This window comes from Pleurodeles waltl, chromosome 4_2 (assembly GCF_031143425.1).
Source record: "Pleurodeles waltl isolate 20211129_DDA chromosome 4_2, aPleWal1.hap1.20221129, whole genome shotgun sequence".
Lineage (NCBI taxonomy): Eukaryota > Metazoa > Chordata > Amphibia > Caudata > Salamandridae > Pleurodeles > Pleurodeles waltl.
In genome coordinates this window covers 734,531,607-734,603,695 of record NC_090443.1, presented here as the reverse complement: position 1 = coordinate 734,603,695, position 72,089 = coordinate 734,531,607, and positions in this window count along the sequence as shown.

The window sequence follows — 72,089 nt, the reverse complement described above, 5'->3', positions numbered from 1 at the left end:
AGAGCAAGCAGGGTTGCCACCTTCCATGTGATGTACTTGAGGTCCGCCCTGTGAATAGGTTCGAAAGGAGCTTTCATGAGCTGGGACAGGGCTATATTGAGATGCCACTCTGGCGGAGGTAGACGCACCGGAGGGAAAGTGCGGAAGAGGCCTTTGATGAACTGCTTAATGATTCTGGATGAGTCGATTGAGGGCATCTCAGCGGATCGCCTATAAGAGGCTATAGCTGCTAGGTGAATCTTGACGGATGCATAGCAAAGACCAGCCTTTGAGAGTGTGAGAAGGTACGAAATAATTTGTTCAGGCTTAATTTGTAACAGATGGAAATTGTTCTGAGATCACCAAACACAAAATCTCTTCCACTTGAGTTTGTTCGTCTTATTTGTGCTCTCTGCTCGTGCCCTAGATAAAATCAGTCTGCATTCCTGATCGATGTTCATACCCTGAAACTCTCTGAACTCAGGATCCAAGCATGCAATTGAAGAGAAGTTGGATCGGGATGAAGAATTTGACCCTGATTCTTCGTGAGAAGGTCGTGGTTGCAGGGAAGGCGGACTGGATTGGCCATGGACCGGAATAGGAGCTCCGTGTACCAGTACTGTCTGGGCCATCTGGGCGCTATGAGAATGATCCTGTAGCATTCGGACTTCATTTTCCTGAGGAGCCTGGGGATCAACAGGATGGGGGGAAAAGCGTAGGCAAAGATCCCGGACCATCTCATCAAAAGAGCATTTCCCCACGACCCCAGGAGTGGGTATCGACTGGCATAGAACTGGCATCTGGCGTTCAGGTTGGTGGCAAACAAGTCTAGGATCGGTTGACCCCAGCGTTGGAAGATGCCGTTGAGTATCTTCTGGTTGAGTTCCCACTCGTGGCAGTTGTCGTCCATCCTGCTGAGAGAGTCCGCTAGGGCGTTGTTGACCCCTGGCAGGTACTCCACCCAGAGGCGAATGTTGTGCAGTGTGAGCCAGTCCCAAAGAGACTGAGCTTCCCTTGAGAGGGAGAGGGATCTTGTTCCTCCCTGCTTGTTGATGTAAAACATACTTGTTGTGTTGTCAGTCCTCACCAACACTGAGGACCCTGCGATGCGTAGAAGAAAAGCCTTGAGCATGAGGTGGATCGCCTTCAATTCCAGCAGGTTTATGTGCATTCCTTTCTGAAGATTCAACCATCTTCCCTGAATGCGCATGTCTTGTAAATGGCCTCCCCAGCCTTCCAAGGAAGTGTCTGTGGTGATGATAAAGTCTGTCATTGGTGTTAGAAACGTAAGACCTTGGGAGAAATGATTGGTCTGAGACCACCACTTCAACGCCCGGCGAATTCTTGGCGTGACAGTTAAGTCGTCGAAGAACCCTTGCGACTGGGTCCATTGGAGCTGTAATTTTTCTTGTAACGGTCTCATTCTCAGCCTTGCCAGTCGAACTAGGGCGATGGCTGAGGAAATCATATCCAGAAGCGACTTGAACAGTCGCACAGAAACGAACTCTTTTGTGGAAATTCTGACAGCTAAGTTGATTAGCTTCTGCTGCCGTGCCGGAGTGAGATATCCCTTGTTCTTGATGGTGTCTAATTCTGCACCCAGGAAGACACTTCTGCATGAGGGAAGTATGACAGACTTCTGTAGATTTACTGTAAGCCCCAAACTGCAGAATAACTTCAAACAAGCGTTTGTAGCCCTGGAGGCTAGTAGCGGAGAAGGAGCTTTTATGAGCCAGTCGTTCAGGTATGGAAACACCTGGAAACCCCTGCTGCGGAGAAAACCTGCGACGGGGGCAAGGCATTTTTTGAAGATTCGTGGAGCTAGCCTCAGACAGAATGGGAGAACTTTGAACTGATAATGGGCACCAGCTACAGTAAAGCAGAGAGATTTGCGATGTTTCTGATGTATTGTATGTGGAAATAAGCATCTTGGAGATCCATTGTTGTCATAAAATCTCCAGGATTGACTAAGTGCAGGATATCCGACAGCGTGATCATCTGAAAAGATTGTTTCCGAAGGAACTTGTTGAGTTTCCTGAGATCTAGTATCGGTTGCCATTCCCCTGACTACTACTTTATCAAGAAGTAACGGGTAGAGAATCCAAGACATCTTTGCTGAACTGAAACTCTTTCTATAGCTCCCTTGGCAAGCATAAGGAATACTTCCTGCTGAAGCAGATGAAGATGGAACAGTCTGGATGTTCTTGGTGGTTTTTGTACGAATTCCAGGGTATGACCTCTTGTCACTATATCCAGCACCCATTTGTCTGATGTTATGTTCTTCCACTCCTGGATGTAGTTGGAGATGTTTGCTCCTATTTGTTGATAGTATGAACATTGGGGAAGCATAGCCGGTGCCTGGTGAAGATCATTGCTTTCTGGGTTGATCTCTGTTTTGTGAACCCTGTCTTCTCTTTCCTCCCTGTCTGGCGTATGAGGCCGTGGATGGTTTCCTATACTGTTGTTGATAGGACGGCCTATATTGGGGTTGCCGGTACTGCCTGTGAAAGAAACCTCGAAATGAGGTAAATCCTCTTCCTCTTGCCACCCGAAACGGCTGTTTCCTGTACTGCAGGGTACCTAGGGACTTGGCAGTGTCTGTGTCGGTCTTGATGGCCTGCAGCACGTCATCTACGTGCTTGCCAAAGAGAGATTCCCCATCGTAAGGCATGTCGAGGATTCTGGACTGCACTTCCGGTCTGAAAGATGTGGCCTTGAGCCAACCTTGGCGGCGCAACACCGCGGCACCAGCCAGCTGACGAAAGCCGGTGGAGGCTATATCTAGAGCGCAGTCGATTATCTCCTCCAACGTACGCTCACCATCTTGAAGAATCTTCCGTGCCTCTGCTTGCTTGCTTTCAGGGATGAGATCAATGAAAGGTTGCATATCCGACCACATTTGCCAGTCATAACGACCCAGGATTGCCAATGAATTTGCTGCTCTAACAGTAATTGCTGACGTGGAGAAGAATCTTTTGCCCACATTATCTAATCTCCTTCCTTCTCTGTCTCAAGGAGTAGAGATAGGCTTCGACGGGTTCTTAGAACGCCTTTGAGCCGCTTGCGAAATAACAGAGTCAGGCTTTGGGTGGCCAGTGAGACATGCCGATGAGTCCTGAGTTGCCTTGTATTTCTTGTCCAACTTTTGCGGCACTGGTGGGACTGTTGCCGGGTTGCGCATGATCTTTGTACCCTCGCTCCATATAAAGTCAATAATGGGAATGGACCTTACAGACTTCCTTGATTGCTCCTTAAAATCATGAAGGAAGCATTCCGACTGAGAGACAGATATTGGAAGGTGGAAGCATGTGGCAACCCTGTCCATTAGATTGTGGAAACCACCTATATCCTCGGGTGGAGAATCTGAAGGGCGAGGAGGTGGTGGAGAGGGAGTGGGGGCTAAGTAGTCATCCCATTCCTCAGTGGGATGTTGTGGGGTAGAAATCTCTCCTTCTTCTTCCCCTGAAGTGGAACCTTCATCTCCGGGGGGCAGCTAAAACGGAGTGAGGTGTCATCCTGGGAGGAAGTGGAGGGACGTTTCTTGGTGTAACAGGAGAAGCTGGCAGTGGTGGTTGATCTGATGTAACTGGGAACCTCCTCCTATAATCCTGTAACATTGATTGTAAGTCCTGGACTAAGGAGGAAGGCATCTGTATAGAGTCTCTTGGCTGAGGTGGTTGGTAATAGCGTTCTTGATGTGAGTAATATGGTTGGTATTGATCATACTCATCATCGTCGTCCTCTTCCTGGTATTTAACGTGTGGCTGTGATGGGCTGTGCACATCTCCAAATGGACCCTCATCCGATTCCTCCCAGTCCAGTAGATGACTGGGTACTAAAGTTGACACCTTGCTTGGTGACGTGTCTGTAGGATAAATCTCCGATCTGGGCAGAGATGTGATCCTGACCATGGCCCGAAGATCAGGAGAGCTGGAAGAGGTAGGAATAGCCTCTATCTGTCTCACAGGCACCAATGGCATAGTAGATGGTGTCAATGATGATGGTGCCGTCGACGTATTGTAATCAGGGATGATTTTTCCATTGACGACGGTCTCGTCAACAATGCTGTCGACGACAGTGGTCTCGTCGACGATGTCCTCGTTGACGGTGAGACAGTGGACGACGCTGTCGTTGGTGGTGTTGTAAACGACGGGGCTTTAGTTGACGGTGTTATCAACGACGGAGGTTTGATAGAGGAAATAGGAGCCCTTACCGCTGACGTCAATGTAGTCGTCACCGACGATGGTCTCGTCAACAAGGTGGTGGAGACGGTAGATGTAAACACCATTGTCGTCACCGTCGATGGTGGTGTTGTTGTCGACTTAATTTTAATGGTTACCTTTCTAGAGGTAGAAGGGTCCGAGGAAGGAGAAAGACGGTACGACTCCTTCTTTTGAAGAGGAGAGGATGGCTCAGAGGAAATTGAAGTCTGTAAGCCTTTTCCATGATGTCATTTCTGTCTCTTTCTAGATTTTTCTGCCCGGCCCAGGCTCTCAGATTTGGACCTTTTGTGTGGCCTTCTGACCCACTCTCCTCACCTGAAGTACAGGATTTTGCCTGTAACCATGTCAGGAGTCTACCCTCACTGTCTCTGAGGGTAATTGTGGAGAAAGTATGACATATCTTGCAGTCCTTCACCTGGTGTTGTGGGTAGAGGCAATACAAGCAGTCCTTATGTGGATCATCCACATGGAGCCTTTTTTTTCCCACAGGTCTTGCAAGGGCGGAAAAGGCATTTTCTAAAAGAATCCGATTTTTTTTCTGAGAGAAAATGCTTCTGAAGAAGTAGAAAACTGAGCAGAGTTCAGGGAGACTCCCTTCACACGACGTGCGGTAGAAAATCTGAGGGAAGGAGCTTCTCTGGAGTGTCCTAGAGGGTGCTGGTGCCGGTTTGGGTCCTTTTCACAAAAGGACTTGGGTAGGCTATATGAGTGGCTGGTATTTCCATTATAGCCTATGGGAAAAAAATGTATTTGTTAATTAATGCTATTTTATGTACCGTGGGACTCCCACTTCGACGACGGGGATGATTCAAGCATGTGAATTTATGAAAGATCCAATAATGGATAACTCTGGTGAGCTCCTGCATTCGTTATCTGACGAGAAACCCACAGGAGAGACCCTAAATAGCCCTCAGAGGAGGATTGGCCACCTAACCAGGTAAGCGCCTATCAGGAGGGGTCTCTGACGTCACCTGCTGGCACTGGCCACTCCGAGGCCTCCGTTGTGCCCTTACACCTCTGCATTCAAGATGGCAGAGGTCTGGGACACACTGGGGGAGCTCTGGGCACCACCCCTGGGGTGGTGATGGACAGGGGAGTGGTCACTCCCCTTTCCTTTGTCCAGTTTCGCGCCAGAGCAGGGGCTGGGGGATCCCTGAACCGGTGGAGACTGGTTTATGGAAGGGAGGGCACCATCTGTGCCCTTTAAAGCATTCTCAGAGGCCAGGAGAGGCTACTCCTCTCAGACCCTTAACAACTATTTCCAAGGGGGAGGGTATAACACCCTCTCTCAGAGGAAATCCTTTGTTCTGCCTTCCTGGGACTGCGCTGCCCAGACCCCAGGAGGGCAGAAACCTGTCTGTGGGTTGGCAGCAGCGGTAGCTGCAGTAAAAACCCCAGAGAGCTAGTTTGGCAGTACCCGTAGTCCATGCTGGAGCCCCAGGGATGCATGGGATTGGCACCCCAATACCAGATTTGGCATGGGAGGATAATTCCATGATCTTAGACATGTTACATGACCATATTCGGAGTTACCATTGTGAAGCTACATATAGGTATTGACCTATATGTAGTGCACGCTTGTAATGGTGTCCTCGCACTCACAAAGTCCGGGGAAATTGTCCTGAAGAATGTAGGGGCACCTTGGCTAGTGCCAGGGTGCCTTTACACTTAGTAACTTTCCACCTAACCTTCACCAAGTGAGGGTTAGACGTATAGGTGACTTATAAGTTACTTAAGTGCAGTGTAAAATGGCTGTGAAGTAACGTGGACATTATTTCACTCAGGCTTCCGTGGCAGTCCTGTGTAAAAATTGTCTTAGCTCCCTATGGGTGGCAAAAGAAATTCTGCAGCCCATAGGGATCTCCTGGAACCCCAATACCCTGGGTACCTAGGTACCATATACAGGGAGTGCAGAATTATTAGGCAAATGAGTATTTTGACCACATCATCCTCTTTATGCATGTTGTCTGACTCCAAGCTGTATAGGCTCGAAAGCCTACTACCAATTAAGCATATTAGGTGATGTGCATCTCTGTAATGAGAAGGGGTGTGGTCTAATGACATCAACACCCTATATCAGGTGTGCATAATTATTAGGCAACTTCCTTTCCTTTGGCAAAATGGGTCAAAAGAAGGACTTGACAGGCTCAGAAAAGTCAAAAATAGTGAGATATCTTGCAGAGGGATGCAGCACTCTTAAAATTGCAAAGCTTCTGAAGCGTGATCATCGAACAATCAAGCGTTTCATTCAAAATAGTCAACAGGGTTGCAAGAAGCATGTGGAAAAACCAAGGCGCAAAATAACTGCCCATGAACTGAGAAAAGTCAAGCGTGCAGCTGCCACGATGCCACTTGCCACCAGTTTGGCCATATTTCAGAGCTGCAACATCACGGGAGTGCCCAAAAGCACAAGGTGTGCAATACTCAGAGACATGGCCAAGGTAAGAAAGGCTGAAAGACGACCACCACTGAACAAGACACACAAGCTGAAACGTCAAGACTGGGCCAAGAAATATCTCAAGACTGATTTTTCTAAGGTTTTATGGACTGATGAAATGAGAGTGAGTCTTGATGGGCCAGATGGATGGGCCTGTGGCTGGATTGGTAAAGGGCAGAGAGCTCCAGTCCGACTCAGACGCCAGCAAGGTGGAGGTGGAGTACTGGTTTGGGCTGGTATCATCAAAGATGAGCTTGTGGGGCCTTTTCGGGTTGAGGATGGAGTCAAGCTCAACTCCCAGTCCTACTGCCAGTTCCTGGAAGACACCTTCTTCAAGCAGTGGTACAGGAAGAAGTCTGCATCCTTCAAGAAAAACATGATTTTCATGCAGGACAATGCTCCATCACACGCGTCCAAGTACTCCACAGCGTGGCTGGCAAGAAAGGGTATAAAAGAAGGAAATCTAATGACATGGCCTCCTTGTTCACCTGATCTGAACCCCATTGAGAACCTGTGGTCCATCATCAAATGTGAGATTTACAAGGAGGGAAAACAGTACACCTCTCTGAACAGTGTCTGGGAGGCTGTGGTTGCTGCTGCACGCAATGTTGATGGTGAACAGATCAAAACACTGACAGAATCCATGGATGGCAGGCTTTTGAGTGTCCTTGCAAAGAAAGGTGGCTATATTGGTCACTGATTTGTTTTTGTTTTGTTTTTGAATGTCAGAAATGTATATTTGTGAATGTTGAGATGTTATATTGGTTTCACTGGTAATAATAAATAATTGAAATGGGTATATATTTTTTTTTGTTAAGTTGCCTAATAATTATGCACAGTAATAGTCACCTGCACACACAGATATCCCCCTAACATAGCTAAAACTAAAAACAAACTAAAAACTACTTCCAAAAATATTCAGCTTTGATATTAATGAGTTTTTTGGGTTCATTGAGAACATGGTTGTTGTTCAATAATAAAATTAATCCTCAAAAATACAACTTGCCTAATAATTCTGCACTCCCTGTACTAGGGAATTATAAGGGTGTTCCAGTGTGCCAATCAGAATGGGTGAAAATGGTCACTAGCCTGCAGTGACAATTTTAAGAACAGAGAGAGCATAAGCACTGAGGTTCTAGTTAGCATAGCCTCAGTGACACAGTTAGGCACCACACACAGAACACATTTAGGCCACAAACTATGAGCAATGGGGTCCAGACTAGCAGGATCCCAGTGAGTCAGGCAAAAACAAACTGACACACAAGTAAAAATGGGGGTAACATGCCAGGCAAGATGGTACTTTCATACATATTACTCAGTGTTTTAGGAGGAGATTGCACTCACTTTTAATTTCTTTCATGAGGGCGGGCAAACAGCTGCAAGTGTCATGGGAACGTCTCACGTTGCCGTTCGAGCAAGGGGGGCTCGCAGCACCGGACTAGGACCTGTATTATGACAGTGACCAGGTGCAGTTTGCACACTCCTGGATATCCCAATACAGTTCTTACCTTATACCGCCACAAAGCATGATTTCATGCGGCCCTGCCAACTGTTGAGAACCCTCTATTTACATCCGTGGAGGCGGGGCTAGACTAGATACGGTTGCATGTATTGTGCTGGCGTGGCATGACTCCTGTCGAAGAACAGGAGCGGCTATTTTTTATGCACTTTCCATGCCACATGTGGATCAGCCCATGATCCCCATACCTAGCAACGCTGGCTCTTGATTAGGACTACAGGAAATATAGTTGACCTCCATGAGAGCCCTGTACCTGGTTGGCCAATTTATTACTCCTGATCAAGTGTTACAGGGAGCTCACCTATTTTCAGCTTTGGGCTGCAATTTGTGCCCAGCATGTTCATTTTCCAAGGGCGCCACTGATGCTCCAGGTATTGGAAACGCATTACACATCCTCAACATTACGCCAATTGGTCCCTAGACTATACAAAATTACACAAAGGCGCAAATAGCTCGCCCTAACTCACGGAGGCTGTGGGAACATGATCTGGGAGCCCCTATTTCGGATGCTAGTTGGAACTACTGCTGTGCACACATTCGTGCCCTTTTCCTGAACTATCGACTGCGGTTGGTTCATTTTAAGTTTTTGCATCTGTTTAACATAAGCTGGTTCAGCTGTAACACATGGGAATACATAATGTTCACTGTTGTCGGAGATGCTCGGCCACGAATGCAGACTTTTTGCATTCTGCGGGGGTGTCTTGGGATGAGCAACTTCTGGCAGGATGTGTTAGAAGTGGTGGATGCAGTCCCCGGCGTGGCAATTTCACGCATGTCTTTGGTGGCCCTCTTGGGGTTTGTGAAGAACGCCCCGTCGGGGATGGAAAACTGGTTGCATGATACTCCTAATAGCCATGCATAGGATAGCCATGAAATGGGGACCTAGGGTACTCCCTTGCAAATCTGACTGGCTGAAATACACCGCATACTGGCAGGAACAGCTCCAATTGTACTGGGAGTTGATGCCATTGAGATCATGGCCCCCAAACATATGGGCCCCCCGGCTTAGCTACTTGCAGATGCACCCGACTGCCATGCTTGCACAGGGGATGGTCCACATGGCTAGTTCCACACACAGAGGTAGACAACACTACAATAGTTACGTAAGTGTGACAAACGGATCAACGTTGCTTTCGCTTTACATGCTTGTTAATGTGGGTGCACTAGTCTTTCTTGTTTCCTACACCATTCACCAAATATGATTTTCCTTGGTATAGTAGACTGTACTTATATTCTGTTTCAGGCAGTGGAACTGAAATATAAGGTGACCAGGAACAACAGTTTGTCTTTACATGTTGATCCTAGCTGAAATAATCTTGCGTTGTTCCTGACTGCTAGTAAATGGATGACTCTTGTTGAATGTCTTTAGTTCTGTACCATGTATATTTTGTTTGGTGCTGAAAATTCAATACATAACTATATTAAAAAAATAAAATTAAAAAAATAAACTGACTGGGTGTAGCTCTCCACTCGAAGCTGAACACCAACATATGCCCTTGTGCAGGGGTACTGCTCGTCAAAAGTTCTGGATCCAGTGTGATGCCTGTGGATTATCCTAAGGTAAGGCATCTGAGGACAGAAGACTATCAGTTACAGCCATCAAATATTAAGGTGCCACTCTCTAGATTAAAACAAAAATACACAATCAGTGGCTGGTAAGATGTGCTGGCAAGGGGCCCCACCTCTGTCCTGGGATGCTAAAGTGTGGACCTGGCAACACAATTAAGGATTAAAAGCAAAGAATGACTTCTGGGGACTAGTGCTGCAGAAGTGCAGTGGAACCCATCAGGGGCACAAATAGACTGGACAGCGGGCATAGTCACTACCTACACAGTCTCCAAAGAGAACAGCCACAAGCCACTTGGCATCCATACTGTGAGACGCTGGCCTGGTCTGTAGTGGGTACCAGAGGTACTTACACCTTAAACCAGGTCCAGTGATCCACATTAGTGAAATGTAGGCAGTGTGTAGCAGCTTAGGCTGTCTAGGGGAAGCTGTAGCAGAGCAGTCAAGGCTGAACTAGGAGACATGCACAGCTCTTGCAATACCACTATAGTCACATAGTACTTAATCACAATAAAAGACAATACTCAGTGTTACCAAAAAATAAAGGTACTTTATTTTAGTGACACAAGGCCAAACATTTCTTAGACGCAATACTCCTACTAGAAGTAAATATTATACAGAATATATACACTAGTAACAAAAAACAGGTAAGTAAATAGTCATAGAATAGTACAAACAGTGAAAAACACAATAGATTGCAATGGGCCTAGAGGCAACACAAACCATATACTAAAATAGTGGAATGCGAATGTAGGATTCCCCCCTAGGCAAGTGTAGTGTGTAGAGGGTGCTGGGAGTGTAAGAGAACACCAAAGGTAAGTAAATATCCCACCCAGAGCCCAGAAAAACAGGAGTCAAGTACAGCAAGTATCCTCAGAACACACTAGAAGTCATGGTAGAGGATTATGCAAACACCATGCAAGACTGCAAGAAACCAACGATGGATCCCTGGACCTGAAAACCTGTGGAGAGAGGAGACCAAGTGCAGAAGTCGATGAAGAGTCCAGGAAGAACAGGAGCCCCTGCCAACCTGGATGAAGGTGCATAAATGGATTCTCTGATTGGAAGAAAAGTATAGAACTGCACCAAAGAAGACAGCTGCGGGGTCCTGCTTGGTGCAAGAGATGTCCCACATCGAGTCGTTGGATTAAGGCTGTTTTCATCCCTGGATTACACCAACAAGCCTCGTTTCACGCAAGAACGCGTTTTGCGTCAAAGAGGCGTTGCCCGGGCCCAGGAGGGACCTGGGGGTCTCAACTCGGATCGAGGAGACATACGGGACTAGCAACACTTCAGAGAGCCCTCAGAAGATCAGGCAGCACCCACAGGAGTCCCAGGACACGGGGACAAAGGAGTTGCAAAGTGCGGTCGCAGCAGCACTACACAAAGGGATCCCACGCCGCTGGAGAACAACTCCAGGAGCTGTGCACCGCAGGATAGAGTGCTGGGGACCTGAGCTACGCCGTGCACAAAGAACCTTTGTAAGTAGTGCACAGACGCCAAAAGGTGCTGCAGAAGATGCTGTGCCCAGGGGTACTGTCTGGCACGAGGAGGCAAGCTCTTACCTCCACCAAATTTGGACAGCTGGACTTTGATAGTCAGGATCACTTTGCTCCATCACCTGTGTTCCAGGGATCACGCTCTTCGACAGGAGAAGAGTCCCAGAGTGCCGATTGTCATTGCAGAGAGGTGCCTGCTGAGGCAGGGAAGTGACTCCATCACTCCACGAGAGATTCCTTTGGTCCTTCTGGTGTAGAATGAAAACAGGCAGTCCACAGACAGCTGGGTTGGCAGTACTGGCGGTCCATGGTGGAGCCCCCAGGGTGCATGAACTTGCCCCCCCCAATACCAGAACAGGATTGGGGGTACAATTTCTTAATTTTAGACACCTCACATGGCCATATTCAGAGTTACCATTGTGAAAATACATATGTGTATTGACATATATGTAGAGTATGCTTATAATGGTGTCTCCTGTAGGAAAGTACCATCTTGCCAGGCATGTTACCCCCATTTTTACTTGTGTGTCAGTTTTTGCCTGCCTCACTCGGATCCTGCTAGCCAGGACCCCAGTGCTCATAATTGTGGCCTGAATGTGTGTTCCCTGTGTAGTGCCTAACTGTGTCACTGAGGCTCTGCTAATCAGAACCTCAGTGCTTATGCTCTCTCTGCCTTTAAAATTGTCACTGCAAGCTAGTGACCATTTTTACCAATTCTAATTGGCATACTGGAACACCCTTATAATTCCTTAGTATATGGTACATTGGTACCCAAGGTATTGGGGTTCCAGGAGATCCCTATGAGCTGCAGCATTTCTTTTGCCACCCATAGGGAGCTCAGACAATTCTTACACAGGACTGCCACTGCAGCCGGAGTGAAATAACATCACGTTATTTCACAGCCATTTTACACTGCACTTAAGTGACTTATAAGTCACCTATACGTCTAACCCTCACTTGGTGAAGGTTAGGTGCAAAGTTACTAAGTGTGAGGGCACTCTGGCACTAGCCAAGGTGCACCCACATAGTTCAGGGCAATTTCCCCGGACTTTGCGAGTGCGGGGACACCATTACACGCTTGCACTACATATATGTAACTTCACAAGGGTAACTCTGAACATGGCCATGTAACATGTCTAAGATCATGGAATTGTCCCCCCCATGCCAAATCTGGTATTGGGATGCCAATCCCATGCATCCCCGGGGATCCAGCATGGACCCTGGGTACTGCCAAAACAGCTCTCTGCGGTTATCACTGCAGCTACCGCTTCTGCCAACCCACAGACAGGCTTCTGCCCTCCTGGGGTCTGGGCAGCCCAGTCCAAGGAAGGCAGAACAAAGGATTTCCTCTGAGAGAGGGTGTTACACCCTCTCCCTTTGAAAATAGATGTTAAGGGCTGGGGAGGAGTAGCATCCCTCAGCCCCTTTGATACTTTAAAGGGCACAGATGGTGCCCTCTCTGCATAAGCCAGTCCACACCGGTTCAGGGATCCCCAGGCCCCTGCTCTGTGTGCGAAACTGAACAAAGGAAAGTGAACACTCCCCTGTCCATCACCACCCCAGGGATGGTGCCCAGAGCTCCTCCAGTGTGTACCAGACCTCTTCCATTCTGAATCCAGGAGTGTGGGGGGACAATGGAGTCCTCTGAGTGGCCAGTGCCAGCATGTGACGTCAGAGACCCCTCCTGATAGGTGCTTACCTGACTAGGTGGCCAATCCTCCTCTGAGGGCTATTTAGGGGCTCTCCTGTGGGCTTTTCCTCAGATAACGACGTGCAAGAATTCACCAGAGTTCCTCTGCATCTCCCTCTTCGACTTCTGCCAAGGATCGACCGCTGACTGCTCCAGGACGCCTGCAAAACTGCAACAAAGTAGCAAGAAGACTACCAGCGACATTGTAGTGCCTAATCCTGCTGGCTTTCTAGACTGTTTCCTGGTGGTGCATGCTCTGGGGGCTGTCTGCCTTCACCCTGCACTGGAAGCCACAAAGAAATCTCCCGTGGGTCAACGGAATCTTTCCCCTGCTAACGCAGGCACCAAACGTCTGCATCACCGGTCCTCTGGGTCCCCTCTCATCTTGACCAGCGTGGTCCCTGGAACATAGGAGCTGGATCCAACTGACCCCGACACTCCAGTGGTCCTTCTGTCCAAATTTGGTGGAGGTAAGTCCTTGCCTCCCCACGCCAGACAGTAATCCTGTGTACTGCGTGATCTGCAGCTGCCAGGGCTTCGGTGCACTTTTGCAAGGAGTCCTTCGTGCACAGCATAGCCCAGGTCCCCAGCACTCCGTCCTGCATTGCTCAACTCGCTTAGTTGACCACCGGCTTCATGGGACCCTCCTTTGTAGTGTTGAGACGACCGCCGTGCTCAGATTTCTTGAACGCGTGTTCAAGTGCTTCTGCGGGTGCTGCCTGCTTCTGCGTGGGCTCTCTGTCTTGTTGAGCGCCCACCTCTGTCTCCTCCTCCAAGGGGCGACATCATGGTCCTTCCTGGGCTCGGGCAGCACCCATTTTCTTCAACTGCGACCCTTGCAGCTAGCAAGGCTTGTTTGCAGTCTTTCTGCGTGGAAACAGCTCTGCATCCTCCAGCACACCGTGGGACATCTTTTGACCAAAGGAGAGGTTCCCGGCACCTTCCGTTGTTGCTGAATCTTTGGCTTCTTCCACCCGGAGGCAGCCCTTTTGCACTTTCATACAGGGTTTAGTGGGCTCCTGACCCCCCCTGGACTCTTGCGTGGCTCTTGGACTTGGTCCCCTTCCTTTACAGGTCGTCAGGTCCAGGAATCCGTCTTCAGTGTTTTGCAGTCAGTTGTTGCCTTTGCAGAATCCCCTATCTCGACTTTAATGACTTTCAGGGGTAGTAGGGTAACTTTACTCTTACTTTTCAGGGTCTTGGGGTGGGGTATCTTGGACACCCTTAGTGTGTTCTTACCACCCAGCGACCCTCTACACACTACACTAGGCCTGGGGTCCATTCATGGTTCGCATTCCACTTTTGGAGTATATGGTTTCTGTTGCCCCTAGGCCTATTGTCTCCTGTTGCATCCTATTGTATTCTACAGTGATTGCACTACTTTTCTAACTATTTACTTACCCGATTTTGGTTTGTGTGTATATTTTGTGTATTTTACTTACCTCCTAAGGGAGTATATCCTCTGAGATACTTTTGGCATGTTGTCCCTAAAATAAAGTAACTTTATTTTTAGTAACTGAGTATTGTGTTTCTTATGATATAGTGCTTTATGATGCAAGTGGTATAGTAGAAGCTTTGCATGTCTCCTAGATTAGCCTAAGCTGCTCTGCTATAGCTACCTCTATCAGCCTAAGCTGTTAGAACACTACTAATGTAATAATGAGGGATAACTGGACCTGGCACAAGACGTAAGTACCATCAGGTACCCACAATAAGCCAGGCCAGCCTCCTACATTGGTGGTGCAGCAGTGGGATAAGTACTTGTAACTGCTTTACAACTTTGTCATTTGGTGCTTTTCAGAAGAAAAACATATGCCAAATACTTCAGAATATACAAAGTTAACCTGAACAGTTTAACTTTCTGAGAAGTTTTAGAAAAGTTTTCAAAAGTTTTAAAATGTTTTTCTCTTTTCCCTAAAAGTTTCTAAACTTTTTTTTCTCTCTGTCCTAAACCCTTTCTATCATGTCTGCAGTAGAACTTACTTGCACAGTTGTCCAGGCAACATATGGTAGTTTAAACTTTAAGAGTTTGAGGGGTCTCTGCATTGAAAGAGGTTTAGGTATTGGTAAGAATCCTACCAAAGACTTTCTCTTTAACCTTCTCCTAGAAAGTGACCAGAACCAGTCTGGCTCATCCCAGGATCAGGAGGCAGAGGAGGGGGTACCCAGCAAGACTCCGAGGAGTCCCCTGAGGATGCTGGGGAGGGTTCTTCCAGTACCTGCCAGCTAACAAGCCATCTAGTGACACTGGTAGTGGGAGGGGGTCACACACTAGTAGGGCATCTTTCACTCCTAAAGGCCAGGTTACTAGAGTCCAGCCAGTTAGGGATAGTTCCAACTCTGCCAATTCCCACATTTCTTCTGTCTCACAATTCCCAAGCCTCCCACCCTGAGGATAACTTAATGGAAAGGGAACTCAAAGCTGAGGTTGAAAGAGGCCAGGCTGCAGCTTAAACAGCAACAGCTGGCCTTAGACAGGGAATCTCTGGATGTGGGAAGGGAAAGGCAGAGGTTGGGGTTAGTTCCCCATGGTGGCAGCAGCAGTGTTTTTGATAGTAATCCTGTTAGAGAGCAAGTTAGGGACAGGTCTCACTCTGCCAACTCCCACATTTCTTCTGTGTCTCACAATTCCCAAGCCTCCCACCCTGAGGATAACATTATGGAAAGGGAACTCAGAAAGCTGAGGTTGGAAGAGGCCAGGCTGAAGTTTAAACAGCAGCAGCTGGCCTTAGATCGGGAATCTCTGGATGTGAAAAGGGAAAGGAGGAGGTTGGGGTTAGTTCCCCATGGTGGCAGCAGCAGTGTTTTTGATAGCAATCCTGTGTAGGAAGGTGGCTCTGTATATACTATTTCCAAGTAACAAATAGTGTGCACAGAGTCCAAGGGTTCCCCTTAGAGGTAAGATAGTGGCAAAAGTAGATAATTCTAATGCTCTATTTTGTAGTAGTGTGGTCGAGCATTAGGCTTATCAGAGGGTAGTGTTAAGCATTTGTTGTACACACACAGGCAATAAATGAGGAACACACACTCACAGACTTACTCCAGGCCAAAAGGTTTTTATATTGAAAACTATCTTTTCTTAGTTTATTTTAAGAACCACAGGTTCAAGATTTACAGTTACTACTTTAAATGTAAGGTACTTCACTTAGATACTCTAGGAACTCTGAATGAAGGCAATATCACATACAGTCTTTGTAAAAATGGCAATAAGCTATTTTCAAAGTGGACACAGTGCAAAAATTAACAGTTTCTGGGGGAGGTAAGTAAAGGTTAGTTTTGAAGGTAAGTAAAACACAAGTCTCAAGTTTGGGGCATAGGCAGCCCACAGTTGGGGGTTCAAGGCAACCCCAAAGTTACCACACCAGCAGCTCAAGGCCAGTCAGGTGCAGAGGTCAAAGAGGTGCCCAAAACACATAGGAGCCTATGGGGAACAGGGGTGCTCCATTTCCAGTTTGCCAGCAAGTAAGTACTTGCGTCCTCAGGGGCAGACCAGTGGGGTTTTGTAGAGCACGGGGAGACACAAGAAAGCACAGAAAGTACACCCTCAGCAGCACAGGGGCGGCCGGATGCAGTGTGCAAACAGTCGTCTGGTTTTAGATTGAATACAATGGATGGACCCGGGGGTCACTTCAACAATGCAGACAGGCACGGGGGGCTCCTCTTGGTAGCCACCACCTGGGCTAGGCAAAGGGTCGCTCCTGCACTGGAGTTCGGTTCCTTCAGGTCCTGGGGACTGCGGGTGCAGTGTTGGTTCCAGGCGTCGGGTCCCTTGTTACAGGCAGTCGCGGTTAGGGGGAGCCTCTGGATTCTCTCGGCAGGTGTCGCTGTGGGGGCTCAGGGGGGTCGTCTCTGGTTACTCACGGGCTCGCAGTCACCGGGGAGTCCTTCCTGAGGGGTTTGTTTTCTGCAGGTCGAGCCGGGGGCATTGGGTGCAGAGTGTGAAGTCTCACGCTTCCAGCGGGAAACGTGAAGTCTTTAAAGTTGTTGAAAAGTTGCAAGTTTGTTGCAGATTGTTGAGCAGGGCCGCTGCTCACGGGAGATTCTTGGTCCTGGGGGTCAGGGCAGTCCTCTGAGGCTTCAGAGGTCGCTGGTCCCTGTCTGATGCGTCGCTGGAGCAGGTTTTCAAAGTTGGAGACAGGCCGGTAGGGCTAGGGCCAAATCAGTTGTCGTCTTCCTCCTTCTCTGCAGGCTTGTAGGTCAGCAGTCCTCCTTCTTTCTTCAGGTTGCAGGAATCTGATTTCCTGGGATCTGGGGAGCCCCTAAAACTGAATTTAGGGGTGTGTTTAGGTCTGGAAGGGCAGTAGCCAATGGCTACAGTCCTTGAGGGTGGCTACACCCTCTTTGTGCCGCCTCCTCCTCGTGGGGAGGGGAGCACATCCCTAATCCTATTGGGGGAATCCTCCAAACTCAAGATGGAGGATTTCTCAAGGCAGGGGTCACCTCAGCTCAGGACACCTTAGGGGCTGTCCTGGCTGGTGGGTGACTCCTCCTTGTTTTTCTCATTATATCCTCCAGCCTTGCCGCCAAAGTGGGGGAAGTGGCCAGAGGGGCGGGCATCTCCACTAGCTGGGATGGCCTGGGGCGCTCTAACAAAAGGGGTGAGCCTTTGAGGCTCACCGCCAGGTGTTACAGTTCCTGCAGGGGGAGGTGAGAAGCACCTCCACCCAGTACAGGCTTTGTTCCTGGCCACAGAGTGACAAAGGCACTCTCCCCATGTGGCCAGCAACATGTCTGGTGTGTCGCAGGAACTGGTCAGCCTACACTGGAAGTCAGGTATGTTTTTAGGGGGCATCTCTAAGATGCCCTCTGGGTGTTTTTTACAATAAATTGCAGACTGGCATCGGTGTGCATTTATTGTGCTGAGAAGTTGGATACCAAACTTCCCAGTTTTCAGTGTAGCCATTATGGAACTGTGGAGTTCGTGTTTGAAAAACTCCCAGACCATATACTCTTTATGGCTACCCTGCATGTACAATGTTTAAGGTTTTGCTTAGACACTGTAGGGGCATAGTGCTCATGTGAGGTATAGTGCACCCTGCCTTAGGGCTGTAAGGCCTGCTAGAGGGGTGACTTACCGATGCCACAGGCAGTGTGAGGTTGGCATGGCACTCTGAGGGGAGTGCCATGTCGACTTAGTAATTTTCTCCCCACCAGCACACACAAGCTGTGAAGCAGTGTGCATCTGCTGAGTGAAGGGGCCCTAGTGTGGCATAAGACATGCTGCAGCCCTTAGAGACCTTCCCTGGCATCAGGGCCCTTGGTACCAGGGGTACCAGTTACAAGGGACTTACCTGAGGGCCAGGGGTTGTGCCAATTGTGGAGACAAAGGTACAGTTTAGGGAAAGAACACTGTAGGAGACTGGCCTGGCTTATAGTGGGTCCCTTGTGGTACTTATACCCTGTGCCAGGTCCAGTTATCCCTTATTAGTAGATTAGTAGTGTTCTAGCAGCTTAGGCTGATAAAGGTAGCTATAGCAGAGCAGTTTAGGCTGAACTAGGAGACATGCAAAGCTCCTACTATACCACTTATATCATATAGCACAATATCATAAGAAAACACAATACTCAGAGTTACTAAAAATAAAGGTACTTTATTTTAGTGACAAGATGCCAAAAATATCTCAGAGAATACCCTCACTTAGGAGGTAAGTAAAATACACAAGATATATGTACACAAACCCAAAACAGGTAAATAACAGTAAGAAAAATAGTGCAAACAATGTAGAATCAGAATAGGATGCAATAAGTAAGCATAGATCTAGGGGCAACACAAACCATATACTCCAAAAGTGGAATGCAAATCACGAATGGACCCCAGACCTATGGGAGCTTGTAGAGGGTCGCTGGGACTGTAAGAAAACAGTCAGGGTGTCCAAGATACCCCATCCCAAGACCCTGAAAAGTAGGAGTAAAGTTCCACTACTACTCCGGAAAGACACAATATTCGTGATAGGGGGATTCTGCAAGAACCACAAGCACCAGCAGAACACTATAGAAGGATTCCTGGACGTGAGGACCTGCAAGGCAAGGGGAACAAGTCCAAGAGTCGCAATAGTGTCCGGGGGGGCAGGAACCCAGGAAACCCCGGATGAAGGTGCAAAGGGGCTACCTCCGGGTGGAAGAAGCCAAAGGTTCTGCAACAACGAAAAGGGCTAGGAACTTCTCCTTTGGATGGAAGATGTCCCACGGCGTCATGGATGTTGCAGAAGTGTTTCCACGCAGAAATACTGCAAACAAGCCTTGCTTGCTAGCTGTAGAGGTTTTTGGGTGCTGCGGGGCCCAGAAAGGACCAGGATGTCGCCCCTTGGAGGAGAAGACAGAGGGGGAGCTCGCAACTCAGAGAGCCCCCGCAGAAGCAGGCAGCACCCGCAGAAGTACCGGAGCAGGCACTTAGAAGATTTGTGAAACCTGAGTCACAAGAGGAGGGTCCCACGACGTCGGAGTCCAACTCAGAGGGTTGAGCACTGCAGGACGGAGTGCTGGGGTCTCAGGCTAGGCTGTGCACAAAGGAATCCTTGGAGAAGTGCACAGAAGCCGGAGCAGCTGCAAATCACGCAGTACACAGGTCTGCTGTCTGGTGTGGGGAGGCAAGGACTTACCTCCACCAAACTTGGACTGAAGGATCACTGGACTGTGGGGTCACTTGGATCCAGCTCCTGTGTTCCAGGGACCACACTCGTCAGGATGAGAGGGGACCCAGAGGACCGGTGATGCAGTCTTTTGGTGCCAGTATTCGCAGGGGAAGATTCCGTCGACCCACAGGAGGTTTCTTCTTGGCTTCCAGTGCAGGGTGAAGGCAGACAGCCCTCAGAGCATGCACCACCAGGAAACAGTCTAAAAAGCCGGCAGGATGAGGGGCTACAATGTTGCTGGTAGTCGTCTTGCTACTTTCTTGCGGTTTTGCAGGCGTCCTGGAGCAGTCAGCAGTCGATCCTTGGCAGAAGTCGAAGAAGGAAGTGCAGAGGAACTATGGTGAGCTCTTGCATTCGTTATCTGAGGAATACCCCAGAGGAGAGACCCTAACTTGCCAGAAAAGGAGGTTTGGCTACCAAGAAAGGAGGTTTGGCTACCAAGAGAGGTAAGAGCCTATCAGAAGGGGTCTTTGACATTACCTGCTGGCACTGGCCACTCAGAGCAGTCCAGTGTGCCCCCAACACCTCTGAATCCAAGATGGCAGAGGTCTGGGACACACTGGAGGAGCTCTAGGAACCTCCCCTGGGAGGTACTGGTCAGGGGAGTGGTCACTCCCTATTCCTTTTTCCACTTTCGGGTCAGAGCAGGGCTGAGGGATCCCTGAACCGGTGTAGACTGGCTTATGCACAGATGGGCACCATCTGTGCCCATCAAAGCATTTCCAGAGGCTGTGGGGAGGCCACTCCTCCCCAGCCCTTCATATGAAATCCTTTTTTACGCCTTCCTGGGCCGGGGCTGCCTGGACCCCAGGAGGGCAGAAACCTGTCTGAGGGGTTGGCAGCAGCAGCAGCTGCAGTGGAGACCCCGGAAAGGCAGTTTGGCAGTACCCGGGTTCTGTGCTAGAGACCCGGGGGATCATGGAATTGTCTCCCCAATGCCAGAATGGCATTGGGGTGACAGTTCCATGATCTAAGACATGTTACATGGCCAAGTTCGGAGTTACCATTGTGACGCTATACATAGGTAGTGACCTATGTATAGTGTACGCGTGTAATGGTGTCCCCGCACTCACAAAATCTGAAAAATGTGCCCTGGACGATGTGGGGGCACCTTGGCTAGTGCCAGGGTGCCCTCACACTAAGTAACTTTGCACCCAACCTTCACCAGGTGAAGGTTAGACCTATAGGTGACTTATAAGTTAGTTCAGTGCAGTGGTAAATGGCTGTGAAATAACGTGGATGTTATTTCACTCAGGCTGCACTGGCAGGCCTGTTTAAGAATTGTCAGAGCTCCCTATGGGTGGCAAAATAAATGCTGCAGTCCATAGGGATCTCCTGGAACCCCAATACCCTGGGTCCTCAGTACCATATACTAGAGAATTATATGGGTGTACCAGTATGCCAATGTGAATTGGTGAAATTGGTCACTAGCCTGTTAATGACAATTTGGAAAGCAGAGAGAGCATAACCATTGAGGTTCTGGTTAGCAGAGCCTAGTGAGACAGTTAGTCATCACACAGAGAACACATACAGGGCACATACTTATGAGCACTGGGGCCCTGCCTGGCAGGGTCCCAGTGACACAGACTAAAACAACATATATACAGTGAAATATGGGGGTAACATGCCAGGCAAGATGGTGCTTTCCTACATTAGTCACTAGCCTGCAGTGACAAATTTAGAAAGCAGAGAGAGCATGAACACTGAGGTTCGGGTTAGCAGAGCCTCAGTGATACAGTTAGGCACCACACAGGGAACACATACAGAGCATATACTATGAGCACTGGGGTCCTGCCTAGCAGGTCCTGCCTAGCAGGATCCCAGTGACATAAGGGCAAAAACAAACATACCTGCAGTGAAAATGGGGGTAACATGCCAGGCAAGATGGTACTTTCCTACACACACTGGTGCTGGGGCCTGGTTAGCAGGGTCCCAGCAGACTTTCAAATCATAACTTAGCATCAGCAAAGGCGAAATGTTAGGGGGTAACCACGCCAAGGAGGCATTTCCTTACATCCTGTTAGAGATTAAGATTCCAGAAACCTGCATAAGATAGTCCCCCCCTTACAAGGGGGGGGATGACATTAACAAGTGGTTTGCTGCACTTGAGAGGGCCTGTATGGTACAATTGGTCCCTCAGAGGCAGTGGGCTGCAATCCTGTGGCTATTTTTCCACTGGTAAGGGTGGGGATAGGCTCCTTACTGTCAGAGAACATGATGCTAATAATTACAGAGTTTTGAAGGATGCACTCTTGGATGGATTTGGCTCAACCACTGAACAATACAGGATAAAGTTCAGAGATACCAGAAAAGGGTCCTCTCAAGACTGGACAGATTTTGTTGACTGTTCAGTGAAGGCCTTGGAGGGCTGGTTACATGGCAGTAAGGTGACTGACTATGAAAGCCTGTATAATCTAATCCTGAGAGAGCATATTTTGAACAATTGTGTCTGATTTGTTGCACCAGTACTTTTTAGACTCAGCTCTGACCTCTCCCGAAGAATTGGGAAAGAAGGCAGACAAATGGGTCAGAACAAGAGTGAACAGAAAAGTTCATACAGGGGGTGAGAAGGATGGCAAGAAGAAAGATGGTGAGAAATCTCAGGATAAGCATGGGCAGCAAGGTAAAACTATAGATCCTTCTTCACATCCTAAACACTCTTCAGGGGGTGGGGATAAATCATCTTCTTCCTCTTCTGCACAATCTACACACACTAAAAAACCTTGGTGCTATATGTCTAAAAATAAAGACCAATGGCCAGGGGAGACGTCCTGCCCAGGTAAACCCCCTGAGCCTACCACCACTAATACATCAAACTCTAATGCCCCTGGCAGTAGTGGTAATAGTGGTGGGACTGCTGGCAACAGTCAAAATAAGGGTGTAGTTGGGTTCACTTTTGGGTCCACCATAGAAACTGGGGTAGTCAGTCCCAAGACAATTTCTATCAGACTTGGTGGCATTGGCCTTGCCACACTGGCTGCTTGTCCCCTTACAATGGGTAAGTACAGGCAGTCAGTTTCAATAAATGGTGTTGAGGCTCAGATCTACAGGGAGACAGGTGCCAGTATCACTTTGGTGACTGAAAACCTAGTGTCTCCTGCACAACACATCATTGGACAACAGTACAAGATTATTGATGTCCATAACTCCACTAAGTTCCTCCCCTTTACTATATTTCAGTTTAGTTGGGTGAAGTAACTGGCCCTAAGCAGGTGGTAGTATCACCTAGCTTACCTGTAGACTGTCTCTTAGGTAATGACCTACAGGCCTCAGGTTGGGCTGAGGTAGAGTTTTATACCCATGCAGCCATGCTGGGTATCTCTGAGGAATTGCTTCGTCTCATTTCAGCTGAAATGAAAAAGCAAAGGAGACAAAAAGGCCTGAAATCTCAGGATCCTTCAACAACAGGTGAAAAGGGCATCAAAGTATCCCCTACCCACCCTGCCATTACGGATACCATTCCTGTGGTAGGAGAAACCTCTCCTGTGGTGGCACCTGTACCAAGGGAATCATCAGCTAGCACAGCTGTACTCCTTGAGGTGGAAGTACCTCTCTGTGGGATGACTAATATTGGTGAGAAGAAGGGTACCATTTTATTTAACATGGAGCATCCCTCCAACCCTCCCAGAGAAACTTTAGTGCAGCAACCCTGCACTACCTGACAACACTTAGGACAGCAGCCCTGCCCTAGTGCGGAGCTTATAGGACAGCAGCCCTGCCCTGCTCCAACTAAAGAGAAACAGCAACCTCTCTTACAGCCATATGGACAAAGTTTTTGCCCAGCTATGGCTTTATTGAGACAGCATCCCTGTCTGGCATTCTCATCACTTGCTATAGGCCCAGTGGACAATTCCCACTGCTCTAAACTAAAACATACCAATAGGAACTCTGAGAATATAACTTCACATTGTTGGCTAGCTAAAAAAATTCAAACAGGGTGGTTTACATCCCCACAGGGAAGTAACCATACAGTTGATGATAAAGGGAGTAACCAATCTATTGCATAGCTACTCTCCACTTATCACCACTTAGACAATAAAAACTCAACTGGCCAAGGTTAGCCTTATTGCCCTGCGTTTGGGGGGGGGGGGAGAAGGGGTTGTGTAGGAAGGTAGCCTCTTTCTAGCCTTGTTACCCCCACTTTTGGCCTATTTGTGAGTATATGTCAGGGTGTTTTATATGTGTCACTGGGATCCTGCTAGCCAGGACACCAGTTCTCTCTTTGTGGCCTATGTGTGTCCTCTGTGTAGTGCCTAATTATCACTGAGGCTCTGCTAACCAGAACCTCAGTGTTTATGCTCTCTCTGCTTTTAAAATTGTCACTGCAGGCTAGTGACCATTTTCAGCAATTCTGATTGGCACACTGGAACACCCTTATAATTCCCTAGTATATGGTACCTAGGTACCCAGGGTATTGGGGTTCCAGGAGATCCCTAGGGGCTGCAGCATTTCTTTTGCCACCCATAGGGAGCTCGGACAATTCTTACACAGGACGTCCACGTTATTTCACAGCCATTTCACACTGCACTTAAGTAACTTATAACTCACCTATATGCCTAACCCTCACTTAGTGAAGGTTAGGTGCAAAGTTACTAAGTGTGAGGGCACCCTGGCACTAGCAAAGGTGCCTCCACATTGTTCAGGGCATTTTCCCCGGACTTTCTGAGTGCGGGGACACCATTACACACGTGCACTACATATAGGTCAGTACCTATATGTAGCTTCACAATGGTAACTCCGAATATGGCCATGTAACATGTGTAAGATCATGGAATCTGGTATTGGGGTGCCAATCCCATGCATCCCCGGGGCTCCAGCATGGACCTCGGGTACTGCCAAACTAACTCTGAGGTTTTCTCTGCAGCTACCGCTGCTACCAACCCTCAGACAGGTTTCTGCCCCCCTGGAGCCTGGGCAGCCCAGTTCCAGGAAGGCAGAACAAAGGATTTCCACTGAGAGAGGGTGTTAAACTCTCTCCCTTTGGAAATAGGTGTTAAGGGCCTGAGAGGAGTAGCCTCTCCTGGCCTCTGGGGATGCTTTGAAGGGCATAGATGGTGCCCTCCTTGCATAAACCAGTCTACACCGGTTCAGGGAGCCCCCAGCCCCTGCTCTGGCACGAAACTGGACAAAGGAAAGGGGAGTGACCACTCCCCTGTCCATCACCACTCCAGTGTGTCCCAGATCTCTGCCATCTTGAATGGAGAGGTGTGAGGGCACAATGGAGACCACTGAGCGGCCAGTGCCAGCAGGTGACGGCAGAGATCCCTCCTGATAAGTGCTTACCTTTCTCTGAAGCTAATCCTCCTCTGAGGGCTATTTAGGGTCTCTCCTGTGGGTATCTTGCCAGATAACGAATGCAAGAGCTCACCAGAGTTCCTCTGGACTTTCCTCTTCGACTTCTGCCAAGGATCGACTGCTGACTGCTCCAGGACGCCTGCAAAACCGCAACAAAGTAGCAAGAAGACTACCAGCAACATTGTAGCGCCTCATGCTGCCGGCTTTTTCGACTGTTTCCGGGTTGTGCATGCTCTGAGCGCTGTCTGCCTTCACCCTGCACTGGAAGCCAAGAAGAAATCTCCCGTGGGTCGATGGAACGCAGGCACCAAACTTCTGCATCATCGGTCCTCTAGGTCCCCTCTCATCCTGACGAGCGTGGTCCCTGGAACACAGGAGCTGAGTCCAAGTGTCTTCGACAGTCCAGTGGCTCTTCTGTCCAAATTTGGTGGAGGTTCGTCCTTGCCTCCCCATGCCAGACAGTAATCTTGTGTACTGCGTGAACTGCAGCTGCTCACGCTTCTGTGCACTTTTGCAAGACTTCCTTCGTGCACAGCCTAGCCCAGGTCCCCAGCACTCTGCCCTGCATTGCCCAACTCGCTGAGTTCGACTCCGACTTCGTGGGACCCTCTTTTGTTGTGCTGAGTCGACCGTCGTGCTCAGATCTTCTGTACGCCTGTTCAGGTGCTTCTGCGGGTGCTGCCTGCTTCTGTTTGGGCTCTGCGTGTTGCTGAGCACCCCCTCTGTCTCCTCCTCCAAGTGGCGACCTCCTGGTCCTTCCTGGACTCTGGCAGCACCCAAAACCTTCAACTGCGACTCTTGCAGGTAGCAAGGCTTGTTTGCAGTCTTTCTGCGTGGAAACAGCTCTTGCATCCTCCAGCATGCTGTGGGACATCTTCTGACCAAAGGAGAAGTTCCTGGCACCTTCCATTGTTGCAGAATCTTTGGCTTCTTCCACCCGAAGGTAGCCCTTTTGCACCTTCATCCAGGGTTTAGTGGGCTCCTGCCCCCCCCAAGACACTTGAGTGACTCTTGGACTTGGTCCCCTTCCTCTACAGGTCCTCAGGTCCAGGAATCCATCTTCAGTGCTTTGCAGTCAGTTGTTGTCTTTGCAGAATCCCCTATCTCGACTTTACTGTCTTTCTGGGGTAGTAGGGTAACTTTACTCCTACTTTTCAGGGTCTTGGGGTGGGGTATCATGGACACCCGTAGTATTTTCTTACACGCCCAGCGACCTTCTACACACTAACTATGCCTGGGGTCCATTCGTGGTTCGCATTCTGTGAGAAAGTAGCCTCTTTCTAGCCTTGTTACCCCCACTTTGGGCCTGTTTGTGAGTGTATGTCAGGGTGTTTTCACTCTCTCACTGGTATCCTGCTTGCCAGGGCCCGGTGCTCATAGTGAAAACCCTATGTTTTCAGTATGTTTGTTATGTGTCACTGGGACCCTGCTAGTCAGGACCCCAGTGCTCATAAGTTTGTGACCTAAAGGTATGTGTTCCCTGTGTGATGCCTAACTGTCTCACTAAGGCTCTGCTAACCAGAACCTCAGTGGTTATGCTCTCTCTTTACAAATTGTCACTAACAGGCTAGTGACCAATTTTACCAATTTACATTGGCTTACTGGAACACCCTTATAATTCCCTAGTATATGGTACTGAGGTACCCAGGGTATTGGGGTTCCAGGAGATCCCTATGGGCTGCAGCATTTCTTTTGCCACCCATAGGGAGCTCTGACAATTCTTACACAGGCCTGCCACTGCAGCCTGAGTGAAATAACGTCCATGTTATTTCACAGCCATTTTACACTGCACTTAAGTAACTTATAAGTCACCTATATGTCTAACCTTTACCTGGTAAAGGTTGGGTGCTAAGTTACTTAGTGTGAGGGCACCCTGGCACTAGCCAAGGTACCCCCACATTGTTCAGGGCCAATTCCCCGGACTTTGTGAGTGCGGGGACACCATTACACGCGTGCACTACATATAGGTCACTACCTATATGCAGCTTCACAATGGTAACTCCGAATATGGCCATGTAACATGTCTATGATCATGGAATTGCCCCCTCTATACCATCCTGGCATAGTTGGCACAATCCCATGATCCCAGTGGTCTGTAGCACAGACCCTGGTACTGCCAAACTGCCTTTCCTGGGGTTTCACTGCAGCTGCTGCTGCTGCTGCCAACCCCTCAGACAGGTTTCTGCCCCCCTGGGGTCCAGCCAGGCCTGGCCCAGGATGGCAGAACAAAGGACTTCCTCTGAGAGAGGGTGTTACACCCTCTCCCTTTGGAAAATGGTGTGAAGGCAGAGGAGGAGTAGCCTCCCCCAGCCTCTGGAAATGCTTTCATGGGCACACATGGTGCCCATTTCTGCATAAGCCAGTCTACACCGGTTCAGGGACCCCTTAGCCCTGCTCTGGCGCGAAACTGGACAAAGGAAAGGGGAGTGACCACTCCCCTGACCTGTACCTCCCCTGGGAGGTGCCCAGAGCTCCTCCAGTGTGCTCCAGACCTCTGCCATCTTGGAAACAGAGGTGCTGCTGGCACACTGGACTGCTCTGAGTGGCCAGTGCCATCAGGTGACGTCAGAGACTCCTTCTGATAGGCTCCTTCAGGTGTTGCTAGCCTATCCTCTCTCCTAGGTAGCCAAACCCTCTTTTCTGGCTATTTAGGGTCTCTGTCTCTTGGGATTCCTTAGATAACGAATGCAAGAGCTCATCCGAGTTCCTCTGCATCTCTCTCTTCACCTTCTGCCAAGGAATCGACTGCTGACTGCGCTGGAAGCCTGCAAAACTGCAACAAAGTAGCAAAGACGACTACTGCGACCTTGTAACGCTGATCCTGCCGCCTTCTCAACTGTTTTCCTGGTGGTGCATGCTGTGGGGGTAGTCTGCCTCCTCTCTGCACTAGAAGCTCCGAAGAAATCTCCCGTGGGTCGACGGAATCGTCCCCCGCAACCGCAGGCACCAAAGAACTGCATCACCGGTACCTTGGGTCTCCTCTCAGCACGACGAGCGAGGTCCCTTGAATCCAGCAACTCTGTCCAAGTGACTCCCACAGTCCAGTGACTCTTCAGTCCAAGTTGGGTGGAGGTAAGTCCTTGCCTCCCCACGCCAGACTGCATTGCTGGGAACCGCGACTTTTGCAGCTACTCCGGCCTCCGTGCACTTCCGGCGGAAATCCTTTGTGCACAGTCCAGCCTGGGTCCACGGCACTCTAACCTGCATTGCACGACCTCCTAAGTTGTTCTCTGGCGACGTGGGACTCCTTTGTGCGACTTCGGGTGAGCACTGTTTCACGCATCCTCGTAGTGCCTGTTTCTGGCATTTCTGCGGGTGCTGCCTGCTGCTGAGAGGGCTCTTTGTCTTGCTTGACGCCCCCTCTGTCCCCTGACGCAATTGGCGACATCCTGGTCCCTCCTGGGCCACAGCAGCATCCAAAAACCCTTACCGCACGATTTTCAGCTAGCAAGGCTTGTTTGCGGTCTTTCGGCGGGAAAACACTTCTGCACGACTCTCCACGGCGTGAGGGATCCGTCCTCCAAAGGGGAAGTCTCTAGCCCTTGTCGTTCTTGCAGAAACCTACGCTTCTACTGTCCAGTAGCAGCATCTTTGCACCCACAGCTGGCATTTCCTGGGCATCTGCCCATCTCCAACTTGCTTGTGACTTTTGGACTTGGTCCCCTTGTTCCACAGGTACCCTCGACTGGAAATCCATTGTTGTTGCATTGCTGGTTTGTGTCTTTCCTGCAGAATTCCCCTATCACGACTTCTATGTCCTTTGGGGAACTTTAGTGCACTTTGCACTCACTTTTCAGGGTCTTGGGGTGGGCTATTTTTCTAACCCTTACTATTTCCTAATAGTCCCAGCGACCCTCTACAAGGTCACATAGGTTTGGGGTCCATTCGTGGTTCGCATTCCACTTTTGGAGTATATGGTTTGTGTTGCCCCTATCCCTATGTGTCTCCATTGCATCCTATTGTAACTATACATTGTTTGCACTGTTTTCTAATACTATTACTGCATATTTTGGTATTGTGTACATATATCTTGTGTATATTTGCTATCCTCATACTGAGGGTACTCACTGAGATACTTTTGGCATATTGTCATAAAAATAAAGTACCTTTATTTTTAGTATATCTGTGTATTGTGTTTTCTTATGATATTGTGCATATGACACTAAGTGGTACCGTAGGAGCTTCACTCGTCTCCTAGTTCAGCCTAAGCTGCTCTGCTAAGCTACCATTATCTATCAGCCTATGCTGCTAGACACCCTATACACTAATAAGAGATAACTGGGCCTGGTGCAAGGTGCAAGTACCCCTAGGTACTCACTACAAGCCAGTCCAGCCTCCTACACATTCCACTTTTGGAGTTTATGGTTTATGTTGCCCCTAGGCCTATTGTCTCCTATTGCATTCTATTGTGTTCTACAGGGTTTGCACTACTTTTCTAACTGTTTACTTACCTGATTTCGGTTGTGTGTGTATGTTGTGTGTATATTACTTAGCTCCTAAGGGAGTATATCCTCTGAGATACTTTTGGCATATTGTCACTAAAATAAAGTACCTTTATGTTTAGTAACTCTGAGTATTGTGTTTTCTTATGATATAGTACTAAGTGATGAACAAGTTACTTACCTTCGGTAACGCTTTTTCTGGTGGATACAATAGCTACTTGTGGATTCCTCACCTTATGAATTCATCCTTGCGCCAGCATCCAACGGAAAGTCTTCTTCTTAGCTCTCCATGTTGACGAGGATGTCACAATGGCACGCTCCACGCGACTCCGTCTGAAGTCACTGTGCCAAAAAGAGGTCCTCGCCGGCGTGCTGACGTCAGTTTCACCCATTTTTTACATGCCTTTGAGGCAAACCGGTGAGAACCGACTTCCACAATAACTCCAATAAATACATATATACATAAAACCCTCATGATGCAACATAACAAAAAACCATCATTTATATTTATACAGGAACAAATATCAATATACACATATATCTAATCAACCACATATCCTAGTGCAATCAGACAGGCAACGGGGAGGCGGGTGGGACTGTGAGGAATCCACCGGTAGCTATTGTATCCACTAGAAAAAGCGTTACCTAAGGTAAGTAACTTGTTCTTCTGATGGATACAAACTACCTGTGGATTCCTCACCTTATGATTAGAGTCCCAAAGCAGTACCGCACTCGGAGGTGGGTGCCCGTCTGATTACAGCAAGAAATCCTGTAAAACAGATCGCGCAAAATGGCCGTCCCTCTGAACCTCAGCGTCCAAGCAGTAATGCTTAGCGAAAGTGTGGAGGGACGCCCAAGTTGCCGCCTTACATATGTCCACCACGGGACTCCCCTTGCCAGGGCCGAAGTGGCCGACCTATCCCTGGTGGAGTGGGCCCTGATACCCTCAGGAGGAACTTTCTTTGCCAGTGAGTAGCAAACTTTTATACAAAGAATGACCCACCTGGAGATTGTTCTTTTATGGACTGCTCTGCCCTTCCGCTGACCAACATAACCCACGAACAGCTGATCCTCCAGGCGAAAGTCTTTCGTCCTCTCAGTATAAAAACTGAGAGCCCTTCTAGGGTTCAATTGATGGAGTCTCTCTTCCTCTTTAGAGGGTTAGGGAGGTGGCTTGAAAGAGGGAATGGTAATAGTTTGCCCCATATGAAAAGGAGTGACAACTTTTGGCAGGAAAGCCGCCCTGGTTTTCAGTACCACTTTATCAGGGAAAAACAAGGTAAACAGGGGTTTTACGGAAAGGGCTTGAAGCTCTCCAACCCTCCTAGCAGAGGTTATAGCAATAAAGAATAGAGTCTTAAGAACCAAATACCTTAAAGACATGAATGCATGGGCTCGAACGGTGAACCCATCAGAAATGTTAAAACAAGATTTAAATCCCACTGAGGCATGTGAATGGGCGTGGGGGAGAAACTTATTAAGCAAGCCCTTAATAAACCTAGATTCAATCGGAGATTTAAATAAAGAGGACTGGTCCGGGAGACAAAGAAAAGCCGATAGAGCGGCCAAATAACCTTTCACTGTAGCTACTGAACAGCCTTTCTTTGCTAAATCAAGAGCAAATAACAAAACAGGTGGGCTTTCAAGGGATCTTTCTGTTCCTCTCCACACCAAATAACAAATTTAGCCCACCTACTGGCATAAATGGATTTAGTGGAGTGTCGCCTGGACAACAGAATAACATCCACTACATCCGGTGGGAGAGAAAAAAAACTCAGGTTGCCCCGTTCAATCTCCAGACATGAAGGTGCAGGCTCTGGAGGTGGGGGTTTAGAAACTGCCCCTGCGACTGCGAGAGGAGGCCTGCCCTGAGCGGGAGACGGAGTGGAGGGCACTTTGAGAGTTGTAGAAGGTCTGTGTACCACACCCTTCTCGGCCAATCCGGTGCCACCAAGATGACTTGGGCGCTGTCTTGGCGAATCTTCCTCACGACCCGAGGAATCAAGGGTATGGGGGGAAACTCGTAAAGCAACTGGCCGTCCCACGGTATTTGAAACGCGTCCCCCAACGCTCCTTGCAACAGATACTGGAGACTGCAGAACGACGGGCAGTGCGCATTCTCCCAAGTGGCGAATAGATCTACCTGCGGAGACCCCTACATCTCGAAGATGTACCGGACTAGGTCTGGATGGAGACGCCACTCGTGATTGGCCAAGAAGTGCTGACTGAGACTGTCCGCACGGACTTTCAGAACCCCAGCCAAATGATTTGCTATCAAGCAAATCTGATGGTTCTGAACCCAGAGTCGCAGAGCTTCTCTGCAGAGAAGATACGACCCTACTCCTCCGTGCTTGTTTACGTACCACATCGCAGTAGTGTTGTCCGTGAGGACTTGAACCGACTGACGGCAAAGGGAAGGGTGGAAGGCCTTGAAAGCCAGACGTATCGCCCGCAGTTCCAACAGATTGATATGAAACATCTGTTCCACCAGAGACCAATGACCCTTAATCTCCAGATCCCCCAGATGAGCACCCCACCCTAGAGTGGAGTCATCCGTAACAACTGTGGCCACTGGAGGTGGTAGTGAGAACGGCCGTCCTTGGGAAATGTTGCCATCCACTGCCCACCATTGGAGATCTGCTTCAGTGTCCCTGGAGATCCTTATCGAATCCTCAAGATCGCCTTTGTGCTGAAACCACTGCCTGCGGAGGCACCACTGAAGAGCCCTCATATGCCAGCACGCATGAGTGACCAACAGAATGCAAGAAGCAAACAGACCAAGCAGGCGTAAGACCTTGAGGACCGGAACCGCCGCTCCATTTCGAAACATTGGAATCAGCGCCTGAATGTCCTGAATCTGCTGAGACGGAGGGTAGGCCCGATACAATGTTGTATCCAGTACTGCCCCTATGAACAGGAGTGGTTGAGAGGGCTTCAGGTGAGACTTGGGCACGTTTACCGAAAACCCCAGATCAAACAACAACTGGGTTATCACCTGCAGGCGATGCAGCACCAGCTCTGAAGACTTGGCTTTGACCAACTAATCGTCCAGGTAAGGGAATACCGCTATTCCCTTCCGCCTGAGACGTGCTGCAACCACCATCACCTTTGTGAAGACTCGAGGTGCTGAAGTAAGCCCAAACGGAAGGACTGCAAACTGGTAGTGTTGCGACCCCACCACAAACCGGAGATACTTCCTGTGCGACTTGAGTATAGGGATATGAAAGTACGCATCCTGCAAGTCGACAGACACCATCCAATCCTCTTTATTCAACGCCATAAGTACCTGCGCATTTTGAATTTCTCCTGCTTGAGGAACCAATTCAAAATCCTCAGGTCTAGGATCGGTCTCAGGCGACCATACTTCTTGGGATCAGGAAATATCTTGAATAACAACCCTGACCCCTTTCCTGCTCCGGAACCAACTCTATCGCATCCTTTGATAACATGGTCAGAACCTCCTGTTGCTACAACAGAAGATGGTCCTCTGAACTAAACGAGGGACGGGGGGAAAGGGAGGAGGGAACTCCTGAAAGGGGAGACCATATATTTTTTCCACAATATTCAACACCCAGGAGTCTGCTGTTATCAACTCCCACTTGCGGAGAAAAAGACAAAGCCTTCCCCCTACAGGAGAGGCATGTTTGATAAAGTGTGGAAAACTAGGGCTTCTTCCCCTGCTGTTGTCCACCAGAGGAAGAGGATGACGAAGAAGGGTGCTGCTGGACTGCCCCTCTGCTCTAGCCCTCCCACGCTCTCTGAAGGGTCGATAAGATGGATTGGCAGGCTGTTGAACCGAGTACTGGGGCCTCTGTAAAACCGTCCCATGACCAAAACCTCTGAACCTGCGAAAAGAGCTAGAAGGAGCAGCAGGGGTAGCCTGTAAGCCTAAGGACTTTGCTGTAGCTCAGCTCTCCTTAAAATATTCAAGGGCAGAGTCAGCTTTCTCCCCAAACAGTCTTTCACCATCGAAGGGCAAGTCTAGCAAGGTGGTCTGCACATCCGAGGAGAATCCGAAGGACCTCAGCCACACGTGCCTCCTTGTAGCAACAGATGTCCCCATCGCCCTAGAAAATGAGTCTGTTGTATCAAGACCAGATTGTATAATCTGCTGCGCCGCAGCCTGTGCATCCAAAAAGAGAGTTCCCAAAGGCCTCTGTGCCTCCTGTGTCAGATCCATCACCATAGCCTTGGCTGAGTCCATAAGGGCATGGACATACCTGACCAGCACACAGGTAGTGTTCACAGCCTTAAGCGCAATGCTGCAAGACGAAAAGATCTTTTTTGAAGACTGCTCCATTCGTTTGGACTCCCTATCAGATGTGGCTACGGGGAACGAACCAGGAGCAGACTTTGTGGAGCAAGACACTTGAACCACTAAACTCTCCGGGGTTGGATGACGTGACAGGAACCCAGGATCCCCGAGTGCTCCCCTATGCCTCCTTGCCACAGCTCTATTAACAGCCGGAGACGAAACTGGTTTCCTCCACAAGTCCAAAATAGGCTCCAACAATGCCTTGTTAAAGGGCAGTAAAGGATCAGCTGAGGATGTAGACGGATGCAGCACCTCAGTCAGCAGATTTGTCTTTACCTCTGCTTCAGATAAAGGCAGGTCTAAATAGTCTGCTGCCTTTCTAATGACCGAGTGGAAAGACACTGTCTCCTCCGTAAATTCCCCGGAGATGAAATGTCCCATTCCGGGGAAGTATCCAGCCCACTGGCTGACCCCAGTCCTTGGTATTCCTCCAAAGGCTCCATAAGCTCACCCTCTTCCAACTGCCGGTATTCTTCTTCTTCAAGGAGACGCAAGGCCTTTCTCCGAGATCTCAAGCTGGATTCTAACCTCTGCGTCGACATCGAATCCACCGATGCCGAAGCCACCGCTTCCGAATCCCGACCAGGCACAGAAGATGATGTATGGATCCGAGCATCACTCGGACACCAGCGCCGACACGGACTCTAACGGCGCCTTCTTCAGAGTTGGCTGGCACGCAGGTAATGGAACCGGCTGGCCAGGGGAGAGCATCGGTGTCGGCTTACGCGGAGATGGCAACGGCGCCACGGATCTAGATGGTGACGCCACACCACGAGGAGACATCATCACTCCGGGGAGCCCAGTGAAAATGCTAATGGCCCCGTCGGACCCGCCGGTGCACCAGGAGGGGCCATAGCCTGGAAAACAGCATACATGGCATTTAAAAATCCCGCCGGATCCGCTCCCGGAGCCGGGAAGGCAGGATATCTCTGATCTTGACCCAGCTGCTGCAAATTAGGCTCTTGCAGCGCCGGTGAAAACTGAGGGCTATGAGGAGCTACCTCATAGACTGACGGCGTCAGAGATACTTCTGGAATCAAGGCTGCGGAGTCACAGTAGGGCTCACCTCCCAATTACTTCGATGTCTAACTGATGGAGACCTCGACCTCAATCGGCTCCATGTGGATCGGCGCCGTGAGTCATGACGACGCCTATTCTTGTGCCTCCTGGAAGAAACGTGAGATGAAGCCCGCTTATGGCCCTTCTTCTTGGCCTTTGCTAAGAAAAGCTTGGCCTCCCTTTCTTTAAGTGCCTTAGGATTCATACTCTGGCACGATCCACAACCTTCGACATCGTGCTCAGAGCTAAGACACCAAAGGCAGTTCCCATGGGGATCAGTGACCGCCATCCTACCACCACATTCATTACAAGGCTTGAAACCCGATTTTCTCGGGAGAGATATTGTAACTACTAAAGCTACACACTATCCAACGAGCCAGGAAAAAAACATTGGCGTCAAAGGCACAGAAAAAAGGAAACTGACGTCAGCACGCCGGCGAAGACCTCTTATTGGCACGGTGACATCAGACGTAGTCGCGTGGAGCCATGCAACTGTGACATCCTCGTCGACGTGGATGAATTCATAAGGTGAGAAATCCACAGGTAGTTTGTATCCATCAGAAATTAGTGGTTTAGTAGGAGCTTTGCATGTCTCCTAGTTCAGCCTAAGCTGCTCTGCTATAGCTATCTCTATCAGCCTAATCTGCTAGAAACACCTCTATTCTACTAATAAGGGATAACTGGACCTGGCACAAGGTGTAAGTACCACAAGGTACCCACTATAAGGCAGGCCAGCCTCCAACACAATCATACCACCATGGGACATATTTTGCATCACGCAGGAACGCGCTGGAATCTTTCTAGGGTGCATTTCTGCAGTCCTCAACTAACCGGGGACTCTTCTTTTGCACCCTCTTCTGGGTTGGCAGGGGCTCCTGTCCTTCCTGGAACTTCTTTTGACTTCTGGACGTGGTCCCCTTCCTTTGCAGGTCTTCAGGTCCAATAATCGAGCAGTTCTTTGCAGACTTGGTTGGCTGCTGCAAAATCCCCAAAACGAGGTGTGGTGTGTCCTAAGGAATCTTGCAGTACTTTACTCCTGCTTTTCTGGGCTCTGGGGTGGGGTAATTTACTTACCTTTACTGTATTCTTACTCTCCCAGCGATTCTGCACAGACTACACTTGTCTAGGGGGGGGGGATTTGTGATTCACATTCCACTTTTTAAGTATATGGTTTGTGTTGCCCCTAGACCTATTTTCTCCCATTGCATTCTATAGGATTTCCTACTGTTTGCATTGTTCTATGACTATTTCCTTGTCTAATTTTTGTGTCTAGTGTATATATTGTGTATAATACTTACCTCCAGAAGGAGTATTGTCTCTAAGATATTTTTGGTACTGTATCACCCAAATAAATATCTTTATTTTTGGTAACACAGAGTAGTGTCTTTACTTGTGTATAAGTACTGTGTAACTATAAGTGGTATTGCATGAGCTTTGCATGTCTCCTAGTTCAGACTAAACTGCTCTGCAATAGCTACCCCTATCAGCCTAAGCTGCTAGAACACTACTACATTCACTAACAAGGGATAACTGGACCTGCTGTAAGGTGTAAGTAACCAAGGTACACACTACAAACCAGGCCGGCCTCCTACACTTACACAATCAGTCTCCTGGGCATAGGCAGACCACCGTTGAGGGTTAAAGTTAACCCCAAACACCCAGCACCTGCAACACAGGGCTGGTCAAGTGTAGAGGGCAAAGTAGGGCCCAAATAGCATGCGCGCCTATAGAGAATGGGGTTGCTCTGGTTCCAGTCTTCTAGCAGGTAAGTACCTGCATCCTCGATGTAGGAGGCTAGCCTGGCTTATAGTGGGTATCTTGTGGTACTTACACCATGTGCCAGGTCCAGTTATCCCTTTAGTAGGTTAGAGGTGTTCTAGCAGCTTAGGCTGATAGAGGTAGCTATAGCAAAGCAGCTTAGGCTGAACTAGGTGACATGCAACGCTCCTACTATACCACTTATATCATATAGCACTATATCGTAAGAAAACACAATACTCAGAGTTACTAAAAATAAAGGTACTTTATTTTAGTGACAATATGCCAAAAGTATCTCAGAGGATATACTCCCTTAGGAGGTAAGTAATATACACAAATTACATCCTGTGTTCCCTTAGGAGGTAAGTAATATACACAAATTATATGCACACAAACCAAAATCAGGTACGTAACAGTTAGAAAAGTAGTGCAAACAATGTAGGATCACAATAGAATGCAATAGGGAGAAATAGGCCTAGGGGCAACACAAACCATATACTCCAAAAGTGGAATGCGAACCACCAATGGACTCCAGACCTAGTGTAGTGTGTAGAGGGGCACCGGGAGTGTAAAAAAACACTAAGGGTGTCCAAGATACGCCAACCGAAGACCCTGAAAAGTAGGAGTAAAGTTACCCTACTACCCCAGAATGACACAATAGTCGTGATAGGGGGATTCTGCAAGAACCACAAGCACCAGCAAAGCACTGAAGACGGATTCCTGGACCTGAGGACCTGTAAAGGAAGGGGACCAAGTTCAAGAGTCACGCAAGTTTCCAGGTGGGAGCAGGAGCCCACTAAACCCCGGATGAAGGTGCAAAAGGGCTGCCTCTGGGTGGAAGAAGCCGAAGATTCTGCAAAATCGGAAGGTGCCAGGAACTTCTCCTTTGGTCAGAAGATGTCCCACGGCGTGCTGGAGGATGCAGAGTTGTTTCCACGCAGAAAGACCGCAAACAAGCCATGCTAGCTGCAAGAGTCGCAGTTGAGGATTTTGGGTGCTGCTAGGGCCCAGGAAGGACCAGGAGGTCGCCCCTTGGAGAAGAAGACAGAGGGGGCGCTCAGCAACACAAAGAGACCATGCAGAAGCAAGCAGCACCCGCAGAAGCACCTGAACAGGCACTTAGAAGCTCTGAGGACAGCGGTCGACTCAGAGTCACAAAGGAGGGTCCCACGACGTCGGAGTCCAACTCAGTGAGTTGGGCAATGCAGGACGGAGTGCGGGGGACCTGGGCTAGGCTGTGCACGAAGGAAGTCTTGCAAAAGTGCACAGAAGCCCGAGCAGCTGCAGTTCACAGGATTACTGTCTGGCGTGTGGAGGCAAGGACTTACCTCCACCAAATTTGGACAGAAGGGCCACTGGACTGTCGAAGACACTTGGACCCAGCTCCTGTGTCCCAGGGACCACGCTCGTCAGGATGAGAGGGGACCCAGAGGGACCGGTGATGCAGAAGTTTGGTGCCTGCTTTGGCAGGGGGAAGATTACATCGACCCACAGCAAATTTCTCCTTGGCTTCCAGTGCAGGGTGAAGGCAGACGGCCCTCAGAGCATGCACCACCAGGAAACAATCGCGAAAGCCGGCAGGATGAGGCGCTACAATGTTGCTGGTAGTCTTCATGCTACTTTGTTGCGGTTATGCAGGCCTCCTTGAGCAGTCAGCGGTCGATCATTGACCTGTATTTTACTAATAAGGGATAACTGGACCTGGCACAAGGTGTGAGTACCTCTGGTACCCACTACAAGCCAGGCCAGCCTCCTACAGATACCCACAGGAGAGACCCTAAATAGCCCTCAGAGGAGGATTGTCTACAGAGAAAGGTAAGCACCTATCAGCAGGGGTCTCTGACGTCACCTGCTGGCACTGGCCACTCAGAGCTGTCCATTGTGCCCTCACACCTCTGCATCCAAGATGGCAGAGGTCTGGGACACACTGGAGCAGCTCTGGGCACCTCCCCTGGGAGGTGCCGGTCAGGGGTGTGGTCACTCCCCTTTCCTTTGGTCAGTTTCACCCCAGAGCCGGGCTGGGGGATCCCTGAACCGGTGTAGACTGGCTTATGCAGAGATGGAAAGTTAGTTTAGCAGTACCCCGGCGGTATTGGAGTGATGTAAGGAAAGGCCTCCTTGGCATGGTTACCCCCTGACTTTTTGCCTTTGCTGATGCTAAGTTATTACTTGAAAGTGTGCTGGGACCCTGCTGACCAGGCCCCAGCTCCAGTGTTCTTTCCCTAAACTGTACCTTTGTCTCCACAATTGGCACAACCCTGCCACCTAGGTAAGTCCCTTGTAACTGGTACCCCTGGTACCAAGGGCCCTGATACCAGGGAAGGTCTCTAAGGGCTGCAGCATGTCTTATGTCACCCTAGGGACCCCTCACTCAGCACATGCACACTGCTTCACAGTTTGTGTGTGCTGGTGGGGAGAAAATGACTAAGTCGACATGCCAACCCCACACTGCCTGTGGCATAGGTAAGTCACCCCTCTAGCAGGCCTTAGAACCCTAAGGCAGGGTACACTATACCACAGGTGAGGGCTTATGTGCATGAGCACTATGCCCCTACAGTGTCTAAGCAAAACTTTAGACATTGTAAGTGCAGGGTAGCCATAAGAGTATATGGTCTGGGAGTTTGTCAAACACGAACTTTACAGTTCCATAATAGCTACACTGAAAACTGGGAAGTTTGGTATCAAACTTCTCAGCACAATAAATGCACACTGATGCCAGTGTGCAAATTATTGTAAAATACACCCAGAGGTCATCTTAGAGATGCCCCCTGAAAACATACTCGTCTTCCAGTGTGGGCTGACCAGTTTCTGCCAGCCTGCCACACACCAGACATGTTGCTGGCCACATGGGGAGAGTGCCTTTGTCACTCTGTGGCTAGTAACAAAGCCTGTACTGGGTGGAGGTGCTTCTCACCTCCCCCTGCAGGAACTGTAACACCTGGCGGTGAGCCTCAAAGGCTCACCCCCTTTGTTACAGCGCCCCAGGGCACTCCAGCTAGTGGAGATGCCCGCCCCCTCCGGCCACGGCCCCACTTTTGGCGGCAAGGCCAGAGGAGATAATGAGAAAAACAAGGAGTCGTCACTGGCCAGTCAGGACAGCCCCTAAGGTGTCCTGAGCTGTGGTGACACTGACTTATAGAAATCCTCCATCTTGCAGATGGAGGATTCTTCCAATAGGATTAGGGATGTGCCCCCCTCCCCTCAGGGAGGAGTCGCAAAGAGGGTGTAGCCACCCTCAGGGCTAGTAGCCATTGGCTACTAACCCCCCAGACACACCCCTAAATTCAGCTAGTGGAGATGCCCGCCCCTCCGGCCACTGCCCCCACTTTTAGCGGCAAGGCTGGAGGAGATAATTAGAAAAACAAGGAGGAGTCACCCACCAGTCAGGACAGCTCCTAAGGTGTCCTGAGCTGAGGTGTGTAGGAACCTGGCCTGGCTTATAGTGGGTACCTTGTGGTACTTACACCCTCTCCCAGGTCCAGTTATCCTTATTAGTAGAATAGAGGTGTTTCTAGCAGCTTAGGCTGATAGAAGGTAGCTATGGCAAAGCAGCTTAGGCTGAACTAGGAGTCATGCAAAGCTCCTACTATACCACTTATTTCATATAGCACAATATCATAAGAAAACACAATACTCAGTTACTAAAACTAAAGGTACTTTATTTTTATGACAATATGCCAAATGTATCTCAGTGAGTACCCTCAGTTAGAAGGTAAGTAATATACACAAGTCATATGTACACATACCCAAAACAGGTAAGTAATAGTGAGAAAATGAATGCAAACAGTGTAGAATTACAATAGGATGCAATAGGTGAACATAGGTCTAGGGGCAACTGAAACTATATACTCCAAAAATGCGAATCACGAATGGACCTCAGGCCTATGAGAGCTTGTAGAGGGTCGCTGGGACTGTAAGAAAACAGTCAGGGTGTCCAAGATACCCCATCCCAAGACCCTGAAAAGTAGGAGTAAAGTACCCTAGTACCCCAAAAGGACACAATAGTCGTGATAGGGGGATTCTGCAAGAACCAAAAACACCAGCAAAGCACTGAAGACGGATTCCTGGACCTGAGGACCTGCAAGCAAGGGGACCAAGTCCAAGAGTCGCGATAGTGTCGGAGGGGGGCAGGAGCCCAGGAAACCCCGGATGAAGGTGCAAGAAGGCTGCCTCCGGATGGAAGAAGCTTAGGATTCTGCAACAACGTAGAGAGCTAGGAACTTCTCCTTTGGATGGAAGATGTCCCATGGCGTTCTGAAGGTTGCAGAAGTGTTCCCACGCAGAAATACCGCAAACAAGCCTTGCTAGCTGCAAGGGTCACTGTAGGTTTTTGGGTGCTGCTGGGGACCAGGAAGGACCAGGATCTCGCCCCTTGGAGGAGGAGACACAGGGGGCGCTCAGCAACTCAGAGAGCCCCCACAGAAGCAGGCAGCACCCGCAGAAGTACAAGAGCAGGCACTTAGTAGATTGCTGTAGTCACACAAGGAGGGTCCCATGACGTTGGAGTCCAACTCAGCGGGTTGAGCACTGCAGGATGGAGTGCTGGGGACCCAGGCTAGGCTGTGCACAAATGAATCCTTGGAGAAGAGCACAGAAGCCGGAGCAGCTTCAAATCACGCAGTACACAGGTTTGCAGTCTAGCGTGGGGAGGCAAGGACTTGCCTCCACCAAAATTGGACTGAAGGATCACTGGACTGTGGAAGTCACTTGGATAGAGTTCCAGTGTTCCAGGGACGAAGCTCGTCAGGATGAGAAGGGACCCAGAGGATCGGCGATGCAGTCTTTTGGTGCCTGCGTTAGCAGGGGAAAGATTCCGTCCACCCACTGGAGATTTCTTCTTAACTTCCAGTGCAGGGTGAAGGCAGACAGCCCCCAGAGCATGCACCACCAGGAAACAGTCGAGAAAGCCGGCAGGATGAGGCGCTACAATGTTGCTAATAGTCGTCTTGCTACTTTGTTGCGGTTTTGCAGGCATCCTGGAGCAGTCAGCGGTCGATCCATAGCAAAAGTCGAAGAGGGAAGTGCAGAGGAACTCTGGTGAGCTCTAGCATTCGTTATCTGAAGAATACCCCAGAGGAGAGACTCTAAATAGCCAGAAAAGGAGGATTGCCTACCAAGAAAGGTAAGAGCCTATCAGAGGGGGTCTCCAACGTCACCTGCTGGCACTGGCCACTCACAGCAGTCCAGTGTGCCCCCAACACCTCTGTTTCCAAAATGGCAGAGGTCTGGGACACACCGGAGGAGCTCTGGGCACCTCCCCAGGGAGGTACTGGTCAGGGGAGTGGTCACTCCCCTTTCCTTTGTCCAGTTTCGCCCCAGAGCCGGGCTGGGGGACGCTACTCCTCCCCAGCCCTTCACACCTATTTCCAAAGGGAGAGGGTGTAACACCCTCTCTCAGATGAAATCCTTTGTTCTGCCTTCCTGGGCCAAGGCTGCCTGGACCCCAGGAGGGCAGAATCCTGTCTGAGGGGTTGGCAGCAGCAGCAGCTGCAGTGGAAGCCCCGGAAAGGCAGTTTGGCAGCACCCGGGTTCTGTGCTAGGGATCATGGAATTGTCCCCCCAATACCAGGATGGTAGTGGGGTGACAATTCCATGATCTTAGACATGTTACATGGCCATATTCAGAGTTATCATTGTGCCGCTATACATAGGTAGTGACCTATGTATAGTACACGCATGTAATGGTGTCCCCGCACTCACAAAGAATTTGCCTTGAACGATGTGGGGGCACCTGGGCTAGTGCCAGGGTGCCCACACACTAAGTAACTTGGCACCCAACCTTCACCAGGTGAAGGTTAGACATATAGGTGACTTATAAGTTACTTATGTGCAGTGAAAGATGGCTGTGAAATAACGTGGACGTTATTTCACTCAGGCTACAGTGGTAGGCCTGTGTACAAATTGTCTGAGCTCCCTATGGGTGGCAAAAGAAATGCTGCATCCCATAGGTATCTCCTGGAACCCCAATACCCTGGGTACCTAAGTACCATATACAAGGGAATTATATGGGTGTGTACCAGTCTGCCAATGAAGATTGGTAAATGTAGTCACTAGCCTGCAGTGACAAATTTAGAAAGCAGAGAAAGCATAAACACTGAGGTTCTGGTTAGCAGAGCCTCAGTGATACAGTTAGGCACCACAAAGGGAACATATACAGGGCACATACTATGAGCACTGGGGTCCTGCCTAGCAGGATCCCAGTGACACGGGCTAAAACATACATACATACAGTGAAAATGGGGGTAACATGCCAGGCAAGATGGTACTTTCCTACAAGGTGACCCTTACTTTTAGAAAACCTCCATCTTGTGGAAGGAGGATTCCCCCAATAGGATTAAGGATGTGCCTCCCCTCCCCACAGGGAGGAGGCACAAATAGGATTGTAGCCACCCTCCAGGACAGTAGCCACTGGCTACTGCCCTCCCAGACCTAAACACACCCCTAAATTCAGTATTTAGGGGCTCCCCAGATTCCTGCAACCTTAACAAGAAGGAGGACTGCTGACCTGAAGCCCTGCAGTGAAGACGGAGACGACAACTGCTTTGGCCCAAGCCCTACCGGCCTGTCTCCCAACTTTGAAGAAAACTGCAACAGCGACGCATCCAACAGGGACCAGCGACCTCTGAAGCCTCAGAGGACTGGCCTGCAAACAAGGACCAAGAAACTCCCGTGAACAGCGGCCCTGTTCAACAACCTGCAACTTGATTGCAACAAAGAAACAATTTTAAAGACTTCACATTTCCCGCCAGAAGCGTGAGACTTTCCACTCTGCACCCGACACCCCGGCTCGACCTGCGGAAAACCAACACTTCAAGGAGGACTCCCCGGCGACTGTTAGCCCGTGAGTAGCCAGAGATGACCCCCCTGAGCCCACACAGCAACGCCTGCAGAGGAAATCCAGAGGCTCCCCCTGACCACGACTGCCTGTAACAAGGGACCCGACGCCTGGAACCAACACTGCACCCGCAGCCCCCAGGACCTGAAGGAACCGAACTCCCATGCAGGAGCGACCCCCAGGCGACCCTCTTCCTAGCCCAGGTGGTGGCTACCCAGAGGAGCCCCCCCGTGCCTGCCTGCATCGTTGAAGCGACCCCCGTGTCTCCCATTACTTCATATACAAAACCCAACGCCTGTTTGCACTCTGCACCCGGCCGCCCCTGTGCCGCTGAGGGTGTACTTTCTGTGCCTGCTTGTGTCCCCCCCGGTGCCCTACAAACCCCCACTGGTCTGCCCTCCGAGGGCACGGGTACTTACCTGCTGGCAGACTCGAACCGGGGCACCCCAGTTCTCCATTGAAGCCTATGTGTTTTGGGCACCTCTTTGACCTCTGCACCTGACCAGCCCTGAGCTGCTGGTGTGGTAACTTTGGGGTTGCCTTGAACCCCCAACGGTGGGCTACCTTGGACCCAACTTTGAACCCTGTAAGTGATTCACTTACCTTTGAACTTAACCTCTACTTACCTCCCCCAGGAACTGTTGATTTTTGCAGTGTCCACTTTTAAAATATCTTATTGCCATTTGTTTCCAAAGCTGTACATGCTATTGAGATTATTCAAAGTTCCTAAAGTCCCTAAGTGAAATACCTTTCATTTGAACTATTACTTGTAAATCCTGAACCTGTGGTTCTTAAAATAAATTAAGAAAATTGATTTTTCTATATAAAAACCTATTGGCCTGGAGTAAGAGTGTGTGTTCCTCATGTATTGCCTGTGTGTGTACAACAAATCCTTAACACTACCCTCTGATAAGCCTACTGCTCGACCACACTACCACAAAATAGAGCATTAGAATTATCTCTTTTTGCCACTATCTTACCTCTAAGGAGAACCCTTGGACTCTGTGCACACTATTTCTTACTTTGAAATATTATATACAGAGCCAACTTCCTACAGGTGACAATTCCATGATCCTACACATGTTACATGGCCATGTTCGGAGTTACCATTGTGACGCTACATATAGGTATTGACCTATATGTAGTGCCCGTGTGTAATGGTGTCCCTGCACTCACGAAGTCCGGGGAATTTGCCCTGAACAATGTGGGGGCACCTTGGCTAGTGCCAGGATGCCCACACACTAAGAAACTTTGCACCTAACCTTCACCAAGTGAGGGTTAGACATATAGGTGACTTATAAGTTACTTAAGTGCAGTGTAAAATGGCTGTGATATAATGTGGACGTTATTTCACTCAGGCTGCAGTGGCAGTCCTGTGTAAGAATTGTCTGAGCTCCCTATGGGTGCAAAAGAAATGCTGCAGCCCATAGGGATTTCCTGAAACCCCAATACCCTGGGTACCTAGGTACCATATAAAAGGGAATTATAAGGGTGTTCCAGTGTGCCAATTAGAATTGCTAAAATTAGTCACTAGCCTGCAGTGACAATTTTAAAAGCAGAGAGATCATAAACACTGAGGTTCTGGTTATCAGAGCCTCAGTGATACAGTTAGGCACCACACAGGGAACACATATAGGCCACAAACCTAAGAGCACTGTTTTTTTTTTGTCCTCATACATCTCTGGCCTTCAAAGAACTCCATATCGCCCAAGTTATGCTTACCCTGCATGGAGATAACTGACACCAGGGAAAACAGAGCTCCCTCATTAAGACTTCGACCGTAATCATTGTCAATAGCACAAGAGTAACTAAGATTGTAATCATAGGACAAGGATTATTAACACACATAAATAGTAAATTATACTAAAGTGCGCCCTTCCATTCCCATAAGTGCGACCATATTTTAATTCTCTTATCCTTATTCAATTTACTCGCTCCCACATCCAATTTTTAAGTTGCCATCAAGGCATTAAGCCAGTCTGTATAAGAAGGAGAAGAGCCAGACATCTATTTCCTACAATTTCTCTCCTAGCCAAAAGTATTGCGTAGAGAAGTATTGTTCTAATTTATCAGTTAATTATTTCATCCTCTTCCAGTACCATAAAGATAACTAAAGATAGAGTTGGATAAATATGTTGCCGAATAATACCCGAAAGAGATTTACATACCTTTTGCCAGAAGCAGAACACCCCTGGACAGTCTAAAAATATATGGATGTCCGAGGCGCCTGACAGGCCACATTTTGCACAAATCACTTCCTCTTCTCCTCTCATCTTGGAAAGCCTCTCAGGGGAGAAGAAAGCCCTATGCAACGTATAAAGGTGACTCCTCCTCAATGAAACAGGTTTTACTATCTTAAACACCCTTCGCATTGATAATTCCCACCATATCTGCACCTGCCCTAAAGGGTTCTCTTCACCCCAAAGGGCAACCGGCAATCCAAAATCACCATCTAGGACATCCAATATCCCCCAATACCATTTCTGTAATTGTGCGTGATTCTTAATCAAATTGTCCTCTAACTGATTCACAGACCCAAAAGTGATTTTAGGCTCACATGTCCAGTTTCTTAGCTGAATATACTTTAATCTTGAAAGGGATCCCTCTGTTATTTCCATAAGCTCGTCCCAGGATAGCAAGGCCACTCCACTAATCAGATCCCCCCCAAACTTCAATTCCTGCCCTCTTAATAGGCCGAGCCAGTACATCTGTTAAACATTCAGGGGTACCTGGAGAGTCCCAAACCGGAGCCCTCAAACTATAATATTCTATTTTTGTGGGCTTGGCGCAACTCAACCCACACTTTAGCAGCATCCTGTAATATTTTCAATTTCACTTTCTTAAAAAACTTGGGATAGCCAAACTTATATAAGAAATACTTTGTTGCACCTTTTTTGGTGGCTACCATAAAATTAAATATTGTGCCCACTGCTGACAGATCCGGAGAAGAAAACACCATTCTAATATTACTGAGATGAAACGCCCACGCATAATATTGAATATAGGGGAGCGTCAGACCACCCTTCTCTCTTCTTCTACGCAATATCTTCCAAGCTATCCTAGGCCCCGTGTGCGCCCAAATAAAGGAATTTATTTTCTGTTGAAACATAACCAATCATTTTTTATCCATATATCAAGGAATGGAATTACAAAGAAAATTCAATTTAGGCAATATTATCATTTTGACCAAATTAACCCTCCCGATAACTGTGAGTGGCAAATGTAACCCTCCCGATAACTGTGAGCGGCAAATGTAACCAGCCTAACATTAACTTGGTACACTCGGTTATGACAGACCTAATATTTACCACAGGTATTTGTTTCAAATCCTGAACGATTGATAATCCTAAGTACCTCATACAAGTCATAGTACGCCAATTTGCACTCTTCAAGTTCCAGACAATTATTTCTGTCTTATCCGGATTAAAATAATAGCCTGAAATCTTCCTAAACTTTTCCGTAATATCTAACAGGATAGGCATTGTTGTCAATAAGTCAGAGGTATAGACCAGAAGATCATCAGCAAACAAGGTTACTTTCTTCACCCAACCCTTACTACTAAAGGTAAGAACTCTCAAATCCTGCCTAATTCTCTTAGCCAAAGGTTCTATGTACAGATTGAACAACAAAGGAGAGAGCGGACAACTCTGTCTGGTACCCCTAGTAACCTTAAACGAGTCCGTTAGCCTACCATTAACCAACAACCTAGCCGTGGGTGCCCGATACATGGATTGAATAACATGACAAAATTTCTGCCCCAAGTTACTACGATCTAGAAACCTATACAGATATTTCCAATTAACTCTATCAAAGGCTTTCATTGCATCTACAGCTATAACAGCCAAGGGGTCTTGGTATGTAGTAGCTAAATCGATAGCCCCAATTAAGTTAAATGTCTGCTTATATAAAAATCTATTCCGAATGAATCCTCTCTGGTCAGGGTGAACCAAATCACTCACCACAATTCTTAACCTATTCGCCAATATCTTAGCAAATAGCTTATAATCGCTATTTAACAAGGAAATTGGTCTATAAGACTCACAATTCAATGGGGATTTCCCAGGTTTTAAAATGAGTGAAATAGCAGCATCCTGCCAGGAAGCCGGCAAAAAGACTCCATCCTCAAAGATCTCTAAAAACAATTGCAAAAATAAAATAAAAAAGGGACTATAGAATCCCCCAAAGCCTTTTAAAGCTCAACTGGGATTCCATCCCGGCCTGGGACCTTACCATTTTTGCTTTCTCTTAACACTGCTCTTATTTCACCCCTCAGTAATAGGTCTAGACAAATGATTCTGTTTACTCTGCAACAAGCGGGGAGGCATATCCTTATCCAACCATTCACCAATCATCCCCTCGCTTACCTCCCTCTCCTCCATAAAAAGTTTTGAAAAGAACTTAAAGAAAACCTCCACTATAGCATCAGGGGATGTAACACTCGCCCCTGACTGAGTATCCACCAATTCCTTGACCATATTGCGTGCCTGATCTTTTTTGGTCTTCCAAGCTAATATTTTTCCCATGCTTTCTCCATATTCAAAGTGAATTTGCTCTCTTGCCTCCCATCGCTTTGCAATCCTAGCTTGTAATATAGATTCCATTTGTAATTTTGGCTGGGAAATCCTTTTACTCAAATACACCTCATCTTTGCCCTGATCATAATAAGTGTTACATAACGCAATTTGCTGCTCTAAATGTTTCACTTCCTCCCTATACTTCTTATTCTATAGCTCACGAGGCTTATGATTAGACCCCTTATTACTGCCTTAAAAGTGTCCCAAACTACAGTTTTTGATGCCGATCCTTGAGTTACTCTAACAAAAAATCCTCATTCTCCTTACGGAGAATACAAATGACCTAATTCTCCATTAAAAGGGTCCGATCCAAGGTCCATCTCACCCCGCCTACCTCATGGGGACAACTCAGTCTTAACGTCACTGCTGCATGATCTGATAAATGGGCAGGTGAATAAGAAATAGTCTCCACCAAATCACAAATAGTATAATCAACTACAAAATAGTCAATCCGAGACGCATGGCCATACTTTCGGTTATGAAATGAGAATTCCTGACTTTGCCCTACTCTCTGCCTCCATAAATCGCATAACCTAAAGTCTTTCATCATTAACTTTAGATACGGCTGGGACTTTAGAGTGCCAATTGACCTAGATTTCACTGACCTATTGAGCCTATTATCTAGAATCACATTAAAATCAACCACCATAATAACTGGATCTGAAAAATTCAAAAGCTGAGAAAAAAACACTCTAAGAGGTTCTAAATCATCACAATTAGGACCGTAATATCCTACCAATGTGAATGCCCTACCGCCAAGCTGCAATCTAAGTATAATCCATCTGCCTAATTTATTTGTTATCACCTTAGATAAAATTACGTTCAACTGACGGTTAACTAGGATTGCCACACCCTTTGTGTTAAAATTATGCCCAGTGGTGACAAAGTCCCCTATCCATTGTTGAGTTCTAAACAAAGTTACACTTTCTTCTTTAGGTAAGTGTGTTTCCTGTAAAACTATAATGTGAGCTGGAGAATCCCTAAGAAACTGCAAAACTCTTCTCGCCCTAGCTCTTACACGCAACCCATTAACTTTCCAAGACATCAATTGTACTAATCCTTTCCTGTCTCCCTGGGCCCCCTGGTCATTATCCAGGTAAAAGTGAAGCCGAGGTGTATGAGGTTATTTTTTCTTTTCTTCCCAGATGCCTCCCCCTTGGTGCACCCCAAAAAACCCCTACAGTGCCCCTCCTAAACCCTAACCCCCTCCCCACCCTCCCTGGGAGAACCCCCACCACTATTGATAGACCCATTGGCCTAATTTAGAAAGCCATGAGCTCCCCGGCTTCCTTAAACAGTGTTCCCCATCTTTATGGTTTCTATAAGATCATCCGCTGCAGCTGGATCCTTGATATTGTACATTTTGTTATTAAACATCACATGCAGATTTGCTGGAAATTTAAGTCGAGCTATCGCACCCAGGTTTTTAAATTCCTCCAAATGTTTTTCTAGCTCCCATTGCCTATTCAGTGTTAATCTAGAGAGGTCGGACCTAATCTCAAATGAAATTTTACTACTGTCAAGAGATCCCACATCCAAAGCCTTTGCGAGAATTTTCTCTTTCAGAAGGTAAATTTGAAAGTTCACCAAAATCCTCAGCGGTTTCTTGATATTTGGATTCCTCCTAAACGGATTTCGGTGAATTCTCTGAATATCATTAATAATCTCAGCCTCAGTTTCATCCAAAGGGATTACCTTTTTAATAAGAGAAACTATATACTTTTTAAAATCTGCCCCTTCCACTCCTTCCTGGACGTTTAACATTCTTATTTCTTCTGGAGTTGTTTTCTAAGTGTTCCAATTTCTCCTGCAAATCCCATTCCGTCCCTTTTAACAATTGGATCTCTTCTTTGTTCTTCCTCAAATCCTCTCTCATAATCTTGACCGACTCCTCAAGGACCTGGGTTCTAAGTGCCAAAAGATCTATTTTTTCTCTCCAATGATTCACAGGCTAACCTTATTTCAACTTGATTTGCCTCCAAGGTTGAAAAGCCCTTTTTTATACTATCCGTAAGTGAAAAAAGCATACTTTCCAATGCACTAGGCTCTGGTGCCATACTCTGATCTTGATTATCAGACAAATGTAAAGGCTCTACAATTTCTGCCTCTACCAGGTGGTCCAAGATTTCCTACGCCATAAAAGCATTCCCTCTGCCCCCACTTCCTCTTGGAGCATAGAAGGCAAAACAGAAGGTAGGAGGGGCAGGAGAACATGGCCGGCGGCAATGCGGCCGCTCACTGAAATGCCTACCTGAGCTCCCCGGCTGAGATCTTCGTGTTTGTTTTCCCCCTTCTGGATCCCGCGAAGTGGCTTTGGGGAAGCGTATGAGCGCTGGGAGCTGCTCGTGGTTGGAAGGGTAGTCCGGGGTGGCAAATTGAATTCGTGCCACCTTGGAGCTCACACAATATCCGGCGCCTATTCATGCAATATTCAACGCAGGATTGCCCTTGCATAGTATGTCTAGTGCTCGACCTGGAGAAGGCCTTAGATTCCTTGGAATGATATTATCTTTTCGGTCGCTGCGGCGATTTGGAATCGCCCCACATTTCCTACTCATGAACCAGCTGTTGTATACTCGGCCTCGATCTAGGGTTAAGGTTGGCACACTCATATCTGTCCCGATTGAGGTGGCTAGAGGTACTAGACATGGCTGTCCCCTCTCTCCACTGCTGTTTTCTCTGGAGATGGAGCCTCTGGCTGTGGAGTTCCGTAGGGCCAGGCGAACTTGGGGTATCCCATTGGGTGACGGCCTACAGATCATCTCTTTATATGCAGACAATCTCCTTTTGTATCTCAGAGATGTTGGCAACATCCCTTCCGATATTGCAGTCATCCTGCATCGTTTTGCCACACTCTCTGGCCTGCATGTTAATTGGGCGAAATCATGCCTTTTCCCTTTTGATCCGGAACTGCCAGACCAGAGCCTGCGAATTTCTGGAACAGATGTCCCCTGGCAACCCAGGATGTTCCATTACCTGGGCATACAGATTTTTCATACGGAGAGGGACCTCCACGATGGCAGTCTCCACAGAGCAGTGTCCTACATCCGGTCACAGATGACTTTCTGGCAAACTTTACTACTCTCAGTAGCCGGTAGGATCGCCCTCTTGAAAATGGTGGTCCTTCCTCGCCTCCTATACTACTTCTCTAATTTGCACCATTGTGTTCCTGCTGGCTTCTTCCGCGATTTGGAGCCTAGAATATGGGAATTAATTTGGAATAAAGGCCGCTGTAGATTGGTGTTGAAAACGCTCTATTTACCCCTGACTCAGGGTGGCCTCTCTGTTCCGAACATGGAACATTATTACCTGGCTTCCCAGTTTCAGCGGGTTGAGCGTTGGCTGGCGGGCCGCCAGCTAACCAATACTTCAACCAATTCCCCGCCCTGGACACTAACTCGGATATTGCATCTCTTTCACCCCTTACTAAATCACGGCCCCCTGCGGAGCTACTGCTAAATGTAGCTCACCGCTGTTACCATAGGTCCCTGCGTCTCACAAGCAACACTATTCCCTACGCTCCAGCACTGGCCTTACTGGGTGTGCAGCGCGGCGCGCATCTCACAACCGCCGCAGAACTGGGTCCTTGGCATGCAGCTGACCTACACACTCTGGGTGATCTCTATAGCGAGGGTGGCATGATGCAGTTTGCTGAGCTCTCGACAGAGACGGGCTGCAATTAGGGCAGTTTCTTTCGTACAATTCGATGCTGAGGATGGGGGGATATGACCTCTGAACCCCCCCACACACCTACTGGTGCAATAACTACAAGTTATGGGACAAGACACCTAATTCGATGGTTCACTGATGTGCTTAGAGCACTTCCAACGAATGCTCACACTACTTTGCGAACCACTAGGGAGGGTGATCTAACAAGACCTTTCACCGATGCCACTTGGTCGGGGACACTATCCAGCCATACTGATGTCCCCCGCAATGCCAGATTCCGCCTTATTCAAATTTACATATTTTTCTGAGCTTATCTAACGCCAGCCCGTATTAACAGATATTTTAATCGAGTGGATTCTGCTTGCCCTGGCTGCAATTAAATTGGGGCTGACTTCCTTCATATGTTCTAGTCTTGTCCTTCCTTAAACACTTATTGGCATGGAGTTACATCATCCCTATCTAAATATACGTCACGCCCATTGCTATTAGATTGCGACTCCTGTCTCTTGGGTCTTTTCCAGACAACCAAAAAGCATAAGGCGTCCCCAAGATTCCTGGACTTAGGTCTGCTGACTGCCAAGCGTCTCAATGGTAAAAGGTGGAAAGCCATTGAATCCCCATCAGTACTGGCTTGGAGGCGCTCCTTTATGAAATGGGCAGAGGCGGAGGGGGTCGCACTTTGATGCAAGGATGCTATGGCCATGCGTAGATATCCCCTATCCACTAGCTGGGATGAGATGTTGACTTAGATGCATGGGGAGGAACAAGACGTAGTTGCTGATGATGCAGTGCCACCCGACACCGAGCTAGTGCCCACTTAGAACGAAAAGCGTTACTGAGTGAGTGCCACCTTGGAAACTCCAACGCGCAAAACAGCTGACATTGCACATTCTCTACGAGTGCGAACAAGTCTAACCAAGGTTCTCCCCACTGCAGGAAGAAACCTTGTGCCGCCTCCGGATGGAGACGCCATTCATAACGCATCGTCGGCTTAGTTTGTCTGCTCTGGCATTCAAGGAGCCTGCCAGGTGTTGAACCACCAGGGATTTGCCCTGATGTTCCAGCCAAGTCCAGAGGCAAAGGGAACCTTGACAAAGGGTCCACGACCCCACTCCACCTTGTTTGTTGCAATATCATAAGGCGGTGGTGTTGTCTGTGAACACCTGCACTGCTTTCCCCTTGAGGGAGGGAAGAAATGCTTTCAATGCTAGTCGAATCACTCGGAACTCCAAATGTTTGATATGGAGTCTGGTTTCTGCCGGAGGCCAGATGCCTCTGATCTCTATCTCTCCCATGTGGGCACCCCATCCCAGGAGTGACACATCTGTCACAAACGTAAGGTCAGGTTGGGGAAAGGAGAGGTATCCGCCCTTTAAACAAATACTGATTCATTAACGACCACTGCAGGGCTCTCACAGTTCGTTCGGAGATCTGGACCTTGTCAGAGAGATTCCCGTAATGCTGCCCTCACTGGAACTTCAGGTCCCACTGCAGAGCCCGCATATGCCATCTGCAATTTTAAACCAGCAGGATGCAGGAGGCCATGATGCCCACCAGCCTCAGAGTCATTCTCACCGAAATCCAGGACAGAGACTGCAACATCGGTTTCATAGACTGAATATCCTGGACTCTTTTTTCAGGAGGATATGCCCGAAACCGCACTGTATCCAGAACAGCTCCGATGAAAGGGGGCGTCTGAGAAGGAGTCAGGTGTGACTTTGGCACGTTGATAGTGAACCCCAGCGAATGCAAAAGGTTCACCGTAGTCTGGAGGTGGGAGATGACTGACTGGGGTGAGTTTGCCTTCCACAGCCAATCGTCGAGGTAGGGGCAGACTGGGACCCGTAACCTGCGCAGATGAGCTGCCACCACTACCATCATTTTCAGTGAACACCCGAGGGGCACTGGTAAGGCCAAAGCGGAGCACGGTAAACAAAGTGCTTGTGACCTATCACGAATCGTAGGTAACGTCTGCGGGCCGGCAAGATGGAAATGTGGAAGTATGTATCTTGCAAGTCCAACGCTACCATCCAGTCTCCAGGATCCAGGGCAGATAGGACCTGAGCCAATGTCAACATTTTGAACTTCTCCTTTTTGAGGAAGAGATTGAAGGACCGAAGATCTAATATAGGTGTAGGAAGTTGGCTCTGTATATACTATCTCAAAGTGAGCGATAGTGTGCAAGGGTTCCCCTAAGAGGTTGATAGTGGCAAAAATAGATAATTCTAATGCTCTATTTTGTGGTAGTGTGGTCGAGCAGTAGGCTTATCAGAGGGTAGTGTTATGCATTTGTTGTACACACACAGGCAATAAAGGAGAAACACACACTGAAAGACATAACTCCAGGCCAATAGGTTTTTATGTAGAAAAATATATTTTCTTAATTTATTTGAGAACACAAGATTCAAGATTTGAGGTAAGTACATAAAATGCAAGGTACTTCACACAGGTAAGTATAGAACTTTGATTTAAAAAAGTAGTACACACAGTTTTGGTTCAAATGGCAATAAGCTATTTTAAAAGTGGACAGTGCAAAAATCAACAGTTCCTCGGGGAGGTAAGTTTGGTTAGGTTTTTCAGGTAAATAAAGCACTTACAAGTTCAGTCTCCTGATCATAGGCAGCCCACCGTTGGGGGTTCAAGGCAACCCCAAGGTCCCTCCACCAGCAACTCAGGGCCGGTCAGGTGAAGAGGTCAAAGGAGGGCCCAAAACACATAGGTGCCTATGAAGAACAGGGGTGCTCCAGTTCCAGTCTGCTAGCAGGTAAGTACCTGCATCCTCGGGGAGCAGACCAGGGGGGTTTTGTAGAGCACTGCGGGGGGACACACAAGCACACAAAACACACCCCATCGCGGCACAGAGGCGGCCGGGTGCACCGTGCAAAGAATGCGTCGGGTTTGCTATTGTAAGCAATGGAGGGACCCAGAGATCACTCTGGCGATGCAGGCAGGACACAGGGGGTGCTTCTCGGGCCAGCCACCCACTGGGCTAGGATGAGGGCCACCTGCTGGTCACTCCTGCACTGGTAGGTAGTTCCTCTCGGTCCTGGGGGCTGCGGGTGCAGTGCTTGGTCCAGGCGTCGGGTTCCTTTGTTACCAAGCAGTCGCAGTCCGGGGGAGCCTCTGGATCCTCTCTGCATGCGTTGCTGAGGGGGGTTGGGTGCAGGGAGGTCGACTCAGGGTGTCCATGTCGTTGGAGTCTCCTGGGAGCCCTACCTGCAGTGTTTCTTGTCCTGAACTCAAGCCGGGCGCGTTGGGTGCAGAGTGTGAAGACGCTTCTGGCGGGAAGTGACAGTCTCCTTAAAGTTGCTTCTTTGTTTCAGTTTCTGGACAGAGCTGCTGTCCTCGGGAGGTTCTTGGTCCTTTAGGTGCAGGACAGTCCTCTGAGTCCTCAGAGGTTGCTAGTCCTGCTGGATGTGCAGGTTTTTTGAGTCTCGAGACAGGCCGGTAGGGCTGGGGCCAAGTCAGTTGTCGTCTCCGTTGTCTCTGCGGGGCTTTCGGGTCAGCAGTCCTTCTTCTTCTTGTAGGTTGCAGGAATCTGATTTCTTGGGTTCAGGGTGGCCCCTAAATACTCAATTTAGGGGTGTTTTTAGGTCTGGGAGGCAGTAGCCAATGGCTACTGTCCTGGAGGGTAGCTAAACCCTCTCTGTGCCTCCTACCTGAGGGGAGGGGGGCACATCCCTACTCCTATTGGGGGGAATCCTCCAAAACTAGATGAAGGATTTCCTAAGGCAGGGGTCACCTCAGCTCCGGAAACCATAGGGGCTGTCCTGACTGGTGGGTGGTGACCCCTTGTTTTTCTCATTATCTCCTCCAAACTTCCTGCCAAAAGTGGGGGCTGTGTCCGGAGGGGCGGGCATCTCCACTAGCTGGGATGCCCTGGGGTGCTGTAACAACAGGCATTATCCTTTGAGGCTCACCACCAGGTGTTTATTGTTCTTGCAAGGGGAGGTGAGAAGCACCTCCACCCAGTGCAGGCTTTGTACCTGCCGACAGAGCGACAAAGGCACTCACCCCATGTGGCCAGAAACTCGTCTGGTTGTGGCAGGCTTGCAGGAACTGGCCAGCCTAACACTAGGAGTCTGACTGGCATGCAGTGGGCATCTCTAAGATGCCATCTGTGTGCATTTCTCAATAAATCCCACACCGGCATCAGTGTGCATTTGTTGTGCAGAGACGTTTGATACCAAACTTCCCAGATTTCAGTGTAGCCATTATGGAACTGTGGAGTTCGTAATTGACAGACTCCCAGACCATATACTCTTTATGGCTACCCTGTACTTACAATGTCTACGGTTTGGCTTAGACACTGTAGGGGCTTAGTGCTCATGCAAATATGCCCTCACCTGTAGTATAGTGCACCCTGCCTTAGGGCTGTAAGGCCTGCTAGAGGGGTGACTTACCTATGCCACAGGCAGTGGGTTGAGGGCATGGCATCCTGAGGGGAGTGCCATGTCGACTTAGTCTTTTTCTCCCCACCAGCACACACAAGCTGAGGGGCAGTGTGCATGTGCTAATTGAGGGGTCCCCAGGGTGGCATAATACATGCTGCAGCCGTTCGAGACCTTCCCTGGCCACAGGGCCAGTAGTACCATGGGTACCTTTTCCAAGGGACTTATCTGTGATAGTTTCAATCATAACTAGCATCAACAAAAGGCAAAAAGCTAGGGGTAACCATGCCAACGGAGGCATTTCCCTACATGTGCCATCAAAGGGCATGTCCATCAAGGATTGCTGGACATCCCCTGAAAAGCCAGATGTGGCGTCTCAATGCCACCGTTGAGGGAACCGATCTGCCCAGAGAGTCGGTCGTATCCAGTCCACAACCAATCATTAACTTCGCTGCCTCCCTCCCATTTGTTACAGCTTGGGAAAGGACAGTCCGGGCCTCCTCCGGAACAACAGGCAGCACTTGCACGACCATATCCCAGAGAGTATGGGAATAGCGGCCCAAAAGGTATGCGATGTTCACAGACCGCAGCACTAGACTGTTGGAAGAAAACAACTTCTTCCCCAAATTATCCAGTCTTTTTGATTCCCTATCCGGGGGAGCGGCAGAGAATGTGCCGGATGAATAAGCTTGGATGACAAGGCGTGGGGTGTTGGGTGAGGAATTTCGGTTCTGACAGAGCAGGCCGACGGTGGCGGGCAATGGTCCTATTCACAGGACCCTCTGTGCTGGGTCTGGACGAAATACCCAAAAGGATGTCTGTCAGTGCTTCATTAAAGGGTAGAATGGGCTCAGAAGAGGACAACCCCGGCTGAAGCACGTCAGTTAGGATGTTAGGCCTAACCTCCACAGAAGGTAGTTTGCGGTCCACAACCTCAGCCTTCCTTCTCACCACCATGGAATAAGAAGCACCCTCTTCCGTAGCCATGCTAGGAGTAGAGAGCATACCAGGGGAGGTGTCTAGACCACTGGCATCACCCAAATCCTGCACCCAGTCCATTTTGGGGACTGTGAGAAAGTAGCCTCTTTCTAGCATGGTTACCCCTACTTTTGGCCTGTTTGTGAGTGTGTGTCAGTGTGTTTTTACTGTGTCACTGGGATCCTGCTAGCCAGGACCCCGGTGCTCATAGATAAAAACCTATATGTCAGTGTGGTTTGCCTGGCTCAATAGGATCCTGCTAGCCAGGACCCCAGTGCTCAAGTTTGTGGCCTAATGTGTATGCCTGTGTAGTGCCTAACTGTCACTGTGGCTCTGCTGATCATAACCTCAGTGCTTATGCTCTCTCTGCTTTTAAATTTGTCACTGTAGGCCAGTGACTTCACTTACCTGTAGGAAAATGGCTCCCTGTTGCAGTTACCCCCCACTTTTTGCCTGATATTGATGCTGACTTGACTGAAGTGTGCTGGGACCCTGCTAACCAGGCCCCAGCACCAGTGTTCTTTCACAAAAAATGTACCATTGGTTCCACAATTGCCACACCCCTGGTACACAGATAACTCCTTTGTAAAAGGTACCAGTGGCACCAAGGGCACTGTGACCAGGGAAGGTCTTTAAGGGCTGCAGCATGGGTTGTGCCACCCTTAGGGACCCCTCACCTAACACATGCACACTGCCATTGCAGATTGTGTGTGTTGGTGGGGAGAAAAAGGCAAAGTTGACATGGCATGGCATCCCCCTCAGGGTGCCATGCACACAAAATACTGCCTGTGGCATAGGTAAGTCACCCCTTTAGCAGGCCTTACAGCCCTAAGGCAGGGTGCACTATACCACAGGCGAGGGCCTAGCTGCATGAGCAATATGCCCCTACAGTGTCTAAGTCTATTCTTAGACATTGTAAGTACAATGTGGCTATCTTAAGTATATGGTCTGGGAGTTTGTCAAAAACGAACTCCACAGCTCCATAAAGGCTACACTGAATACTGGGAAGTTTGGTATCGAACTTCTCAGAATAATAAACCCACACCGATGCCAGTGTTGGATTTATTAAAAAAATGCACACAAAGGGCATCTTAGAGATGCCCCCTGTATTTTACCCAATCCTTCAGTGCAGGACTGAATGGTCTGTGCCAGCCTGCTGCTGAGAGACAAGTTTCTGACCCCCTGGGGTGAGGGCCTTTGTCCCCTCTGAGGCCAGAAACAAAGCCTGCTCTGGGTTGAGGTGCTTCACACCTCCCCCCTGCAGGAACTGTAACACCTAGCAGTGAGCCTCAAAGGCTCAGGCTTCGTGTTACAATGCCCCAGGGCATTCCAGCTAGAGGAGATGCCCACCCCCTGGACACAGCCCCACTTTTGACAGCAAGTCCAGAGGAGATAATGAGAAAAACAAGGAGGAGTCATCCACCAGTCAGGACAGCCCCTAAGGTGTTCTGAGCTGAGGTGACCCCTGCCTTTAGAAATCCTCCATCTTGATGTTGGAGGATTCCCCTGATAGGATTAGGGATGTGCCACCCTCCCCTCAGGGAGGAGGCACAAAGAGGGTGTAGCCACCCTCCAGGACAGTAGCCATTGGCTACTGCCCTCCAAGACCTAAACACACCCCTAAATTCAATATTTAGGGGCACCCCAGAACCTAGGAAACTAGATTCTTGAAACCTGAAGAAACAAGAAGGACTGCTTACCTACAAGCCTGCAGAGAAGGAGGAAGACGGCAACTGCTTTGGCCCCAGCGCTACCGGCCTGTCTCCAACTTCGTAAACCTGCAACCAGCGGTGCATCCGACAGGGACCAGCGACCTCTGAAGCCTCAGAGGACTGCCCTGGACGAAAGGACCAAGAAACTCCCATGAGCAGCAGCCCTGCTCAAAACCAGCTACTTCTTTTCAACAAAGAAGCAACTTTCAAAGACTGCACATTTCCCGCCGTAAGCGTGAGACTTTACACTCTGCACCCGACGCCCCCGGCCTGAGATCCAGAGAACAAACACCACTGGGAGGACTCCCCGGCGACTGCGAGCCCGTGAGTAACCAGAGACAACCCCCCTGAACCTGACAGCGACACATGCAAAGAGAATCCAGAGGCTCCACCTGACCGCGACTGCCTGTAACAAGGGACCCAACGCCTGGAACCAGCACTGCACCCGCAGCCCCCAGGACCTGAAGAAACCGAACCTCAGCACAGGAGTGACCCCCAGGCGACCCTCTGCCTAGCCCAGGAAGTGGCTGTCCCGAGAAGCCTCCCCTGTGCCTGCCTGCACCGCTAGAGTGACCCCTGGTCCCTCCATTGATTCCTATCTGAAACCCGATGCCTGCTTTGCACACTGCACCCGGCCGCCCCTGTGCCACTGAGGGTGTGTTTTGTGTGCCTACTTGTGTCCCCTCAGTGTTCTACAAAACCCCCTGGTCTGCCCCACGAGGACGCAGGTACTTACCTGCTGGCAGACTGGAACCGGAGCACCCCTGTTCTCCATAGGCGCCTATGCGTTTTAGGCACCTCTTTGACCTCTGCACCTGACCGGCCCTGAGCTGCTGGTGTGGTAATTTTGGGATTGCCTTGAACCCCCAACGGTAGGCTGCCTATGCCCCAGAACTGAGACTTGTAAGTGTAATCTTTGCACTGTGTCCATTTTGAAAATAGCTTATTGCCATTTTTACAAAGACTGTATATGATATTGCTTTTATTCAAAGTTCCTAAAGTATCTAAGTGAAGTACCTTGCATTTAAAGTGTTTACTGCAAATCTTGAACCTGTGGTTCTTAAAATAAACTAGGAAAATATATTTTTCAATATAAAAACCTATTGGCCTGGAGTAAGTCTTTGAGTGTGTGTTCCTCATTTATTGCCTGTGTGTGTACAACAAATTCTTAACACTATCCTTTGTTAAGCCTACTGCTCAACCACACTACCACAAAATAGAGCATTAGAATTATCTAATTTTGCCACCATCTTACCTCTAAGGGGAACTTTGAAATAATATATACAGAGCCAACTTCCTACTTTACCAATTTCAATTGGCATACTGGACCCCCCTTATAAGTCCCCAGTGTATAGTACCTAGGTATCCAGGGAATTGGGGTTCCAGGAGATCCATATGGGCTGCAGCATTTATTTTGCCACCCATTAAGAGCTAGAGACAAACCCTTACACAGGACTGCCATTGCAGCCTGTGGGAAATAGTGCACACACTATTTCACAGCCATTTTCACTACACTTAAGTAACTTATAACATAACATGTGTATTTGTAAAGCGCACGTTCACCCGCAGGCATCTTGGCGCTGAATAACAGATGTTTATAAGTCACCTATACGTCTAACCTTCACTTGCTGAAGGTTAGGTGCAAAGTTACTAAGTGTGAGGGTACCCTTGCACTAGCAAAGGTGCCCCCACATAGTTCAGGGCCATTTCCCCAGACTTTGTGAGTGCGGGGACACTATTACATGTGTGCACTACATATAGGTCAATACCTATATGTAGCTTCACTATGGTAACTCCGAATATGGCCATGTAACATGTCTAAGATCATGGAATTGTCCCCCCATTACAAATCTGGTATTGGGGAGCCAATTACATGCATCCTGGGGGCTCTACCCTGGACCCCCAGTACTGCCAAACCAGCTCTCTGAGGCTTGCACTGCAGCTAAAGCTGCTGCCACCTCACAGACAGGGTTCTGCCCTCCTGGGGTCTGGGCAGGAAGGCAGAACAAAGCATTTTCTCTGAAAGCAGGGTGTTACACCCTCTCCCTTTGGGAATAGGTGTTACAGGCTGAGGAGGGGTACCCTCCCCCAACCTCTGGAAATGCTTTGAAGGGCACAGATGGTGCCCTCCTTGAATAAACCAGTCTACACCAGTTCAGGGATCCCTTCTCCCCTGCTCTGGCAGGAAACTGGACAAAGGAAAAGGGAGTGACCACTCCCCCGTCCATCATCACTCCAGGGGTGGTGCCCAGAGCTCCTCTAGTGTGTCCCAGAATTCAGCCATCTTGCTTTGCAAGGTATGGGGGCACTCTGGAGGGTTCTGAGTGGCCAGTGCCAGCAGGTGACGTCAGAGACCCCTACTGATAGGTCCTTACCTGATAAGGTAGCCAATCCCCTTCTAAGGGCTATTTAGGATCTCTCCTGTGGGTTCTCTTCAGATACTGCTTGCAAATTTCCTTCAGGAATCCTCTGTAACAACTTCAGACTCTTCTGACCTCGGCTCAACCGCAGCCTGCTCCAAGAAACACTGTAACTGCAACAAAGTGTCTACAAGAGACACCTTTCTTCAGCAACCTCAGCTCCAAGTCAGCAACTGCAACAGTTTCCACATGTGCATGCTCTGGGGACTCCCTGTCCTCGTCCTGCACCAGAAGGACTGAAGAAATCTCCTGTGGAGTGACAGTCACTCCCCTGCTCCAAGCAGGCACCTTCCAAGGCAACAACCGGTACCCTGGGACTCCTCCCATGGCGACGAGCGTGCTCCTAAGGACACAGAGGGTGGACATCGACATAGATTGTCCTGAGGTCCTGCTGATGCAATTTGGAGGAGGTAAGACCTTGCCTTCCCCGAGAACGACTGTACCCCTATGTATTGTGTTTCTTTGCCTCCTGAGGCCTCTGTGCACTCTTTGCAAAATTCCTTTGTGCAGAGACTGGCCCAGGTCCCCAGTACTTCACCCTGCGACGCTCAACTCGCTGAGTTGTTCTCCGGAGGTGTGGGACCTTCTTTTGTTGTGCTCCATCAACCATGTTTGGCACCTCCTTTGAACCCAGACCCTGTGGCTTCTGGGGGTGCTGGCTGGCATCCCGAGGGCTCTCTAAAGTGCTGAGAGCACCCTCTTCCTCCTCACACAGAGTTGAGGCCCCCAGGTCCAGCGCCATTTTGATGAAAAACGCACTTTAGCCGTAGCAACGGTTTGTTGGCGCCTTCCAACACGAAATCTCATCTGCAACGATCTTCACGCCGTGTGACATCCTTTGCATCATGCAGGAACTCGCTGGCATCTTCCTAGGGTGCATTTCTGCAGTCTTCAACTAACCGGGGACTCTTCTTTTGCACAGTCTTCTGGGTTGACACGGGCTCCTGTCCTTCCTGGAACTTCTTTCGACTTCTGGACTTGGTCCCCTTTCCTTTGCAGGTCTTCAGGTCCAATAATCCGGCAGTTGTTCTTTGCAGACTTGGTTGGCTGCTGCAAAATCCCAAAAACGAGGTGCAGTGTGTCCTAAGGAAACTTACAGTACTTTATCCTGTTTTTCTGGGCTCTGGGGTGGGGTAATTTACTTACCTTTACTGTATACTTACTCTCCCAGCGATTCTGCACACACTACACTTGTCTAGGGGGGAATTTGTGATTCACATTCCACTTTTTTAGTATATGGCTTGTGTTGCCCCTAGACCTATTTTCTCCCATTACATTCTACAGGATCTCCTACTGTTTGCATTGTTCGATGACTATTTACTTGTCTAATTTTGGTGTCTAGTGTATATATTGTGTATAATACTTACCTCCAGAAGGAGTATTGTCTCGAAGATATTTTTGGGACTGTGTCACCCAAATAAATACCTTTATTTTTTAGTAACACTGAGTGTTGTCTTTACTTGTGTATAAGTACTGTGTAACTATAAGAGGTATTGCATGAGATTTGCATGTCTCCTATTTCAGCCTAAGCTGCTCTGCTATAGCTACCTCTATCAGCCTAAGCTTCTAGAACACTAGTACATTCACTAACAAGGGATAACTGGACCTGGTGTAAGTACCCAAGGTACCCACTACAAACAGGGCCAGCCTCCTACAGGGTCAAGCTGGTAATCTAAAGGGTCCAACATCCCCCTCCATAGCCTCCTCGTATCATTACCCACAAGAATAAGGGTCTGGATCAACCCTGGGCCCAGGACAGCCCATAAAGAATGGAATTGGCATCGATCAATGTTGTTCCGGCTCTAGGTCGTCGGGTATGAGGATGGGATCGATGTAGATTGTGGGCCCAACCGACGTCGGAAGCGTCGATGTCTGACCCGACCGGTAGGTCGCCGTGGCATGACTGGCATCGGGACAGATCCGCGATTGGATCCGGAGGGGCCCTCCGGAACCGTGGCCAAAGCCAACAGCTTTGAAACCGAGTGAACCCCAACCAACTCACCTGTGCCCGAAGGCATTGAAGGTGGGTCGGACTGCCCAAAAATGAGGTGCATGGCCTCGTAAAATTCGTTAATTTGGGCATTGGTGGCTCCAGCTCTTGGGAAGTCAGGGAAGCGCCAAGCCGACCCAGAAGGCGGCTCCCTTGACAGAGGCCTACAGCGTTGACGCTCTTCCGATGTATCATCCGATCGACTGGGTGAAGTCGAAGAAAGCTTATCCTTCTTTAATGACTTCTTTTGGTGACCCAACTGTCCAGATGACTTTGAGAATGAGGAGTGGTGGTGACTCTGTGGCCGGTCTCAAGACCTTCCTCTCGAACGGGACTGTGAGCACTGCGGAGTCGAGTGTCGGGCCGCCATGAGCTTTAGGAACCGCTCCCTCAAAGCTTTCAGGTTCATGGCCCGACACTCGGAGCACGACTTCAGGTCGTGATCGCACTCCAGGCACCAAAGACACACGAGGTGCAGATCCGTCACCAACATAGTTCTGTGACAGGAGTCGCAGGGCTTGAATCCAGTCTTGCGGGACATCTGTTGAAGCATCCACAAACTCGTCAATAAGTTCAACAAAAGTGTCGACGTAGTCACAAAATGACTGAGGTATCTCCCTCCGGATCTGCACGTAGGCTGGCGCGGAAAGAAAATAACTGATGTGAGCGTGCCGGGATGGTGCCTATATACGACTACGACATCATCACTGCGGGCACGACGCCAACGACACCCGCGGAGTCGACCGACGCCACCTGACGGCACACAGAGGTACTGCTCGAAGAAAAATCTCCCATCCAGTCTGACGCCTGGGGAAATTCAAAGGTAAGGAATCTGCAACTAGAAGTAATTCCCCTTAGGTCAACTAAACCCCTGCAGTAGCCAAAGCCCTAATTAGTATTTTCACCAGAGTGGGTTTCCCTAAGGAGGTGGTTTCTGACAGAGGTACAAACTTACCAGAACACATGCGGAATTAGTGTGGGGTGTCTTATAAATTCACATCCACAAACCAACGGACTTGTTGAGAGATTCAACAAGACACTGAATGGCATGATCATGGGGCTTGGTGAAAAACTCAAAAAGGAGATGGGATGTCCTCCTGCCATGCTTGCTTTTCACCTACAGAGAGGTGCCTCAGAAGGGAGTAGGGTTTTCCCCTTTGAACTTCTGGTTGGCCATCCTGTAAGGGGACCACTGGCACTTGTAAAAGAAGGCTGGGAGAGACCTCTCCATGAGCCTAAACAAGATGTGGTGGACTATGTGCTTGGTCTGCGCTCCAGGGTGGCTGAGTACATTGAAAAGGCATCCAAAAACCTTGAGGCCAGCAATCAACTCCAGAAGTTGTGGTATGACCAGAAGGCAGCAATTGTTGAATTCCAGGCAAGGCAGAAAGTCTGGGGTCTAGATCCTGTGGCTCCCAAGCCACTTCAGGACAGATGGAGTGGCCTTACCCAGTCCTAGAAAAGAAGAGTCAGGTCACTTACTTAGTGGACCTGGGCACAAGCAGGACACCCAAGAGGGTGATCCATGTTAACCTCCTGAAGCTCTACAACGAAAGGGCAGGCATAAGCATGCTGATGGTTACTGATGAGGATCAGGAAGCAGAGAGTGAACATCTCCCTGATCTCCTCTCAACTGACCCTAAAGATGGATCAGTAGATGGAGTTGTCTATTCAGACACCCTCTTTGCCCAACAGCAAGCTGACTGCAGGAAAGTCCTACAGCAGTATGCTGCGCTCTTCTCTTTGACCCCTGGTCAGACACACCTGTGTACCCATGATGTGGACACACGACAGTTTACCTGTCAAGAACAAAATCTATAGACAATCAGACCAAGTCAAAGAGAGCATCAAAGAGCAAGTCCACAAGATGCTGGAGTTAGGGGTAATAGAGCACTGTGACAGCCCCTGGGCTAGGCCAGTGGTCTTGGTCCCCAAACTTCATACCAAAGATGGCAAAAGAGAAATTGGGTTCTGTGCGGACTATAGAGGTCTCAGCTCTGTAACTAAGACAGATGCACACGCCATACCCAGAGCAGATGCACTGATTGATAAGTTAGGTGCAGCCAAATTTCTAAGTGCCTTTGACTTAACTGCAGGGTATAGGAAAATTAGGATGGCACCTGGAGCCAAAGAAAAGACAGCATTCTCTACACTTGATGGGCATTATCAATTCACCGTTATGCCCTTTGGCTTAAAGAATGCCCCTGCCACCTTCCAAAGGTTGGTGAATCAAGTCCTTGCTCGTTTACAGTCCTTTAGCGTAGCATATCTAGATGCTATTGCTGTCTTTAGCTCCAGCTGGCAGGATCACCTGGTACGCCTGGGGAAGGTTTTGCAGGCCTTGCAAACAGCAGGCCTCTCTATCAACGCATCTAAGTGCCAGATAGGGCAGGGCACAGTTGTATACTTGGGCCACCTTGTACGTGGAGGCCAAGTGCAACCTTTACAATCCAAGATCCAGAAAATTCTGGACTGAGAAGCTCCAAAAACCCAGATTCAAGTCAGGGCATTCCTTGGCTTGACTGGGTACTACAGGAGGTTTGTGAAGGGATATGGGTCTATTGTGACTCCCCTCACTGAACTGAACTCAAAAACATGCAAAAGAAGGTAAACTGGACCCTTGACTGTCAAAAGGCCTTTGACACCCTGAAAGAAGCAGTGCGCTCAGCACCAGTTCTTAAAGCTACAGGTTATTCTAGGCAGTTCATTGTGCAGACAGATGCCTCTGAACATGGGATAGGACCAGTGCTGTCCCAAACCAATGAGGATGGCCTTGACCAGTCAGTTGCTTTCATTAGCAAGCGGTTACTCTGCAGGAAGCAGCATTGCAGTGCCATTGAGAAGGAGGCTTTTGCTGTGGTTTGATCCCCGAAAAAGCTGAGGCCATACTTGGTTGGCACTCACTTTGTTCTTAAATCTGACCACAGACCTCTCAGATGGCTAATGCAAATGAAAGGCGAGAACCTTAAAATTTTGAGGTGGTCCAAATCCCTACAGAGAATTGACTTTGTAGTGGAACACAGACCTGGGACTGCCCATGCCAATGCAGATGGCCTTTCCAGGTTCTTCCACTTAGACAATGAAGACTCTCTTGGGAAAGGTAAGTCTGATCCTCTTTCGTTGGGGGGACAGGGGCTGTGTGTAGGAAAGTGTCAATGTTGGCATGGTTACCCCCCTCCCTTTTTGCCCTGTGTTGATGCCAACTTTGATTGTAAAAGGCTGGGATCCTGCTGACCAGGCCCCAGCACCAGGGTTCTTTCCCTAAAACTCCACCTTTGTTTCCACAATTAGCACAGCCCTGGCACACAGTTATGTCCCTTGTAAAAGGTACCCATTGTACCAAGGGCCCTGTGGCCAGGGAAGGTTTCTAAGGGCTGCAGCATATATTAAGCCACCCTAGAGGACCCCTCACTCATCACATGCACACTGCCTTGCAGCTTGTGTGTGCTGGGGATGAGAAAAAGGCGAAGTCGACATGGCAGCCCTTTCAGGGTGCCATGCCCACAAACCACTGCCTGTAGCATAGGTAAGTCACCCCTCTAGCAGGCCTTACAGTGCTAAGGCGGGACGCACTATTCCACAGGTGAAGGCATAGCTGCATGAGCACTATGCCCAAACAGTGTTTAAGTCAATTCTTAACTATTGTAAGTGCAGTGTAAGGAAATGCCTCCTTGGCATGGTTACCCCCTGACTTTTTGCCTTTGCTGATGCTAAGTTATGATTTGAAAGTGTGCTGGGACCCTGCTAACCAGGCCCCAACACCAGTGTTCTTTCCCTAAACTGTACCTTTGTCTCCACAACTGGCACAGCCCTGGCACTCAGATAAGTCCCTTGTAACTGGTACCCCTGGTGCCAAGGGCCCTGATGCCAGGGAAGGTCTCTAAGGAATGCAGCATGTCTTATGCCACACAAGGGACCCCTCACTCAGCACATACACACTGCTTCACAGCTTGTGTGTGCTGGTGGGGAGAAAACGACTAAGTCGACATGGCACTCCACTCAGAGTGCCATGCCAACCTCACACTGCCTGTGGCATAGGTAAGTCACCCCTCTAGCAGGCCTTACAGCCCTAAGGCAGGGTGCACTATACCACAGGTGAGGGCATATGTGCGTGAGCACTATGCCCCTACAGTGTCTAAGCAAAACTTTAGACATTGTAAGTGCAGGGAAGCCATAAGAGTATATGGTCTGGGAGTTTGTCAAACGAACTCCACAGCACCATAATGGCTACACTGAATACTGGGAAGTTTGGTATCAAACTTCTCCGGACAATAAATGCACACTGATGCCAGTGTGCAATTTATTGCAAAATACACCCAGAGAGCATCTTAGAGATGCCCCCTGAAAACATAACCAACTTCCAGAGTGGGCTGACTAGTTTTTGCCAGCCTGCCACACACCAGACATGTTGCTGGCCACATGGGTAGAGTGCCTTTGTCACTCTGTGGCCAGGAACAAAGCCTGTACTGGGTGGAGGTGCTTCTCACCTCCTCCTGCAGGAACTTTAACACCTGGCGGTGAGCCTCAAAGGCTCACCCCCTATGTTACAGCGCCACAGGGCATCCCAGCTAGTGGAGATGCCCGCCCCTCCTGCCACTGCCCCCACTTTTGGCGGCAAGGCTAGAGGAGATAATGAGGAAAATAAGGAGGAGTCACCCCCCAGTCAGGACAGCCCCTAAGGTGTCCTGAGCTGAGGTGACTCTTACTTTTAGAAATTCTCCATCTTGTAGAAGGAGGATTCCCCCAATAGGATTAGGGATGTGCCCCCCTCCACACAGGGAGGAGACACAAAGAGCGTGTAGCCACCCTCAAGGACAGTAGCCATTGGCTACTGCCCTCCCAGACCTAAACACACACCTAAATCCAGTATTTAGGGGCCCCCAGAACCGAGGAAGATAGATTCCTGCAACCTAAAGAAGGAGGACTGCTAACCTGAAGCCCTGCAGTGAAGATGGAGACGACAACTGATTTGGCCCCAGCCCCATCGGCCTGTCTCCCTACTTCGACTAAAACTGCAAGAGCGACACATCCAACAGGGACCAGCGACCTCTGAAGCCTCAGAGGACTGCTCTGCATCTAAAGGACCAAGAAGCTCCCGAGAACAGCGGCCCTGTTCCAGAAACTGCAACTTTCTGTAACAAAGAAGCAACTTTAAAGACCCCATGTTTTTCGCAGGAAGCGTGAGACTTTCCACTCTGCACCAGACGCCCCCGGCTCGACCTGTGTAAAACTAACACTACAGGGAGGACACCCCGGTGACTGTGAGCCTGTGAGTAGCCAGAGTTGACCCCCCCTGAGCCCCCACAGCGACGCCTGCAGAGGAAATCCAGAGGCTCCCCCTGACCGCGACTGCCTGTAACAAGGAACCCGACGCCAGGAACCAGCATTGCACACGCAGCTCCCAGGACCTGAAGGAACTGAACTCCCGTGCAGGAGCGACTCCCAGGCGACCCTCTGCCTAGCCCAGGTGGTGGCTACCCCGAGGAGTCCCCCCCTGTGCCTGCCTGCATCGTTGAAGAGACCCCCGGGTCTCCCCATTGATTCCTATCTGAAACCAGAGCCCTGTTTGCACTCTGCACCCGGCCGCCACTGTGCCGCTGAGGTTGTACTTTCTGTGCTGACTTGTGTCCCCCCCGGTGCTCTGCAAAACCCCCCTGGTCTGCCCTCCGAAGTCGCGGGTACTTACCTGCTGGCAGACTGGAACCGGGGCACCCCCTTCTCCATTGAAGCCTCTGAGTTTTGGGCACCACTTTGACCTCTGCACCTGACCGGCCCTGAGCTGCTGGTGTGGTAACTTTGGGGTTGCCCTGAACCCCGAACGGTGGCCTACCTTGGACCCAACTTTGAACCCTGAAAGTGTTTTACTTACCTGCAAAACTAACCAATACTTACTTCCCCCAGGAACTGTTGAAAATTGCACTGTGTCCAGTTTTAAAATAGCTTATTGCCATTTTTGCTAAAACTGTACATGATATTGTGTTGATTCAAAGTCCCTAAGATACCTGAGTGAAATACCTTTCATTTGAAGTATTACTTGTAAATCCTGAACCTGTGGTTCTTAAAATAAACTAAGAAAATATATTTTTCTATATAAAAACCTATTGGCTTGGAACTGTCTCTGAGTGTGTGTTCCTCATTTATTGCCTGTGTGTGTACAACAAATGCTTAACACTACCCTCTGATAAGCCTACTGCTCGACCACACTACCACAAAATAGAGCATTAGAATTATCTCTTTTTGCCACTATCTTACCTCTAAGGGGAACCCTTGGACTCTGTGCTTGGTATTTCTTACTTTGAAATAATACATACAGAGCCAACTTCCTACATTGATGGATCAGCGGTGGGGTACAACATAACATAACATGTGTATTTGTAAAGCGCACGTTCACCCGTAGGCATCTTGGCGCTGAATAACAGATGTTTATTGTTACCCAACTCAATGGTACTCATTTTATCGACCTCAGAATTTTGGATGAAAGGCTGAGTGAACCTGCCGGGATTTGAACCTGTGACCATGAGGTCAAACACAGGCCCCTACAGTGGACGCATTAGTCAACTAAGCCACCAGACCCGGCTTTGCATTTACTGGACTACTCAGCCAATACCTGATCACCCGACTAGATTCCAAAAATTGTCATTAGAAACTGATTTTTGAAATTTTAGCTATTTTTCTAAATGTTTAAAAGTCCTGCTAGGGCCTTGTGTTAGTCCCTGTTAGCATTTCTTTTAGAGTTTTAAAGTTTTTTAAAAGTTTGGATTAAGTTCTAGAGATAGTTTTAGATTCTTGAAAAGTATTCAACTTTTAGAGAAATGATGTCTGCTGCAGAAGAGATGGTGGTGGAGCTCAACCTCACCCCTTACCTTCATCTTAGGATGTCAGAGTTAAGGACTCTCTGCAAAATCAAAAAGATAAAAACTGGTTCAAACCCTACCAAAGTAGAGCTCCAGGAGCTCTTGGCAGAGTTTGCTAAAAACAAACCCTCTGATGATGTCCAAACAGAGTGGGAAACTAGTGATGTGGAGGAAGTCCCACCTCCAGTCCTAGTTAGGGAGACCAGGGTTTCTCTAACTCTGACTCCAGAAGTGATAGTCAGAGATGTTGCTTCTCTCACAGGGGAGTCCAATAGCTCTAGAAGCATTGAGGACAGCCTCAATGAAGATGACCTCCTGTTAGCCAGGATGGCCAAAAGATTGGCTTTGGAGAGACAGCTCCTAGCCATAGAAAGGGAAAGAAAATAGATGGGCTTAGCTCCCGTCAATGGTGGCAGCAATTTAAATAGGGTCAGAGATACTCCTGACATGCTAAAGATCCCGAAAGGGATTGTAACAAAATATGAAGATGGTGATGACATCACCAAATGGTTCACAGCTTTTGAGAGGGCTTGTGTAGCCAGAAAAGTAAACAAATCTCACTGGGGTGCTCTCCTTTGGGAAATGTTCACTGGAAAGTGAAGGGATAGACTCCTCACACTCTCTGGAAAAGATGCAGAATCCTATGACCTCATGATGGCTACCCTGATTGAGGGATTTGGATTCTCCACTGAGGAGTACAGGATTAGGTTAAGGGGGGCTCAAAAATCCTCGAGCCAGACCTGGGTTGATTTTGTAGACTACTCAGTGAAAACACTGGATGGTTGGGTAACTGGAAATGAAGTGCATGACTATGTTGGTGTAAGGAAATGGCTCCCTGTTGCAGTTACCCCCCACTTTTTGCCTGATACTGATGCTGACTTGACTGAGAAGTGTGTTGGGACCCTGCTAACCAGGCCCTAGCACCAGTGTTCTTTCACCTAAAATGTACCATTGTCTCCACAATTGGCACAATCCTGGCACTCAGGTAAGTCTCTTGTTACTGGTACCCCTGGTACCAAGGGCCCTGATGCCAGGGAAGGTCTCTAAGGGCTGCAGCATGTCTTATGCCTCCCTAGGGACCCCTCACTCAGCACAGACACACTGCTTGACAGCTTGTGTGTGCTGGTGGGGGGAAAATGACCAAGTCAACATGGCACTCCCCTCAGGGTGCCATGCCAACCTCACACTGCCTATGGCATAGGTAAGTCACCCCTATAGCAGGCCTTACAGCCCTAAGGCAGGGTGCACTATACCACAGGTCAAGGCATAGGTGCATGAACACTATGCCCCTACAGTTTCTAAGCAAAACCTTAGACATTGTAAGTGCAGGGTAGCCATAAGAGTCTGGGAGTCTGTCAAAAACAAACTCCACAGCTCCATAATGGCTACACTGAATACTGGGAAGTTTGGTATCAAACTTCTCAGAATAATAAACCCACACTGATGCCAGTGTTGGATTTATTACAAAATGCACACAGAGGGCATCTTAGAGATGCCCCTGTATTTTACCCAATTGTTCAGTGCAGGACTGACTGGTCTGTGCCAGCCTGCTGCTGAGAGAAGAGTTTCTGACCCCATGTGGTGAGGGCCTTTGTGCTCTCGGAGGACAGAAACAAAAGCAAGCCTGCTCTGGGTGGAGGTGCTTCACACCTCCCCACTGCAGGAACTGTAACACCTAGCAGTGAGCCTCAAAGGCTCAGGCTTCGTGTTACAATGCTCCAGGGCACTCCAGCTAGTGGAGATACCCGCCCCCTGGACACAGCCGCCACTTTTGGCGGCAAGTCCAGGAGAGATAAAGAGAAAAACAAGGAGGAGTCACCCACCAGTCAGGACAGCCCCTAAGGTGTCCTGAGCTGAGGTGACCCCTGCCTTTAGAAATTCTCCATCTTGATTTTGGAGGATTCCCCCAATAAGAATAGGGATGTGCCCCCCTCCCCTCAGGGAGGAGGCACAAAGAGGGTGTAGCCACCCTCAAGGACAGTAGCCATTGGCTACTGCCCTCCCAGACCTAAACACACCCCTAAATTCAGTATTTAGGGGCTCACCAGAACCTAGGAAACTAGATTCCTGCAACCTAAGATGAAGAAGGACTGCTGAGCTGAAAAACCCGCAGAGAAGACGGAGACACCAACTGCTTTGGCCCCAGCTCTACCGGCCTGTCTCCCCACTTCAAAAGAACTGCTACAGCGACGCGTTCCACAGGGTCCAGCGACCTCTGAAGCCTCAGAGGACTACCCTGCATCTAAAAGGAC